This window comes from Leucoraja erinacea, unplaced genomic scaffold, assembly GCF_028641065.1.
Source record: "Leucoraja erinacea ecotype New England unplaced genomic scaffold, Leri_hhj_1 Leri_379S, whole genome shotgun sequence".
NCBI lineage: Eukaryota > Metazoa > Chordata > Chondrichthyes > Rajiformes > Rajidae > Leucoraja > Leucoraja erinaceus.
This window is the reverse complement of record NW_026576280.1, coordinates 65,289-128,791: the sequence shown is the minus strand read 5'-3', so window position 1 is coordinate 128,791 and position 63,503 is coordinate 65,289. Positions and strand designations below refer to the sequence as shown.

The 63,503-nt window shown below is 50.1% G+C and overlaps 2 protein-coding genes and 1 long non-coding RNA gene across 3 annotated transcripts in view; 2 read left to right on the top strand and 1 right to left on the bottom strand.

Moving 5' to 3' along the window:
• Positions 1 to 4,784: 4,784 nt before the first annotated feature.
• On the bottom strand, positions 4,785 to 26,687 carry LOC129693656 (histone acetyltransferase KAT5-like). The gene is given in 12 exon segments (XM_055630439.1): positions 4,785 to 5,428; positions 7,107 to 7,188; positions 8,624 to 8,655; positions 8,657 to 8,776; positions 9,323 to 9,694; positions 11,334 to 11,411; positions 14,013 to 14,108; positions 16,234 to 16,338; positions 20,481 to 20,546; positions 22,608 to 22,744; positions 24,221 to 24,289; positions 26,461 to 26,687. Coding segments are annotated over 12 exon segments (1,359 nt in total). The 5' UTR covers positions 26,528 to 26,687; the 3' UTR covers positions 4,785 to 5,293.
• Positions 26,688 to 39,189: 12,502 nt separating this feature from the next.
• LOC129693655 (uncharacterized) lies at positions 39,190 to 43,890 on the top strand. Its single transcript, XR_008722900.1, has 2 exons — positions 39,190 to 39,845; positions 43,528 to 43,890. It is a non-coding gene; the product is annotated as an uncharacterized LOC129693655 (long non-coding RNA).
• A 17,998-nt stretch (positions 43,891 to 61,888) lies between these two features.
• The window catches only part of LOC129693654 (putative transcription factor Ovo-like 1), a gene marked incomplete at its 3' end in the record, with an annotated part of 5,398 nt that continues 3,783 nt past the window's right edge, over positions 61,889 to 63,503 (top strand). Inside the window, exons 1-2 of the mRNA XM_055630438.1 lie at positions 61,889 to 62,187; positions 62,703 to 62,889. Of these exons, the coding sequence (XP_055486413.1) occupies positions 61,996 to 62,187; positions 62,703 to 62,889 (379 nt within the window). The remainder of the gene's footprint in view (positions 62,188 to 62,702; positions 62,890 to 63,503) is intronic.

Below are 63,503 nucleotides of genomic sequence, written 5' to 3'. Positions count from 1 at the left end.
TTTCGTCCCCTCCTCTTCTCACCCCCCCTCTGGTCCCCTCCTACTCCCACACCCTCCTGTCCCCTCCTCTCCCACCCTCCTGTCCCCTATCTCCCCCCCCCCACCTCTCTCCCCTTTTCTCCCCCCCTTAGTCCCCCTTCCTCTTTCCTCTTCTCCCCTCCTTACCCTTCTTTTTCATTTTTCCCCCTCTCCCCCCTCCCCCTTTTACCTTTCCCTACTGAACTCCCCGCTCCTGTCTCCCCCCCTCCAACGTCCCCTTTCTTTTTTTTTCCTATCCCCCTCCTTCCGTTCTTCCCTGTCCCTTTCTTTTATTCCCCCCTATAGTCACTTCCTTTGAATTATCCCCCCCCTTCGGTCCCCATCCCCTAATTATCCTGATGTGTGACTGGCCCCCTTTTCTTTTTTTCCCTCCCTTCCTTTCTTTTCCTTTTTTTTCCCACTTGCTGTCCCCTCCTCCTTCTCCTCCCCCCTTGTCCCCCCTATCCCCCCCTTTATGTTCCCCTCCTCTCCCCCCCCCCTTTGTCCCCTCCTCCCCCCCCCTTCTGTCCCCCTCCTAGCCCCCCCCATTCGGTAAACTCCATCACCCCCCTTTCTTGTTTCCTTTATTCTCCTTCTCTTCACCCCACTTCTGTTCCCCTCCTCCCTTTTTCAACCTGGTTTCCCTGTCCCCTTTCCTTTCCCCTTTTTCACTTTCCTTCCCTTTTTTTTGCTTTTTTTTTTTTTTTCCCTTTTTCTCTTTCTTTTCCCTTTTTGTTTCCAATTTTTTTTTCTTTTCTTTGGTCTTTATCCCTCCAAACCGTCCTATCCCTGTACCTGGTCCAACTGTTTTCTTAGAACGTTGGGAAGTCCCAGCCTCAACTAACTCCGCGCGCAGCTCGTTCCATACACACACCACACCCTCGGCTTGGTGGAAAGTTACCCCCTCAGATTCCTATTAAATCATTTTCCCCCTTCACCTTTAACCCCGTATCCTCTGGTCCTCGATTCCCCTACTCTGGGCAAGAGACTCTGTGCGTCTGTCTACCCGATCTATTCCTGTCATGATTTTATACACCTCTATAAGATCACCCCCTCATCCATTTGGAGAATGGAGCGGCTGTGGGCTTGTACACTCTGTGGAGTTTAGAAGGATGAGAGGGGTATCTTATTGAAACATAAGATTATTAAGGGTTTGGACACGCTAGAGGCAGGAAACATGTTCCCGATGTTGGGGGAGTCCAGAACCAGGGACACACACACACACACACACACACACAGTTTAAGAATAAGGGGTAAACCATTTAGAACGGAGACGAGGAAACACTTTTCCCTCACAGAGAGTTGCGAGTCTGTGGAATTCTCGGCCCAGAGGGCGGTTCTCTGGATGCTTTCAACAGAGAGTGGTGAATCTCTGGAACTCTCTGCCACAGAGGGTAGTCGAGGCCAGTTCATTGGCTATATTTAAGAGGGAGTTAGGTGTGGCCCTTGTGGCCAAGGGGATCAGAGGGTATGGAGAGAAGGCAGGTACGGGATACTGAGTTGGATGATCAGCCATGATCATATTAAATGGCGGTGCAGGCTCGAAGGGCCGAATGGCCTACTCCTGCACCTAATTTCTATGTTTCTATGTTTCAAGAGAGAGCTAGATCGGGCTCTTAAAGATAGCGGAGTTAGGGGGTATGGGGAGAAGGCAGGAATGGGGTACTGATTGGGGATGCAACGTCGCCAATTCCTTCTCTCCATCGATGAAGAAGGGCCTCCCTCCCAGCCCCATTCTCCTGCCTTCTCCCCATAACCCCTGACACCCTATTATCCCTCCCGCGCTCCAGGGAATAAGAGACCCAGCCGACTCAACCTCTCCCTGTAGCTCAGGCCCCCAAGGAGCTCATTGTAGACTTCAGGAAGTCCAGAGGCGGCACGCACACCCCCATCCACATTAACGGGACGGAGGTGGAACGTGTTTCTAGCTTCAGGTTCCTGGGAGTCAACATCTCCGATGACCTCTCTTGGACCCACAATACCTCTACTCTGATCAAGAAGGCTCACCAGCGTCTCTTCTTCCTGAGGAGACTGAAGAAGGTCCATCTGTCTCCTCAGATCCTGGTGAACTTCTACCGCTGCACCATCGAGAGCATCCTTACCAACTGCATCACAGTATGGTATGGCAAATGCTCTGTCTCCGACCGGAAGGCATTGCAGAGGGTGGTGAAAATTGCCCAACGCATCACCGGTTCCTCGCTCCCCTCCATTGAGTCTGTCCAAAGCAAGCGCTGTCTGCGGAGGGCGCTCAGCATCGCCAAGGACTGCTCTCACCCCAACCATGGACTGTTTACCCTCCTACCATCCGGGAGGCGCTACAGGTCTCTCCGTTGCCGAACCAGCAGGTCGAGGAACAGCTTCTTCCCGGCGGCTGTCACTCTACTCAACAACGTACCTCGGTGACTGCCAATCACCACCCCCCCCCCCCCCCCCCCCGGACACTTATTATTATTTATTCAAATCGTTTGCTATGTCGCTCTTCCAGGGAGATGCTAAATGCATTTCGTTGTCTCTGTACTGTACACTGACAATGACAATTAAAATGAATCTGAATCTGAATCTGTGTTGTGTTTTTTGTTGTTGCAGATTCACGCTGCTGTGGGAGAGTAACGAGGCGCTCTGCTCCCGATCACCGCGACAGACAACAGGCAGCTACTCCTCTTCCTCCGTCTAATCTTCCACCCTCCAGCGATGTTGGTGCCCCTCCCCAAACAGAAATAAACTGCTTTTAAACTTCTGAATTCAAGTGAGTGTCTTCACACATAGGTAGACAAAAATGCTGGAGAAACTCAGCGGGTGAGGCATCATCTATGGAGCGAAGGAATAGGTGACGTTTCGGGTCGAGACCCGTAAGGGTCTCGACCCGAAACGTCGCCAATTCCTTCGCTCCATAGATGAAGGGTCTCCCCTCCTAACCCCGTTCTCCTGCCTTCTCCCCATAACCCCGACACCGGCACTAATCAAGAATCTATCTATCTATCTAGGTTCACCAGACTGATTCCTGGGATGTCAGGACTGTCTTGTGAAGAAAGACTGGATAGACTTGGTTTATACTCTCTAGAATTTAGGAGATTGAGGGGGGATCTTATAGAAACTTACAAAATTCTTAAGGGGTTGGACAGGCTAGATGCAGGAAGATTGTTCCCGATGTTGGGGAAGTCCAGGACAAGGGGCCACACACAGCTTAAGGATAAGGGGGAAATCCTTTAAAACCGAGATGAGGAGAACTTTTTTCACACAGAGAGTGGTGAATCTCTGGAACTCTCTGCCACAGAGGGTAGTCGAGGCCACAGTTCATTGGCTATATTTAAGAGGGAGTTAGATGTGGCCCTTGTGGCTAAGGGGATCAGGGGGTATGGAGAGAAGGCAGGTACGGGATACTGAGTTGGATGATCAGCCATGATCATATTGAATGGCGAATGGTGCAGGCTCGAAGGGCCGAATGGCCTCTACTCCTGCACCTATTGTCTATGTTTCTATGTTTCTATCTATCCCTGCCTTAAATATACCCACTGACTTGTGGCCTCCACCGCCGTCTGTGGCAAAGAATCCCACACAGATTCACCGCCCCCCCTCTGGCCAACAAAATTCCGCCTCGTCTCCTCCCTAAAGGAATGTCCGTCCTTCAATTCTGAGGCTGTGCCCTCTAGTCATCCCGCTTCTCCTTGCGCGTGTGGGCGTGCACAGCCTAAAGACGTCGGGACAACTCGGCCTATTTGATGGTGGACAAAAATGCCAGAGAAACTCAGCGGGTGCAGCAGCATCTATTGGAGCGAAGGAGATAGGCGACGTTTCGGGCCGAAACCCTTCTTCAGACCGGCCCGAAACGTCGCCTATTTCCTCCGCTCCATAGATGCTGCTGCACCCGCTGAGTTTCTCCAGCATTTTTGGCTACCTTCGATTTTCCACAGTTCTGCACAGTTCCTTCTTGAACACATGGTCTTCCGTTTGTGCACGTCGAGTTGATTGCATTAGTCGAAACAGGTCGGACCACGTGAAGGTTAGAAACATAGAAATTAGGTGCAGGAGTAGAGGCCATTCGGCCCTTCGAGCCTGCACCATTCGCCATTCAATATGATCATGGCTGATCATCCAACTCAGTATCCCGTACCTGCCTTCTCTCCATACCCCCTGATCCCCTTAGCCACAAGGGCCACATCTAACTCCCTCTTAAATATAGCCAATGAACTGGCCTCAACTACCCTCTGTGGCAGAGAGTTCCAGAGATTCACCACTCTCTGTGTGAAAAAAGTTCTTCTCGTCTCGGTTTTAAAGGATTTCCCCCTTATCCTTAAGCTGTGACCCCTTGTCCTGGACTTCCCCAACATCGGGAACAATCTTCCTGCATCTAGCATGTCCAACCCCTTAAGAATTTTGTAAGTTTCTATAAGATCCCCTCTCAATCTCCTAAATTCTAGAGAGTATCAACCAAGTCTATCCAGTCTTTCTTCATAAGACAGTCCTGACATCCCAGGAATCAGTCTGGTGAACCGTCTCTGCACTCCCTCTATGGCAAGGTTGCAATCTTCCACCCTGGCCCTCTGGGTCCTAGACTGTCCCACTAGTGGAAACACACCCTCTCCACGTCCACTCCGTCCGATCCCTTTCACTACTCTATGTACGTTTCTCTGGAGAGATGCTGCCTGTCCCGCTGAGTTCCTCCAGCATTTTGGTGTCTGCCTTGGTCTAGCCACTAACAGGGGGGGCATCTGTGTCGGACCCAGGCGTTAGGAGATCAAACGGTCTCTCAGTAAAAAAAACTCAGGGCAGCCGCTCCCAACCATGATACATCAATATTTACTTTTTTATACAACCCCGGATTCATATTTTGTATTAAAAAAAAAAGCCTATACAACCCTTGCTGCCATTGCAAGCCTAACACAGACACAGGGGAGGGTTTACAGTGGGGTGGGTGGGGAAATAATCACAGACCAGTCCACTGGCAGGGCCCCCCCCCACAGAGTCCGTGCGGTGACAGTGGGTGTTGAGGGGGAATCCAACTCCGCCTGCTCACCGACACACGGTCCCGGTGAAACGCCCGCTCGGCACGGCACGGCACGGCACGGCCAACCGCTTGGCCCCTTCCGTGCGCCGAACCTCTTTCTCCCCCCCTCCCCCACGACCGGCGGCAATTCCGGTCGTGCCATCGGCGCCCGGGGAGGGTGTAGGCGCGGGAGAGCGGCGCTGCGGGGAGGGGGGGGGGGTTTAGAGAGGCCAGTCCTCTGGGGGTTAAGAGGCGCGATCCCGCTCCCTCTGTCGGCTCCGTCCACTCCGGCTACCACTTGCCCCTCTTGCTCCAGTCCTTGGGGGTGAAGTGCAGGCACTTGGAGTCGATGCGGAGATGCCTCTTCATCATGGCCTTCTCGTGGCCTTCCACGATGTCCTCGGACAGAGTGAGTATGTACTGACCCTGGGAGACGGCAAGAGGACGTTATGGAGCGGGGGTTTATTTTTTTTAAAAACCAACAAAAATAAATGTGATCAATTATTGGAATAATATCATAAACCAAACAAATATTCTTAAATGTAACACTCTTAAAACAACCATATAACAATTACAGCATGGAAACAGGCCATCTCGGCCCTACAAGTCCGTGCCGAACAACTTTTTTTTCCCCCTTAGTCCCACCTGCCTGCACTCATACCATAACCCTCCATTCCCTTCTCATCCATATGCCTATCCAATTTATTTTTAAATGATACCAATGAACCTGCCTCCACCACCTCATTCCACACCGCTACCACTCTCTGTGTGAAGAAGTTCCCCCTCATGTTAGCCCTAAACTTCTGTCCCTTAATTCTGAAGTCATGTCCTCTTGTTTGAATCTTCCCTATTCTCAAAGGGAAAAGCTTGTCCACATCAACTCTGTCTATCCCTCTCATCATTTTAAAGACCTCTATCAAGTCCCCCCTTAACCTTCTGCGCTCCAGAGAATAAAGACCTAACTTATTCAACCTATCTCTGTAACTTAGTTGTTGACAAGGATGTTACATTCCTTGTCAAGGATACATTCCACCCCCCGGGGTCCCAGAAATACCCCAGGGAACCCCTAGAGAGTGTGTAAACCCCCCTCTAACACTACCCGAGCGTGGATATAACCACGGAAGGGGGGGCGCAGCAGTTGGAGCCTACCTACATCCTCGTAAATCTTGTCTGCACCTTTTCCAGCTTGACGGCATCTTTCCTCTAACATGGCGACCAAAACTGAACAGAATCAGAAGCAGAATCGCACCAGTGTGTTTGGCGGCAAGCGAGATATTTCACTGGCCAGGTCAGTCATGCAATTAAAAAGCAACGAGTCACTCAAAAACACATTTTAACGTGAGCATCCACCACTCCTACATATTCCTCACCGTGATGGGTTACAGAGATAGGTTGGATAAGTTAGGTCTTTATTCTCTGGAGCGCAGAAGGTTAAGGGGGGACCTGATAGAGGTCTTTAAAATGATGAGAGGGATAGACAGAGTTGATGTGGACAAGCTTTTCCTTTTGAGAATAGGGAAGATTCAAACAAGAGGACATGACTTCAGAATTAAGGGACAGAAGTTTAGGGGTAACATGAGGGGGAACTTCTTTACTCAGAGAGTGGTGGCGGTGTGGAATGAGGTGGTGGAGGCAGGTTCATTGGTATCATTTAAAAATAAATTGGATAGGCATATGGATGAGAAGGGAATGGAGGGTTATGGTATGAGTGCAGGCAGGTGGGACTAAGGGGGGAAAAAAAAGTTGTTCGGCACGGACTTGTAGGGCCGAGATGGCCTGTTTCCGTGCTGTAATTGTTATATGGTTTGTTATATGGTGATGGAAGGCAAAATAAACTCCGAGTCTCTTCCCTTAGTTCTCCTCGGTCGGGGACGTCGAGTCTTCCGTTGACGGGACGATCTTGACCCCCCGTAGCCGGCAGCGTTTGGGCCCTCCGCGTCGAGGCGATCAGCTCCCGCCGGATCGGGGGGGGGGTGTCAGCTCCCCCGAGCCCCCCTCCACCCCCCCCCTCCCCCCCACAGTGGGGCACTCCCCCATCACCCCCACCCCCCCCCCCCCCCCCCCTCACCACCCCGCCACCTCCGCAGACACAAGCAGGGCCCACCTTGTAGTAATTAATCAGGTTCAGGTACTGCAAGGTGGAGATGACATCTTCTTTCTTGATGCTGGTGAGTTCGCTGATCTCACTGTGAGGAGGGGAAGGGAGAGGAGAGGGGGGGGGGGTAGAGAGAGAGAGAGTCAGTGACACAGGAGAGATATGGAACGTGTGACTGTGCAGGCAGCTTCAGTTTAGTTCAGGGATACAGGCCCTTCGGCCCACCGAGTCCACGCCGACCAGCGATCCCCGCACACTAAGACTATCCCACACACGCACACACACTTGGGACAATTTTATAATTTTTACCAAAAGACGAGCCTGGAGCGTGGTACAAACTCCATACAGTAGGTATGTTACAAAACCTACCTGAATCGTCATTGGGAATCTGCCCTCAGCCATGTCGGCGATTTTGGCACTGTTTGGAGGGGGCGGGTTTAAAACGCGATTTTTACTAGGCTGTTCTAATCGCAGATGTTCAGCCTAGTAAATCATTAACGAAAAATCGCTGCAAGACCCGGTCGCAAAAGGTATTATTAGTTTTATAGGCCTCGATAATATAGTTATAATAGTTTTAAAATTACTCTCTCATTCTGCAACCTCTCGCAGCCAGGGTTTTATAAAGCAAACACTTAAAGGTATGTACCTTATTTTTACATTAAATGGGGCATATATATAACCCTGTAATTAAAGTTATCTATAGCGAGTAGTTCATTTTGGGCTTTTTATATCCCGCAGTATTTTTCTCGGCATTTGAGGGCACTAATCCAGCGCGATGTCAACGTTCTAAACCAGCGCGTTCACATGAACCCACTAGAAAGCCGATTTAAATGGGCATTTATTTACAATTGAACACTAAAAATTCCTTCCATTTGGCCTATAAATTAATGTAAATTAGATATAAAAATCATGTTATATTGTGATTTTTGTGAATAATCTTTGGACACTTAGGCTTATTTAAAAAATGTTAATCTTTCCTTAAGAAATGGGCCTTTGATTATCCAAGATCACAGCTTTTTTGTAATGTCCATTGAAAATCAATAGGGAACAAGATGCTAATTTCCGAGTATGAAAATGGCCATAACTTTTGTAATACTTGAGATATGAAAGTGAATTTGGTGTCAAATTAAACTTATTGTTAGCTTTATCTGATGGGATAAATTGCAGACTTGATTTTTAAAATCTCAAAATTTTGTAACATTGCTACATACAGACAGCACCCGTGGTGAGCATTGAACCCGGGTCTCTGGCGCCCTGTACAGCCGCTGATCCCTAACCAGACCGAAGAAGGGTCGCCCGTTCCCTCTCCCCAGAGACGCCGCCTGTCCCGCTGAGTTACTCCAGCTATTTGTGCCTCGACCTTCCGGCGTAACACAGCGTCCCCCTGCCACGTACAAATCCTCGCCGACGGAGGGAAGTATCCTTGGGAGAGGCGCAGCAAAAACTGAGCCCTGACTCCTAGGCCCTAGACCTTTCTAACCCACCCCCCTCTCACACCCCCACCCCCCCCCGCCTCCGCACTGCACTTGATGGTGCTCTGTAGACCTCTCGCACCGTTTCTCCGACTTCAGCTCCATCAGTATATCCAGGATGGTCTGCGACCAGTAGCATGCGGTATGAGAGGAGACCCAGGATCCGACAGAGGCTTCTCGGGTGCCCGTCACGGTTTTCCCTTCCACCTTCGAAGAGCTCGTAACTGCCCCAGGACCAGCGCGGAAAGACCAGGAGTTAGATGTGTGGGGAAAGGGGGGAAAAGACAAGTAAAGATAAGGTCGCAGTCGCGACCATAAGGGAGGGTCGATGGAGGGGGGCTGTTTCAGTTAAGAGAAGATGATGTGGAAGGGGAATGCTGCTGCTGGAAGGAGCATTCTTGGCCATAGAGGGAGTGAAGAGAATCAGCAGTAGAACGTAAAAGAGACAGAAAAGCAAAAGAAAAAAGGCGGAAATGAGAAGAACAAGAAATAGAACAAGTAAGAGCAAGCCAAGAAAGAGACGATGAAGAGAAGGAAGGACTGTCTTAAGAAAAAGGAGAGAGATAGAAACAAGTTTTCCCCTCCCAGCAGAGAAGCGAAAGAACAAGTGATCAAAACCCTGAGAAATATAGAAAAATTCTTAAGGGGTTATGGTCTGAGTGCAGGTAGATGGGACTAGGGGAGAATAAGTGTTCAGCACGGACTAGAAGGGCCGAGATGGCCTGTTTCCGTGCTGGAATTGTTATATGGTTATATATGGTTATCTTGGGTTTGAAACCAGCATCTGCAGTTCCTTCCCACACACCGATGTGCCCACAACATACCGCTGAAGAGAGTAACTCGACTCAGACAGTCCCAACGCTCCATGCCACTTACCAGGTGCCTCTGCAGACATTTCAGGCTCTTCAGGTACTTGAGGCAGAACTCGCAGAGATAGAGGACGGGCAGGGAGGTCAGCTCCTGTGGGTAGGGCGAGAAGTACCAGGGTTTCAGTCGGTGGCGGCCCAGCTCGATGCATTCGATGTTCTTCATGCGGGTGACGATGTCATCGTGGCTGCGATCCGACACCAGGCTGCCCGTCATGCGCGGGGCCGAGGGGATGCCGTCGGAGCTGTCCTGCGAGTCCTGCGGGAGGGAGGGAGGGAGGCAGGGCGTGAGGAGAGCACGGCCAGCGGGCCGCGGGGGGCCACCGCGCTCACTCTTCGACCACGCCGAGGCAGTTAGGGGTGGGGAGGCAGTTGAACTCATCGCCTTCCACTACCACTGTGACATCACAGAGGGGCCGTTCAACGTGGCCCCCAGGGGGGGGAGAAGTTTAAAACAAAAAAAACACAAAACAGGTGCAGGAGTACAGGCCATTCGGCCCCTCTAGCCAGCACTGCCATTCAATATGGTCATCCACAATCAGTACCCCGTTCCTGCCTTCTCCCCCATATCCCTTGATTCCGTTAGCCCCAAGAGCTAAATCTAACTCTCTCTTGAAAACATCCAGTGAATCGGCCTCCTGTGGCAGAGAATTCCACAGATTCACAACTCTCTGGGTGAAAAAGATTTTCCTCATCTCATCTCATAATGCATTTCGTTGTCTCTGTACTGTACACTGACAATGACAATTAAAATTGAATCTGAATCTGAATCTGAATCTCTGCCCTAAATGGCCGACCCCTTCTCCCCATATCCCCTGACTCCGCTATCTTTAAGAGCCCTATCTAGCTCTCTCTCTCTTGAAAGCATCCAGAGAACCTGCCTCCACCGCCCTCTGAGGCAGAGAATTCCACAGACTCACCACTCTCTGTGAGAAAAAGTGTTTCCTCATCTCAGCCGTAAATGGCCGACCCCTTATTCTTAAACTGTGTGTGTGTGTGTGGCCCCTGGTTCTGGACTCCCCCAACATCGGGAACATTTTTCCAGCCTCTAGCGTGTCCAAACCCCTAACAATCTCATATATGTTTCAATAAGGTGCCCTCTCATCCTTCTAAACTCCAGAGTGTACAAGCCCAGCCGCTCCATTCTCCAAATGGATGAGGGGTGATCTTATAGAGGTGTATAAAATCATGCATTTTTCCTGCATCTAGCCTGTCCAATTCCTTAATGATTTTATATGTTTCTATAAGATCTCCTCTCATCTAAATTCCAGCGAATACAAGCCCAGTCATAGAAACATAGAAACATAAAAATTAGGTGCAGGAGTAGGCCATTCGGCCCTTCGAGCCTGCACCGCCATTCAATATGATCATGGCTGATCATCCCACTCAGTATCCCGTACCTGCCTTCTCTCCATACCCCCTGATCCCCTTAGCCACAAGGGCCACATCTAACTCCCTCTTAAATATAGCCAATGAACTGGCCTCAACTACCCTCTGTGGCAGAGAGTTCCAGAGATTCACCACTCTCTGTGTGAAAAAAAGTTCTTCTCATCTCGGTTTTAAAAGATTTCCCCCTTATCCTTAAGCTGTGACCCCTTGTCCTGGACTTCCCCAACATCAGGAACAATCTTCCTGCATCTAGCCTGTCCAACCCCTTAAGAATTTTGTAAGTCTCTATAAGATCCCCTCTCAATCTTCTAAATTCTAGAGAGAAAGTCGACCCATTCTTTCATCATACTGCACGTCAGTCCCGCCATCCCGGGGATTAACCTGGTGAACCTACGCTGCACTCCCTCAATAGCAAGGATGTCCTTCCTCAAATGAGGAGACCATAACTGCGCACCATACTTCAGGTGCGGTCTCTCACCAGGTAGGGCCCTGTACAACTGATAACTCACCTCATCGGTCCCCAAGCAGTTTGCCTTCCTCTTCCGCCCGGCCACCTGTGGCATCGGCCGACGTGCCGAACCATTCTGCTGGATCAAAAAGGAACAACCTCATAGAAACATAGACAATAGGTGCAGGAGTAGAGGCCATTCGGCCCTTCGAGCCTGCACCATTCGCCATTCAATATGATCATGGCCAATCATCCAACTCAGTATCCTGTACCTGCCTTCTCTCCATACCCCCTGATCCCTTTAGCCACAAGGGCCACATCTAACTCCCTCTTAAATATAGCCAACGAACTGTGTGGCCTCAACTACCTTCTGTGGCAGAGAATTCCACAGATTCACCACTCTCTGTGTGTGTGAAAAAAAAAATGTTTTTCTCATCTCATCTCAGTCCTAAAAGATTTCCCCCTCTTATCTTATTTATATAGCACATTTTTAGTCAACTTGCATTGACCCCAAAGTGCTTCACATAATTACATTACATTTACACACAGGGAGAGGTGGGTGAAGTGTCTTGCCCCAAGGACACAACGACAGTATGCGCTCCAAGCGGGATTCGAACCGGCTACCTTCCGGTCGCCAGCCGAACACTTAGCCCATTGTGCCATCTGTCGTCCCAACTGTGTGTGTGTGTGTGGCCCATTGTTCTGGACTTCCCCAACATCGGGGACAATCTTCCTGCATCTAGCCTGTCCAACCCCTTAAGAATTTTGTAAGTTTCTATAAGATCCCCCCCCTCATGTCAAATGTCACCCTCCTCCTTTCAGTTCCACACTTCACGGCCTGTCCCACTTGGCAATTTTTTTCGGCGATTGCCGGCGTCATCGACTGGCGTATCGGGTCACGGTAAAATTTGCGCCGTGACGAGCGGTGTTTTTTTTCAAGTGTCGCGACGTTTGTTTTTGTTGCCGCTGGATTTTGGGATATTCAAAATCTTTTGGAGACACTGATATGATGCTGGTGGTCACCGAAATCGACAAGCCCTTCAGAAACCACTCAAACATCGATTCATCAGCCATCGGACGGAATTGGGCCATTCGGCCCATCGATCGAGCCTGCTGTATCTACGGACTTTGTACCTGACCTGCGTGGGTTTTTCTCCGGGCGCTCCGGTTTCCTCCCATGCTCCACAGACGTACAGGTTTGTAGGTTAATTGGCTTCGGTAAAAATTGTAAATTGTCCCGAATTTTGATGGTTTAGAGCGAGGGGTGATCGGAGCGCTGGTTGGCGCGGACTCGGGACCATCCTGGGAATTAACTAAATCCCAGCGAATATAAGCCCAGTCAACCCATTCTTTCATCATACTGCATGTCAGTCCCGCCATCCCGGGGATTAACCTGGTGAACCTACGCTGCTCTCCCTCAATAGCAAGAATGTCCTTCCTCAGAATTAGGAGACCAAGACTGCACGCGATACTCCAGGTGCGGTCTCACCTGGGCAACCAGTACAACTGCAGTAGAGCCTCCTTGCTCCGATACTCAAATCCACTCGCTATGAAGGCCAACGTGCCATTTGCTTTCTTCACTGCATGCTTGCGTTCAGGTCTAAAGGCTTACGAGGGAACTGCAGATGCGGGGAAAATCGAAGGTAGACAAAAAATGCTGGAGAAACTCAGCGGGTGAGGCAGCATCTATGGAGCGAAGGAATAGGTGACGTTTCGGGCCGAGACTCTTTTCCATCTATGGAGTGATGGAATTGGCGATGTTTTGGGTCGAGACCCTTTTCCATCTATGGAGAGAAGGAATAGGTGACATTTCGGGTCGAGACCCTTCCGGGTCTCGACCCGAAACGTCACCTATTCCTTCGCTCCATAGATGCTGCCTCACCTGCTGAGTTTCTCCAGCATTTTGTGTCCACCTTTTAGTTTCAGGTCTCGGTTCCTGTAGACCTGCTCTACCGATATGTCAACCAATACTAACACACACCACTCGGATCTATACTCCAGTCCGGGTATACTCACCATTTATTACTAATGCTTCTAGACACTAGCTGTCAGTCGAGACACAGTTACAGTCAGAGATCCTATAGCGGAGTGGGAACATGGGCCTTTTTTTCATCCAATTCCTCTCGCTATGAAGGCCAATTTGCCGTTGTCAATGTGGACGTTCCAGCCGCCCCACTCCCACTCCATCGCTCCCCCAACCACCACCCTCCACTCCACTTCTACTGCTGCACCATCGAGAGCATCCTTACCAACTGCATCACAGTATGGTATGGCAACTGCTCTGTCTCCGACCGGAAGGCATTGCAGAGGGTGGTGAAAATTGCCCAACGCATCACCGGTTCCTCGATCGCTCCCCTCCATTGAGTCTGTCCAAAGCAAGCGCTGTCTGCGGAGGGGGCTCAGCATCGCCAAGGACTGCTCTCACCCCAACCACGGACTGTTTACCCTCCTACCATCCGGGAGGCGCTACAGGTCTCTCCGTTGCCGAACCAGCAGGTCGAGGAACAGCTTCTTTCCGGCGGCTGTCACTCTACTCAACAACGTGCCTCGGTGACTGCCAATCACCCCCCCCACGGACACTTATTATTATTTATTCAAATCGTTTGCTATGTGGCTCTTCCAGGGGAGATAGATGCTAAATGCATTTCGTTGTCTCTGTACTGTACACTGACAATGACAATTAAAATTGAATCTGAATCTGAATCTGTTGAATCCCAGTACACACTGTGCTGAGTCTCACCTGTGCGTAGACGGGCGTTGGGATCTCTGGAGCTGCCGCTGCTGGAGTTACTGGGGAGCACTGCGTAGCAAGGGAGACCGCTTCCAACTTCCTTTTCTGCAAGAGACCAAAGAAGCATTCTGTAAATTGCCCCTTCGTGTTAGGAGTGGGGAGATGTGAGGCACGATGTTTGTGTTGAATGCTATTGTGTATCGTGCGGGGCGGAAGATTGCAGCCTCCTCTGTTCCGACTAATGCAATCAACTCGACGTGCACAAACGGAAGATCAAATAGAACGAGTTGCCCAACAACTTTAGGCTGTTCACGCCTCACGAAAGAAGAAGTGTATTGTGTGTTCTTTTTCTCAATTCCCTATCGCTGCGCGGCAAATTCATTTCACTGTGCCTTAGTTGCCGCATGTGACGAATACACTTGTATTGTCTTGTAACGGGTCATTGCTCTGTAGCTCAGGCCCCTCGAGTCCCAGCAACATCCTCGTAAGTTTAGTTTAGCTTTTAGTTTAGAAATACAGCACGGAAACAGGCCCTTTCCACCAGCGATCCCCACACACTAACACTATCCTATGAAAGTGTTTCTTGGTTTCTTGGTGCTCCAAAATATTCCAAATGGGATTTAAACTGTGGAGATGGTGGGGGGAGGGCTTAAGCCAGAAAGGGTTATTGGGAAGAAAGAGCTACTTTAAATGTAGTTGCGTCTGGTTGGGTAACTATAGTTGGGTGGAGATTATTCCATGCTTTAATTGTGTGTGCGGGGGAAGAACGAATTGCTGTACACGTCTGTCTTTGTAGCTGGGATCACAAATTGGATCGAATGCCCTCGTCTGCTCCTAATTGGTTTGGGTTTGGTGTAGGTCTTGTAGTCTATGTCAAGCTGACCATGTAACATTTTGTAAAACGTTAAGGTCAGACTGATTCCTGGGGTGGCAGGACTTTCATATGAAGAAAGACTGGATAGACTCGGCTTGTACTCGCTAGAATTTAGAAGATTGAGGGGGGGGATCTTATAGAAACTTACAAAATTCTTAAGGGGTTGGACAGGCTAGATGCAGGAAGATTGTTCCCGATGTTGGGGAAGTCCAGAACAAGGGGCCACACACACAGTTTAAGGATAAGGGGGAAGTCGAGATGAGAAAAACATTTTTTTTCACACACACAGAGAGTGGTGAATCTGTGGAATTCTCTGCCACAGAAGGTAGTTGAGGCCACACAGTTCGTTGGCTATATTTAAGAGGGAGTTAGATGTGGCCCTTGTGGCTAAAGGGATCAGGGGGTATGGAGAGAAGGCAGGTATGGGATACTGAGTTGGATGATCATATTGAATGGTGAATGGTGCAGGCTCGAAGGGCCGAATGGCCTCCACTCCTGCACCTATTGTCTATGTTTCTATCCCCACACACTAACACTGGGGGCAAGTTTACAATCTTACCAAACCAATCGAGCTATAACCCTGGGCCCATTGTTGTTTGATATTGTTAGCAATGTTGGATGGATGAGATTAGCAAGTTTGTAGATAATGCTAAACTGGGTAGTGTTATAGATAAGGGATATGGCTGTCAAAGAATGGGTCGACTAGGCTTGTATTCACTGGAGTTTAGAAGGATGAGGGGGGGGCTCTTATAGAAACATATCACATTATAAAAGGACTGGACAAGCTAGATGCAGGAAAAATGTTCCCAATGTTGGGCGAGTCCAGAACCAGGGGCCACACACACACACAGTCCTAGAATAAAGGGGAGGCCACACACACACAACACACACACGCGCACACACACACACACACACACACACACACACACACACACACACAGTCCTAGAATAAAGGGGAGGCCACCCACACACACGCACACACGCACACACACACACACACACACACACAGTCTTAGAATAAAGGGGAGGCCACGCACACGCACGCACACACACACACACACACACAGACACAGACACACACACACAGAGACATACACACACACACACACACACAGACACACACAATGAATATATTGTACAATTGGCTAATTATGTAGGTATATCGGCTTGGTAAACGATCCCAGGAATGAGTGGGTTGACATACGATGAGCGTTTGACGGGACTGGGCCTGTACTCGCTGGAGTTTAGAAGGATGAGTGGGGGGAGCCTTATTCTTTAATGATACCATTAAACTTTTTTTTTTATTTTTAGAAAAGCACTCAAACCAACAGGTCAAACAATATAAATGAAACTCACGGATAACAAGTTTTTGGTGACGTTTTCGATGCTGTTGGTCCTGTCAGGTAGCTTGTCGACTGGGACCCTTTGCAAACTAGCACTTGCTGCTAAGTAGGGCAAGCCCTGGTCCACAACACCGCGGGGGGGAGAAAGAGACAGAAGAGGTAATGCCGGTAGTGGAACCCATTGCCCAGCTCGTCCCGGCTACAGAGTCACAGAGTGATACAGCGTGGAAACAGGCCCACACCGGCCAACATGTCCCATCTACACTAGTCCCACCTGCCTGCGCTTGGCCCATATCCCTCCAAACCTGTCCTACCCATGTACTGGCTGTCTAACTGATGAGAAGAACTTTCTTAAAGGGGAGATAGGAGAGAGGTTCTACTGCAGTTGTACAGGGTGCTTGGTGAGCACCGGAGTATTGCGTCAGTTTTGGTCTCCAAATCTGAGGAAGGACATTATTGCCATAGAGCGCTGCAGATCACCAGACAGGCCCCTTCAGGACTGTCTTGGATAGACAAGACTGGATAGACTTGGTTTATACTCTCTAGAATTTAGGAGATTGAGAGGGGATCTTATAGAAACTTACAAAATTCTTAAGGGGTTGGACAGGCTAGATGCAGGAAGATTGTTCCCGATGTTGGGGAAGTCCAGGACAAGGGGTCACAGCTTAAGGATAAGGGGGAAATCCTTTAAAACCGAGATGAGGAGAAACTTTTTTCACACAGAGAGTGGTGAATCTCTGGAACTCTCTGCCACAGAGGGTAGTTGAGGCCAGTTCATTGGCTATATTTAAGAGGGAGTTAGATGTGGCCCTTGTGGCCAAGGGGATCAGAGGGTATGGAGAGAAGGCAGGTACGGGATACTGAGTTGGATGATCAGCCATGATCATATTGAATGGCGGTGCAGGCTCGAAGGGCCGAATGGCCATCTCCTGCACCTAATTTCTATTTTTCTATGTTTACCTGTCTTAACTGTTTCTTAAGGGGATAGAGCCTTTTCTGTTGCTGCCCCGGCACTCTGGAACACCTTGCCGCTGCAGATCAGACAGGCCCCTTCACCGTCCATCTTTAAATCCTCCCTAAAAACTCACTTTTATTCACTGGCTTTCGACACTGGCTGAGACATTGTTCCTGTTTTAGTGCTTTTAATGTCTTTTAATTTTCACTGTTTTTATAGTCCTGTCGTCTTAATGGTTTTAGTAGTTTGTAATAACATTTTTGTTGACTTCCCATGTACAGCACTTTGTGGTAACTGATCTTGTCTAAAAGCGCTTTATAAATAAAGTTATTATTATTATTATTATAAACGTTGGGATAGTCCCACCCTCAACTACCTCCTCCGGCAGCTCGTTCCATACACCCACCATCTTTTTGAAGTGTATCGCTGCTGGCAAATTCATTTCACTGCACCTTCTGGTGTATGTGACAAATAAAATTGACTATTGAATATTTCGAGAGGGCTAGAATACAGTGTGTGTGGAAAAGTTACCCCTCAGATTCCAATTAAATCTTTTCCCCCCTTCTCCTTAAACCCATGTCCTCTGGTCCCCGATTCCCCAACTCTGGGCAAGAGACTCTGTGTATCTACCCGATCTATTCCCCTCGTGATTTTATACACCTCTATAAGATAGTCCCTCATCTGTGGAATTCTCTGCCTGTGGAGGCCGGTTTCTCTGGATGCTTTCAAGAGAGAGCTAGATAGGGCTCTTAAAGATAGCGGAGTCAGGGGATATGGGGAGAGGGCAGGAACGGGGTACTGATTGTGGATGATCAGCCATGATCACAGTGAATGGCGGTGCTGGCTCAAAGGGCCGAATGGCCTCTACTCCTGCGTCTATTGTCTATTGAATGAGACTGGTTTAGAATGGGGTATATTGGACGGCATGAGAGAGATGGGCCGAAGGGCTTGTTTCTGTGCCTGTTGACCCTGGAACTCCCTCCTCTCCTCGATACTTGACCAGTCTAACAGGAGCTTTCGAAAACCTGCCCTAATCTCCACAACCAGAGTGGGGTTAGGGTTAGGTGCGCAGGTTTGTAGGTTGATTGGCCTGGTACGAATGCAAAATTGTCCCCAGTGTGTGTAGGATAGTGTTAGTGTGCGGGGATCGCTGGATGGCACGGACTCGGTGGGCCGAAGGGGCTGTTTACAGGCTGTATCGCTAAACTGAAGTCACCGTCAGGAACAAAAAGGAATGCTCCCCTGATCAGTTCTTCCATTGTTCAACGAAGAGAACTTGGTTCTCTAAGATAGACAAAAATGCTGGAGAAACTCAGCGGGTGAGGCAGCATCTATGGAGCGAAGGAATAGGCGACGTTTCGGGTCGAGACCCTTCTTGTCTACCTTCGATTTTTCCAGCATCTGCAGTTCTTTCTTAAACATTGGTTCTCCAAGAGAGGTTCAATGCATTTGCTGGCCTGAGACTCACATTGGGGACGTTGCAGACAGACTGTGTCACCCCTGGCCTCTCGCCCCTGGGCGTGATGGGCTTCTGCACAACAATTGGCGACAAGACTAGATGCAAGGTTTGTGTGTTTAAGTTTCAATTAGTTTAGAGATACAGCGCAGAAACATAGACCGCACCGACCAGCGATCCCCGCACACTAACACTACCCTACACACACACACACACACACTAGGGACAATTTACATTTACACCAAGCCAAATAACCTACAAACCTGCACGTTTTTGCAGTGTGAGAGGAAACCGGAGCACCCGGAGAAAAACCACAGGTCACGGGGAGACGTGCAAACTCCGCACAGACTCGCCACATCCCCTTCATCTATGCAGAACGTTGTCTAATGCATTTCGTTGTCTCTGTACTGTACACTGACAACGACAATTAAATTGAATCTGAATCTGAATCTGATCTAGCTCTCTCTTGAAAGCATCCAGAGAATTGGCCTCCACCGCCCTCTGAGGCAGAAGATTCCACAGATTCACAACTCTCTGTGTGAAAAGGTTTTTCCTCATCTCCGTTCTAAATGGTCGACCCCTAATTAGAATCATAGAAAAATAGAAAATAGGTGCAGGAGTAGAGGCCATTCGGCCCTTCGAGCCTGCACCGCCATTCAATATGATCATGGCTGATCATCCAACTCAGTATCTTGTACTTAATTCTTAAACTGTGGCCCCTGGACCTGGACTCCCCCAACATCGGGAACATGTTTCCTGCCTCTAGTGCAAGGGTTCTCAACCTGTGTTGAATCTGAATTTGTACATATATTTTTCTCATGGACTGACTGTGTTTGGTTCTGGTATACCGATATCTGTTCATCATTAGTTATAGACAATAGATGCAGGAGTAGAGGCCGTTCGGCCCTTCGAGCCAGCACCGCCATTCAATGTGATCATGGCTGATCATCCACAATCAGTACCCCGTTCCTGACTAAGTTAAATGACATTGTTATGGGCTATTAAAGCGGGCTGTATTAAACGGGCCGAAAAATGTTGGGGACCCCTGCTCCAGTCTGCCCAATCCCTTAATAATCTTGTTTAAGAAGGAACTGCAGATGCTGGAGAATCGAAGGTACACAAAAAAGCTGGAGAAACTCAGCGGGTGCAGCAGCATCTATGGAGCGAAGGAAATAGGCAACGTTTCGGGCCGAAAACCCTTCTTCAGACCTGAGATTCTGAAGAAGGGTTTTGGCCTGAAACGTTGCCTATTTCCTTCGCTCTATAGATGCTGCTGCACCCGCTGAGTTTCTCCAGCTTTTTTGTGTACCCTTAATAATCTTATATGTTTCAACAAGATCCCCTCTCATCCTTCTAAATTCCACGTGCGGGGATCGGAAGATCGGCTTGGTCGCGGACTCGGTGGGCCGAAGGGCCTGTTTCCGCGCTGTGTCTCTTAACTAAACCGTGCGGAGTCACCCTGAACTAGGGGGAATGTTTAAGAAGGGACTGCAGATGCTGGGGAAAAAAAAAATCGAAGGTGGACAAAAAGGCTGGAGAAACTCAGCGGGTGTGGAGAGAAGGAATAGGTGATGTTTCGGGTCGAGACTCTTTCTGCATCTATGGAGAGAAGGAATTGGCGACGTTTCGGGTCGAGACCCTTCCGGGTCTCGACCCGAAACGTCGCCAATTCCTTCTCTCCATAGATGCTGCCTCGCCCGCTGAGTTTCTCCAGCAGTGAATGGACTAGGGAGTGGTCAGGGAAGGGGCAGATTAACATGAGGACTGTATGGACCGGCAGTTACTACACTACCAGCACCAAGGGCACAGGGCCTGGTGGCAATATCATGAAGAAACACGCTATACCAACCGGTGTTGGAATGGTCTTCCCAATCCCTGCTGCCGAGGAGTGTAGAGAGAGATCGAGTGTCTTCTTCTGAGGAGGAAGAGAGATCAGGTTACTTGTGTACTTGGCATAACTTCGCACGCATGGCGGCCCTAGTGGACTACACTCACTCAACTTCCTCCTCCTGCCATCCTTCTCTCTCTCTCTCTCTCTCTCTCTCTCTCTGGTGGAAACAGGCCCTTCAGCCCAACTTGCATTTCGTTGTCTCTGTACTGTACACTGACAATGACAATTAAAATTGAAATTGAATCTGAACTTGCCCACGCCGACCAACATGTTTAAGAATGTTTGAGGCCAGTTCATTGGCTATATTTAAGAGGGAGTTAGATGTGGCCCTTGTGGCTAAGGGGATCAGGGGGTATGGAGAGAAGGCAGGTTCTAGAATAACATAGAAACATAGAAAGTAGGTGCAGGAGTAGAGCCCATTCGGCCCTTCGAGCCTGCACCATTCGCCATTCAATATGATCATGGCTGATCATCCAACTCAGTATCCCGTACCTGCCTTCTCTCCATACCCCCTGATCCCCTTAGCCACAAGGGCCACATCTAACTCCCTCTTAAATATAGCCAATGAACTGTGGCCTCAACTACCCTCTGCGGCAGAGAGTTCCAGAGATTCACCACTCTCTGTGTGAAAAAAGTTCTTCTCATCTCGGTTTTAAAGGATTTTCCCCCTTATCCTTAAGCTGTGACCCCTTGTCCTGGACTTCCCCAACATCGGGAACAATCTTCCTGCATCTAGCCTGTCCAACCCCTTAAGAATTTTGTAAGTTTCTATAAGATCCCCTCTCAATCTCCTAAATTCTAGAGAGTATAAACCAACTCTCTCTCTCTCTCTCTCTCTCTCTTGTGGAAACAGGCCCTTCAGCCCAACTTGCCCACGCCGACCAACATGTTTAAGAATAAGGGGTAAGCCATCTAGAACGGAGACGAGGAAACACTTTCTCCCCCACTGAGAGTTGTGAGTCTGTGGGCCTTGTGGCTAAGGGGATCAGAGGGTATGGAGAGAAGGCAGGTACGGGATACTGAGTTGGATGATCAGCCATGATCATATTGAATGGCGAATGGTGCAGGCTCGAAGGGCCGAATGGCCTCTACTCCTGCACCTATTGTCTATGTTTCGATGTGGTGTAGGGAACTGTTTGTGATGCTTCACTGTGACTGACCACCGGTGATGGGACTGTATGGAGGAAACCACCCCCCCATATCTACCCGTTGCCCAAGGAGTGTTAAGGGTTTGGACACACTAGAGGCAGGAAACATGTTCCCGATGTTGGGGGAGTCCAGAACCAGGGGCCACACACACACACACAGTTTAAGAATAAGGGGTCGGCCATTTAGAACGGAGACGAGGAAACGCTTTTTCTCACAGAGAGTTGTGAGTCTGTGGAATTCTCTGCCTCAGAGGGCGGTGGAGGCCGGTTCTCTGGATGCTTTCAAGAGAGAGCTAGATAGGGCTCTTAAAGATAGCGGAGTCAGGGGATATGGGGAGAAGGCAGGAACGGGGTACTGATTGAGAACTTTTTTCATGAGAAGAACTTTTTTCACACAGAGAGTGGTGAATCTCTGGAACTCTCTGCCACAGAGGGTAGTTGAGGCCACAGTCCATTGGCTATATTTAAGAGGGAGTTAGATGTGGCCCTTGTGGCTAAAGGGATCAGGGGGTATGGAGAGGAAGGCAGGTACGGGATACTGAGTTGGATGATCAGCCATGATCATATCGAATGGCGAATGGTGCAGGCTCGAAGGGCCGAATGGCCTCTACTCCTGCACCTATTGTCTATGTTTCTATGATGGTGGTAGCAGAATTAGCTCGAAGGGCCGAATGGCCTCTACTCCTGCACCTAATTTCTATGTTCCTATGATTGGGGATGAACAGCCGTGATCACAGTGAATGGCGGGTGTTGGCTTGAAAGGCCGAATGGCCTACTCCAGCACCTATTGTCTATTGTCAAAGCTTCATCTCGTGACCGCTCCTCCCCCCCCACCACTGTCTACCCGGCTGGTGGGGAAGGGTGGGCGAAGTGAAGGGGGGGGGGGGGGGGGGGGCACTAAGGGGCAAGTACAACAGAGAACAAGGGGATTCTTTACCAGTTCCCTCTCGGGGGAGTTTGGCCTGGAGCCCGGCAGCCCGTTCTTGGTGGGAGTCTTGGCTTCCTTCTTAGGGAACTGGATTTTCTTCAGGTCCAGCCGCTCGGGAGTGACCCATTCGTCCAGGCGCTTGTTGACTGGAGAGAGAGAGAGAAGCGGAACGAAACTCAAGACTCGAGACTCAAGAATCTGTCTCCTCAGATCCTGGTGAACTTCTACCGCTGCACCATCGAGAGCATCCTTACCAACTGTATCACAGTAAGGTATGGCAACTGCTCTGTCTCCGACCGGAAAGCACTGCAGAGCGTGGTGAAAATTGCCCAACGCCTCGCTCCCCTCCATTGAGTCTGTCCAAAGCAAGCGTTGTCTGCGAAGGGCGCTCAGCATCGCCAAGGACTGCTCTCACCCCAACCATGGACATCCATGCCTTCATCTCCTCCCAACTGGACTATTGCAACTTTCTTCTCCTTGGCATCAGCTCCACCTACATCAACCGACTGCAACTGGTCCAGAACGCAGCCGCCCGACTCATCACCCACACCAAATCCTGGCATCACATCACTCCAGTCCTCAAACAACTTCACTGGCTTCCCATCTCCCACCGGATCACCTACAAAATCCTGGTCCTCACCTACAAAGCCCTCCACCATCTGCCCCCCACATATCTCACTGACCTCCTCTCCTCCTACCAACCCTCACGGCCCCTCTCTGGGTGCTCCGTTTTCCTCCCACACTCCAAAGATGTACAGTTTTGTAGGTTAATTGGCTCGGTGCAAGTGTAAAATTTCCCCTAGTTTGTGTAGGGTAGTGTCAATGTGCGGGGATCGCTGGGCGGTGTGGACTTGGTGGGCCGAAGGGCCTGTTTTCACAAAGTCCAATGTCCAGAATGGGGTGGAGGTGATGGGGTACTGATCCCCACTGGTACTGCACCCCAGTGCTAGACAGACAGACCCGTCCCAACCGGTACTGCACCCCAGTGTTACACATCGACACTTCCAATTACCCAATTGTTTAGGATGCCACAAAGTGGTGGAGATGGGTTAACCATATATAACCATATAACAATTACAGCACGGAAACAGGCCATCTCGGCCCTACAAGTCCATGCCGAACAAATTTTTTTCCCCTTAGTCCCACCTGCCTGCACTCGTACCATAACCCTCCATTCCCTTCTCATCCATATGCCTATCCAATTTATTTTTAAATGATACCAATGAACCTGCCTCCACCACTTCCACTGGGAGCTCATTCCACACCGCTACCACTCTCTGAGTAAAGAAGTTCCCCCTCATATTACCCCTAAACTTCTGTCCCTTAATTCTGAAGTCATGTCCTCTTGTTTGAATCTTCCCTATTCTCAAAGGGAAAAGCTTGTCCACATCAACTCTGTCTATCCCTCTCATCATTTTAAAGACCTCTATCAGGTCCCCCCTTAACCTTCTGCGCTCCAAAGAATAAAGCCCTAACTTGTTCAACCTTTCTCTGTAACTTAGTTGCTGAAACCCAGGCAACATTCTAGTAAATCTCCTCTGTACTCTCTCTATTAAGGAGAGAGTACAGAGGGTTAAGGAGAAGAGGGAGCTTGCGGGGAGAGTTAGAGTAAGAATACTTACAGTCAATGTAATGGACATAGAATACTTTCCTTCCGCTGATGTCTTTAACGCTCAGGATCTCAGCCAGAGCTGGAAAGGAAAGGAGCAGACAACGTGTCAGTTAAGATGCCCGACTCTTGGCTGCCCTCGAAGCCAGACACCGCAAATGGAGGTAAGCGGATACCACGACAGTCTGGGGTAGCGCAGCCTCAAAGCGACGGAGACCCGGGTTTGATCCTGACCTCGGGTGCAGTCAATAGTCAATAGTCTATTTAATTGTCATTTGGACCCCTGGAAGTCCAAACGAAATGCCGTTTCTGCAGCCATACATTACACACAAATAGACCCCAGACACAACATAATTACATTTTACATAAACATCCATCACATAGCTGTGATGGAAGGCCAAAAAAACTTATCTCTCCACTGCACTCTCTCCCCCCCCCGATGTCAGAGTCAAAGTCAAAGCCCCCGGCTGGCGATGGCGATTGTCCCGCGGCCATCAAAGCCACGCCGGGTGATGCGAGGTCGCACACCGGGTCTTGGTGTTAGAGCCCCCGGCGTGCGCTCGCAGAGTCCCGCGGCCGTTCCAAGCCGCGCGGGGCAGTGATGTTAGGCCCCGCTCCAGGAGCTCTTCGACCCCACAACTCGGGCGGGAGAAGTCGCCGCTGCAGGAGCCCCGAAAAGCGGTCTCCCTCCAGGGACCCGCGGGCTCCCGGTGCCGCCGTCCGCAGACCCGCAGTAGCAGCCCCCGCATCAGCAGCAGCAGCGGCAACGCTCCTCCACCGCTCCACCCGCTCCGGACTCAGCCAGCTCCGCGACGGTGAGTCATCGGCACCAGAGTCCCCGGCTTCTTCCTGTTGGAGGCCGCTCCTCGTTGCGGCCCCAACGATAACGGAAACCCGACAAGAAAAGGTCAGGTCTCCAGTGCAGGGGTTAGTCGGCTTTGCTGAAAATTGTCCCTCGTGTTGGAAGAGAGATGGGAGGGGGGGGGGGGGGGGGGGAGACAAATTCTGGAGCGATAGGTGGATACAGGTGGGAATAGGTGGATGCAGCGACACTAGCGGCGTGAAGTCGCCATTGCAGCCTATGGAGACCTCCTGCAGCAGCGACACCAGCGGCGTGAAGTCGCCACTGCAGCGTATGGAGACCTCCTGCAGCAGCGACACTAGCGGCGTGAAGTCGCCACTGCAGCGTATGGAGACCTCCAGTTGCAGCGACACTAGCGGCGTGAAGTCGCCACTACAGCCTATGGAGACCTCCTGCAGCAGCGACACTAGCGGCGGGGAGGTCGGTACTGCGCCCGCAGGAGTCCTCCAGTGGCAGCGACACTAGCGGCTGGAGGTCGGTACCCCTCTGGGTGCAGTGACACTAGCGGCGAGAGGTCGGTATTGCACCCACAGGAGTCCTCCAGTGGCAGCGACAATAGCGACGGGAGGTCGGTACTGCACCCACAGGAGTCCTCCAGACACTAGCGGCTGGGGGTCGGTACTGCGCCCACAGGAGTCCTCCAGCGGCAGCGACACTAGCGGCTGGGGGGTCGGTACTGCAACCGCAGGAGTCCTCCAGTGGCAGCGACAATAGCGACGGGAGGTCGGTGGGAGGGGCTGGAGGTCGGTACTGCACCCACAGGAGATTTCCAGTGGCTGGGGGTCGGTACTGCACCCGCAGGCCTCCAGTGGCAGCGACAATAGCGACGGGAGGTCGGTACTGCACCAGCAGGAGTCCTCCAATGACAGCGACAATAGCGACGGGAGGGTCGGTACTGCACCCACAGGGGTCCTCCAGCAGCGGCGACACCAGCGGCTGGAGGTCGGCACTGCACCCACAGGAGTCCTCCAGCAGCAGCGACAATAGCGACGGGAGGTCGGTACTGCACCCACAGGAGTCCTCCAGCCCCAGCGACACTAGAGGCTGGGGGTCGGCAGTGCACCCACAGGGGTCCTCCAGCCCCAGCGACACTAGCGGCTGGGGGTCGGTACTGCACCCGCAGGGGTCCTCCAGCGGCACCGACACTAGCGGCTGGGGGTCGGTACTGCAACCACAGGGGTCCTCCAGCAGCAGCGACACTAGCGGCTGGAGGTCGGTACTGCACCCACAGGAGTCCTCCAGCGGCAGCGACACTAGCGGCGGGGGGTTTGGTACTGCACCCACAGGAGTCCTCCAGCGGCAGCGACACTAGCGGCTGGAGGTCGGTACTGCACCCACACCGTCGTTGTCGGACCCAGCCCGCCCGCCCGCCCGCCATGTTAGATACTCACGCCACTCGTTCTCGTTCTCCTGGTTTCTCCTGAGGACGGGCAGGCGGCATCCCTCCACCACCTCCATGGGCCCGGGGAGCGGGCGGGGCGGGGCGGGGCGAGGCGAGGTGAGAGCGCGGGGAGGGATGGAGGGAGGGAGGGAGGGAGGCGGGGGGAGCGCGGGGGTTTGTCGCTCACTGCCAGCAGCGGCCGGGGCGGCGCCGCCCTCCGTCCTCAGCGCCTCCTCCCCGACACCGCCATCTTGTCTGCCAGGACCCCACACCCGGGGGGGGCTGCCCAACCCCCGCCTGCGCACAAATACAGAAACACATCAAGAAACAAAAAAACACCAAATACTCACAAACACCAAACTACAAAACATCCCCCCCCCCCAACACACACACACACACACACACACACACACAAACACCCATACATATATACCCACACACACATACACAGTCACAGTCACAGTCAAGTCAAGTTTATTTGTCACATACACATACTAAAGTCATGTCAAGTCAAGTGAAATGAAAGTGGCACATGCTCATACGAGATGTGCAGTGAAATGCAAGTGGCAATGCTCACGGAACAACAAAACAACCAAACAAATTCTAAACACAATCACACATATTATTTTACGTAATAAATAATAGAAGGAAAAACGTTCTGTGGAGTTAGTCCCTGGTGAGATAGGCGTTTACAGTCCGAATTGCCTCTGGGAAGAAACTCCTTCTCAACCTCTCTGTTCTCACCGCATGGCAACGGAGGCGTTTGCCTGACCGTAGCAGCTGGAACAGTCCGTTGCAGGGGTGGAAGGGGTCTCTCATGATTTTGTTTGCTCTGGAGTTGCACCTCTTGTTGTATAGTTCCTGCAGGGGGGTGAGTGAAGTTCCCATAGTGCGTTCGGCCGAACGCACTACTCTCTGCAGAGCCTTCTTGTCCTTGGCAGAGCAATTCCCGAACCAGATTGTAATGTTCCCGGACAAGATGCTTTCCACCGCCGCTGCGTAGAAGCACTGGAGGATCCTCAGAGACACTCTGAATTTCCGCAATTGCCTGAGGTGGTAAAGGCGCTGCCTTGCCTTACTCACCAGTGCTGAGGCGTGTGATGTCCATGTCATATCCTCAGAGATGTGGACTCCCAGATATTTAAAACAGTTCACCCTATCCACAGGATCCCCATTTATACTCAATGGAGTGTACGTCCTCGGATGATGTGCCCTCCTAAAGTCCATGATCAGCTCCTTCGTTTTTTTGATGTTCAAGAGGAGGCTGTTCTCCTGGCACCAGAGTGCCAGATCAGCCACCTCCTCCCGGTAGGCCCTCTCATCATTGTCTGAGATCAGGCCCACCACCACAGTGTCATCAGCAAACTTAATTATTGAATTGGAGCTGAACCTAGCCACACAGTCATGTGTGTACAGAGAGTACAATAGGGGGCTGAGGACGCAACCCTGGGGCGATCCTGTGCTCAGGGTGAGGGACTTCGATGTATTCCCTCCCATCTTGACTACCTGGGGCCTGGCGGTGAGAAAGTCCAGGACCCAGGCACACAGGGAGGTGTTGAGCCCCAATTCCAGTAGCTTCCCGGCCAGTCTGGTGGGGACTATCGTGTTGAAGGCTGAACTGTAGTCTATGAACAGCATCCTCACGTAGCCCCCCTTCTGGCTGTCCACATGGGAGAGAGCGGTGTGCAAGACCTGGGAGACCGCATCGTCCGTGGACCTGTTCGGACGGTATGCAAACTGCAACGGGTCCATGTTCCGAGGGAGGAAGGCGCAGATGTGATTCTTCACCAGCCTCTCGAAGCATTTCATGACTACCGAGGTAAGGGCCACCGGACGGTAGTCATTCAGGCAGGCTGGGGAGGCATTTTTTGGTACCGGTACGATGATGGATTTTTTGAAGCAGGCAGGGACCACGGACTTGTCCAGGGAGAGGTTGAATAATGTAGTGAGCACTGGAGCTAGCTGCGTAGCACAGGACTTGAGTACTCGCCCCGGGATGCCATCGGGGCCTGCAGCTTTTCTTGTGTTCACCCGTGTCAGTGCCCTCCTCACGTCGTGCTCGGACAGCGAGAATGTGTGCATATTCCTCCCTTCAGCTTCGGCAGCCAGCCCGCTGTCGGTATTGTCGATAGTCGGCAGACCTGGAGTGGTGTTGCCCCTCTCGAAACGAGCGTAGAAGGAGTTCAGGTCGTCAGCTAGGGAGGTGCCGGCACATGCGGATGAGGGAGCGGTGCTACGGTAGTTTGTTACAATCCGTAGCCCCTGCCACAGGCTTCTGGTGTCCTGCTGCTCCATCTGTAACTCCATCTTGTCCCTGTACCTTCTCTTTGCGTCCTTCACCGCCCTTCGCAGTCGGTAGGACTCTGCCTTGTAGACGTCCATGTTTCCTGATGCCAAGCCCGAGTTGTAGGCAGCGGTGCGAGCATTCAGGGCCACACGAACAGATCTGTCTACCCAGGGTTTTTGGTTCGGGAAGGTGCTTACCCTTACCGTGGGGACGATGTTGTCGGTTACTGTTGCGATGAAGTCCATGACTGCTTCCGCGAACTCACTGATGTCACTGGAACTTGCTTCGAACATATTCCAGTCGACATCACTCAGTGCATCTTGCAGCATGGCCTCTGACTGGTCGGACCACCGCTTTACATCCCTCGTCTCTACCGCTTCCCGAACTATCCTCTGTTTGTACTCTGGCAACAGGAAAATAGCAGCGTGGTCAGATTTTCCTAGGGGAGGGAGTAAATAACCCTTCCCTCTAATAACACCAAATAACTCCCTCCCCACAAACACCACCAAATAAACCCCCTACAAACAACAAGCACCCCCCCCCCCAAACACCACCAAATAATTCCCCTTCACAACCAATTCACCCCGTCCTACACCTCATTTTATTGATTAAAATCAAGTTGGCATCTCTCTATGTGTGCGTGTATATATATATCAAGTCAAGTCAGATTTATTTGTTACATGCACATAAAGTGCAGTGAAATGAATTTGCCAGCAGCGATACAATAATAAAAAAAAACACACAATACACAATAGAAATGTAACACAAACATCCACCACAGCATTCATCACTGTGGTGGAAGGCATAAAGTTTAGTCAGTCCTCCTCCATTTTCCCCCGTGGTCGGGACCACATCTCTCCGCATTCGCCAGTGCGGGCGGCCAGATGTGCAGACAAGGTGAGTCCTGAGCCGGTGCTTCCCCACCGGAGACCGTTGTGTGTGTGCTTGTGGGTAGATACAAAATGCTGGAGTAACTCAGCGGGTGAGGCAGCATCTCTGGAGAGAAGGTCACCAGAAAGAGGAATCCAGGCGAAACATCTTACAATATACTTACAACACAATACCAATACCATTTATTTGTCATTTGAGCCTCACACGAGGTTCAAACGAAATTTGGTTTCTGCAGTCATACAAGAAAAGAACCCAGACACACACCAACACAATTTACACAAACACCATCACAGTGAATCTCCTCCTCGCTGTGATGGAAAGCAAAGTCTTGTCTCTCCCCCTGCTCTCCATTCTTCTCCCGATGTCAAAGTCAAAGCCTTGGTGCCACCCTTGAAGAATCCAAACAAACCAAGTGTCTTGGCATCAAATTGCAGAATGATCTGCGTTGGAATGGTCAGACTCATCATGCAACGGTGAAAGCAACAGGTGTCCTAAACTTCCTGAGGCGCAACTTTCATCATTGTTCAACTTCTGTCAAGGAGAAGCTATACTTCACCCTCGTTAGACCTCATTTGGACTACGCAGTTATGAAATAAATAGTAGAGACATGACTAGTACACAAATTAAAGACAGAATTCAATTCAAAACACAATATGAGGCAATTCAAGCACAGATGAAAAGGGAGGGGGACGTGGGGGCTAAGGATAGGCAAAAACGGGAAAGCAGACTATTATCTAAATGGTGGCCGATTGGGAAAGGGGGAGATGCAGCGAGACCTGGGTGTCATGGTACACCAGTCGTTGAAGGTAGGCATGCAGGTGCAGCAGGCAGTAAAGAAAGCGAATGGTATGTTAGCTTTCATTGCAAAAGGATTTGAGTATAGGAGCAGGGAGCTTCTACTGCAGTTGTACAGGGTCTTGGTGAGACCACACCTGGAGTATTGCGTACAGTTTTGGTCTCCAAATCTGAGGAAGGACATTATTGCCATAGAGGGAGTGCAGAGACGGTTCACCAGACTGATTCCTGGGATGTCAGGACTGTCTTATGAAGAAAGACTGGATAGACTTGGTTTATACTCTCTAGAATTTAGGAGATTGAGAGGGGATCTTATAGAAACTTACAAAATTCTTAAGGGGTTGGACAGGCTAGATGCAGGAAGATGGTTCCCGATGTTAGGGAAGTCCAGGACAAGGGGTCACAGCTTAAGGATAAGGGGGAAATCCTTTAAAACCGAGATGAGAAGAACTTTTTTCACACAGAGAGTGGTGAATCTCTGGAACTCTCTGCCACGGAGGGTAGTTGAGGCCAGTTCATTGGCTATATTTAAGAGGGAGTTAGATGTGGCCCTTGTGGCTAAGGGGATCAGAGGGTATGGAGAGAAGGCAGGTACGGGGTACTGAGTTGGATGATCAGCCATGATCATATTGAATGGTGGTGCAGGCTCGAAGGGCCGAATGGCCTACTCCTGCACCTAATTTCTATGTTTCTATGATAGGCAGAGGTGAAGAGATGGGTCTTGATGCGGGACTGGAAGATGGTGAGGGACACGGAATTGCGAATCAGTTGGGGGAGGGAGTTCCAGATTGTTGCCGTTGTGTCCACTAGTATACACAATTATGAGTGGCCCGTTCCTTCTCTCCACAGATGCTGCCTGTCCCACTGAGTTACTCCAGCATTTTGTGTCTATTTCCAGACAATATACTTCCCGCCAGAAGATGGCAGCTGCAAGCATGGACAGGCAGCATCTCTGGAGAGAAGGCATGGGCGACGTTTCGGGTCGAGACCCTTCTTCAGACTGATGTCAGGGGAGGGGGCGGGACAGAGATAGAATGTAGTCGGAGACAGTAAGGTTAGTTGGAGAACTGGGAAGGGGAAGGAGAGAGAAAGCAAGGGCTACCTGAAGTTATACACAGATATACACTCACGCACACAGATATACGAGCAAAGACAGGCACACAAAAATACACTCACACACACACAATACAATACACAATACAATTTATTTGTCACTTGAACCTCATAGAGGCTCAAGTGAAATGTTGTTTCTGCAGTCATACATACAAGAAAAAAAAGACCCAAGACACAACACAATTTACACAGACATCCATCACAGCGCATCTCCTCCTCGCTGTGATGGAAGGCAAAACAAACGTATCTCTCCCCTGCACTTCCCTCTCCCCCCGATGTCAGAGTCAGAGTCAGAGCCCCCGGCGGGCGATAACAATTGTCCCGCGGCCATTAACGCCGCGCCGGGTGGTGCAAGGCCACGCTCCGGGTCTTGTTGTTGGCGGGCGCTAACAAAGTCCCGCAGCCGTTGAAGCCACGCCGGGCGATGATGTAAGGCCCCGCTCCAGGTCATCCTCGACCCCGCGACTCGGGCGGGAGAAGTCGCCGTTGCGGAAGCCCCGAAAAGCGGTCTCCCAGCAGGGACCCGCGGGCTCCCAGTGTCACTGTCCACCAGACCTGCGGTAAGCCTCCGAATCTCCGAGATATATACAGATATACACGCACGCACACAGATATACGAGCAAAGACAGGCACACAAAAATACACACTCACACTCACACACACACACACTCATACACACACATATATACACACACACACACACTCATACACACACACACACTCATACACACACACTCACACATACACACATATACACACACATACGTATACACACACACACACACACTCATACACACACACATACACTCATACACACACACACTCATACATATGCACATGCACACACACACAGACATGCACACACCCACACACACACTCACACACACTCACACACACACACACTCATGCACACACACAGAGAAAGACAAAGAAACGGACCTGTGCACACACACATACCCGTATGTACACACACACATACCCGTATGTACACACACACACACATACCCACCCGTATGCACACACACTCACATATACTGTAGATACACAGACAGCACCGGAGACCAGGATCAAACCCAGGTCCCTGGAGCTGTGAGGCAGCAGCACTACCCGCTGCACCACTGTGCACTCGACACCATTCCTCTGACCTGGAATGTGGTTGGACCACAACTCTCTGAAGCACGTCAGGCTGAGAGACAGCGAGCAGCTTCTGCACAGTCCCCACCCTCACACGAGGGGCCCCACTCTGCTCCCTCACTCCCTGGAGTCATAGAGTGATACAGCACGGAAACAGGCCCTTCGGCCCAACTTTCCCAAACTGGCGAACATGCCCCATCTACACTAGCCCCACCTGCCTGCGCTTGGTCCATATCCCACCAAACTTGTCCTATCCATGTACCTGTCTAACTGTTTCTTAAACGTTGGGATAGTCCCAGCCTCAACTACCTCCTCCGGCAGCTCGTTCCATACACCCACCACCCTCTGTGTGGACAAAGTTATCCCTCAGATTCCTATTAAATCTTTTCCCCTTCACCTTGAACCTACAGTGTGTCCTCTGGTCCTCGATTCCCCTACTCTGGGCAAGAGACTCTGTGCGTCTACACGATCTATTCCTCTCATGATTTTGTTCACCTCTATAAGATCACCCCCTCATCCTCCTGCGCTCAAGGGAATAGAGTCCCAGCCTGCTCAACCTCTCCCTGTAGCTCACACCCTCTAGTCCCGGCAACATCCTCGTAAATCTTCTCTGAACCCTTTGAATCTTGACATTATCTTTCCTATAACATGGTGCCCAGAGCTGAACACAATATCCTAAATGCGGTCTCACCAACGTCTTGTACAACTGCAACATGACCCCCCTCTCCCCGAGAAGATTAATCCAAACAGAGATGGAATTTGGGGATGGGGGGGGCAGGGGAAGAGAGACTGTCAGGTGTTGCAAATTAGTAATCAACAACTCGTTGACGATCAAGAACTGACGAAACATAGAAACATAGAAATTAGGTGCAGGAGTAGAGGCCATTCGGCCCTTCGAGCCTGCACCGCCATTCAATATGATCATGGCTGATCATCCAACTTAGTATCCCGTACCTGCCTTCTCTCCATACCCCCTGATCCCCTTAGCTGGGACATTTCGGTCTGCGGCATGGACTAGTTGGGGCACGGTGGCGCAGCGGTAGAGTTGCTGCCTCACAGCGCCAGAGACCCGGGTTCGACCCTGACTACGGGTGCTGTCTGTACGGAGTTTGCACGTTCTCCCCGTGAGTTTTCTCCGAGATCCCGGGTCCCGGAAGGGTCTCGACCCGAAACGTCGCCAATTCCTTCTCTCCATAGATGCTGCCTCGCCCGCTAAGTTCCTCCAGCATTTTCGTCCACCTTCAGTTAACAAAGAGGATCGTTTTGTTTTAATATATTCACAGAATGAAATACAATAATAAACGACCTTTGTTCCCGTCTAATCAGCTCGGCTGAGCGGACCGTTAGTGTGGTGCGGCTTTGTTAGATAATCATTCACGAGCGGATCACTGATTGCCACGTTATACTCTGACTGCTGGTGTGCAGATGGGTAGGGCAGCCACACACACACACACTCGCACACACACCAACCCACTGAACTGGCAACCCAGCCTGCAGCTCAGTGAATACATGCATGGTGCAGAGAGGGACACACTCACTCACACTCTCACACACACACACACACACGCGTGCACGCACACTCATACACACAACGGACTCACACACACATACACATTCACTCACACACACGCGCGCACACGCGCACACACACACACACACGCGCGCTCACACACATACACACTGAGACATGCTCACACACACACACTCACACACACACACACACACACACAAGCTCACGCACACTCACACACACACTCACACACACAACCCACTGAACTGGCAAACCCAGCCTGCAGCTCACGTGAATACATGCATGGTGCTCACACAGAGGGACACACTCACACACACACGCATATGCACACACTCACACACACGCATACGCACACACACACACACATACGCACTCACAGACACACTCACACGCATACGCACGCGCACACGCATCACACACACGCATACGCACACACACACACGCATACACACACACAGACACACACTCACGCTCACACACATTCACACACGCAGACGCACACACACACGCACTCACACACACACACACTCACACACACTCGTAAGGTCATAAGTGATAGGAGCAGAATTAAGCCATTCGGCCCATCTACTCCGCTGTTCAATGGCGGCTGATCTATCTCTCCCTCCCAACCCCATTCTCCTGCCTTCCCCCCCGTAACCCCTGACACCCGCACTAATCTATCTGTCTCTGCCTTAAATACATCCGCTGGCTTGTGGCCTCCCCCGCCGTCTGTGACAGTGAGTTCCACGACTGTGGGACGAGCGACGTTGGGCTGCGTGGGGGTTTGCTGACTGCAGGGATGCCTTGTGTTGCGAGATTGAACGCTCTGCGTGTTGACGGGGCCGCTCGCCAGACCGGTTCCACCAGCGCCCGCAGGCCCCGCTAGCCGCAAAAATAAACACTGCCTCTCGGATTTCTCGGAGGCCGAGGGAGTGTTGTTGAAGCTTGTTTTTCCCTTTTATTCCCCCAGCCTGTGAGAGCTCGGCTGCAAATTCCTCTCCGCCCCGAAGCCAATGGTGATCAGTGCCATGCAGGGTGTGGGGCTATCAGCTTTGTAGAGTGGGTGAGGGCAGAAGCTGGTCTGCTACACACCCCGACTGCCATCCACATTGAACCCCTCGGACACAGCAGCGTCTCACCTGCAAAGGCCCCACAATTAACCCGTTCACTCAGAATAAACCACATGCACAAAATAACTCGGCTACCACAGGTGTGTCAGAGATTAGAGGCCAGATACACACTCCTTACACACACACACACTCGCCCACACATGCACACAAACACAAATGCATACATACAATCACACACACACGCAAGTACACCGGCGCACACACACACACTCGCCCACGCATGCACACACATGCACACACACACAAATGCACACACATGCATACATACAATCCCATGCACACACACACACACGCGCAAGTACACCGGCACACACACACTCACACACATGCATACATACACCGCACACACACACACACACACACACACACACACTCGCCCACGCATGCACACACATGCACCCAAACACAAATGCACACACATGCATACAAACAATCCCACACACGCAAGTACACCGGCACACACACACACACATGCACACGCACACGCAGACACACGCACACACAGACACACGCGCACACACACCCTCACGCCCACACACACACACACCCTCACACCCTCACACATGCACACACACACATACATACAGACACACATTCCGTAACCGGCTTCCGTCTCCGCACTAGTATCTTTGCTCCGCTGCGACGGGATCTTTGGTGCGGAGACGGAAGCCGGTTACGGAAATGGGGCCGAAAATCACCCATGAACGTACTACGTCTTTTTCATCCAGTGATCTATCTTGCTCGCTGTAGGATCTTTGGTTACAGTGGTGTCAACATGCAGTGTGACTTTATTATGTGGCAATAAAACTTGTTGGATCGTTACATAGAAACATAGACAATAGGTGAAGGAGTGGAGGCCATTCGGCCCTTCGAGCCTGCACTATTCGCCATTCAATATGATCATGGCTGATCATCCAACTCAGTTTCCTGTACCTGCCTTCTCTCCATACCCCCTGATCCCTTTAGCCACAAGGGCCACATCTAACTCCCTCTTAAATAGTTTGTGTTAATAAATTTAAATTCTGAAAATGAGGAGAAGATTTTTCCCAAATAACTTTTATTTTTTACCAGGATGTTTCCGTAACCGGCTCCCGTCTCCGCACTAGTATCTTTGCTCCGCTACGACAGGATCTTTGGTGCGGAGACGGAAGCCGGTTACGGAAATGGGGCCGAAAATGACCCATGAACGTACTACGCCTTTTTCGTCGAGGGGGCTGTCTTGCTCGCTGGAGGATCTCTGGCGGGGAGAGCAACAGTTAACATTCCAGAAGAATGATCTGGGAAGACTGAGAAATGCGTTACGTTGCAGAAAGGCAGAGATGAGTGGCGAGGACAAAGGACTAGGGTGGGGACCAACAAAATAACTGTTGACAGTGAGTGGGTGGGGACGGGCGGCTGCTAATCACAGCTGAACTGTCTGCAGTTGTGTCAATAGAGAGGAGTCCACAATTGCTTCTAGTTTCAGTTCCGCTTATTGTCCCGTGTAACGAGTTGGGTACAGTGAAAAGCTTCTAACAGTTATCTGGCTACTTTGAAGAGGAGAGCTAGATAGGGCTCTTAAAGAAGCGATCTCAGTCTGTCTCTCTCCCCTTCCCTCTCTCTCCCCTCTTTCTCCTTTCTTCCCTTCCCCTAGCAGTCAATACGTAATTACAATCGATACGTCCCAATTACAATAGGTGCAGAGAGGAGGCCATCTCGAACCCTCTGCCACAGAAGCCATTACACAGTTCATCCCCAATTAAGAGGACCCTGTGGCTAAGGGGTCTCCCCATATGAGAGAGAAGGCAGGCACAGGATACTAAGTTGGATGATCAGCCATGATCATATTGAATGGCGGTGCAGGCTCGAAAGGGCCGAATGGCCTCTGCATCCTGAACCTAGGTTTTCTAGTTTTCTATCTCTCTCTCTGCATCCAGTCGTTCCTTCACCAGTTTTAGTGCCCCGCGCCTCCCGCGACCTGCATAGCCGACCTGAGCACCGCTGTCCGTTGCGGCTCTGCACATCGACCTTCACCGCTCCTCCTGCACGCTCCTCCTCACTCCCGGAGTGCAGGCCCTTCAACCCACTGAGCCATGCCAACCCCTCACACACACACACTAGGAGACAATTTACATTTACACAAAGCCAATTAACCTGCAAACCTGCACGTCTTTGGAGTGTGGGATGAAACCGGAGCACCCGGAGAAAACCCACGCAGGTCACGGGGAAAACATGCAAACTCCGTACAGACAGCACCCGGAGTCGGGATCGAACCCGGGTCTCCAGCGCTGTGAGGCAGCAGCTCTACCCGCTGCGCTGGTTGGCGCTAACTCCATATGATGAAAGAATGGGTCGACTGGGCTTGTATTCGCTGGAATTTAGAAGGATGAGAGGGAATCTTATAGAAACATGTAAAATTCTTAAAGGATTGGACAGGCTGGATGCAGGAAAATGTTCCCGATGTTAGGGGGAGTCTAGAACCAGTTTAAGAATAAGGGGTCGGCCATTTAGGACGGAGATGAGGAAAAACTTCTTCACCCAGAGAGTTGTGTGAATCTGTGGGATTCTCTGCCACAGAAGGCAGTGGAGGCCAATTCACTGGATGTTTTCAAGAGAGAGTTAGATTTAGCACCTTAGGGCTCAAGGGATATGGGGAGAAAGCAGGAACGGGGTACTGATTGTGGATGATCAGCCATGATCATATTGAATGGCGGTGCTGGCTCGGAAGGGCCGAATGGCCTACTCCTCCTGCACCTATGTTTCCATTACTCGGTGGGCAGAAGGGCCTGTTTCCACTCTGTATCTCTGAGCTAAACTAAACTAAAATATACCCGCACATAAATATACACACACACAAATATATACACACGCACACTAACATCCGACGGGAAGAATTGTTGCTGTGTGGAGCGATTGTAGATTTACCTCTGTGGCTGGAACTCAAATAGTCGCCTGGGTAGTGACTAAGCTCGCCAACTGTCCAGTATTAGCCGGGACATCCCATATAATTACAAAATTCTTAAGGGGTTGGACAGGCTAGTTGCAGGAAGATTGTTCCCGATGTTGTGGAAGTCCAGAACAAGGGGTCACACAGTTTAAGGATAGGGGGGAAATCCTTTAGGACCGAGATGAGGAAAACATTTTTTCACACAGAGAGTGGCGAATCTGTGGAATTCTCTGCCACAGAAGGTAGTTGAGGCCACACAGTTCATTGGCTATATTTAAGAGCGGGTTAGATGTGGCCCTTGTGGCTAAAGGGATCAGGGGGTATGGAGAGAAGGCAGGTACGGGATACTGAGTTGGATGATCAGCCATGATCACATTGAATGGCAGTGCAGGCTCGAAGGGGCCCGAATGGCCTACTCCCTCACCTACAGTATTTTCTATGTTTTTATGACTCCGCTATCTTTAAGAGCCCTATCTAGCTCTTTCTTGAAAGCATCCAGAGGCCACACACACAGTTTAAGGATAAGGGGGAAATCTTTTAAGACCGAGATGAGATGAGAAAAACATTTTTTTTTCACACACAGAGAGTGGTGAATCTGTGGAACTCTCTGCCACAGAAGGTAGTTGAGGCCACACAGTTCATTGGCTATATTTAAGAGGGAGTTAGATGTGGCCCTTGTGGCTAAAGGGATCAGGGGGTATGGAGAGAAGGCAGGGGTGGGATACTGAGTTGGATGATCAGCCATGATCATATTGAATGGCGAATGGTGCAGGCTGGAAGGGCCGAATGGCCTCTACTCCTGCACCTGTTGTCTATGTTTCTATGATGGGCTAAATTGGTTTTTCCCGTATGGGGAACACCCTTGTCCCGTATTTGACCGCTGCTACTGGGGTCACCGTCGGATCACTGTCAGCCTCGACCCGTCCCTGACGTAGTGCAGCCCGTGGAGTGCAGCAGCAGCAGCAGCAGCAGCACCTCGCCCGTAGCCCCGTCGGTCGGTCAGCCCGGCCTAGCTGTCCGACCTTCGGGCCTTCGCCGGGGCTGACTCATCCTTCACCCAGCCACGGACCTTTGACCTTTTGTCCATTATTTGGGAGAGAGAGAATTGGCGACTCTAGTTGGACATCTTGGGATCAAACTGCATGTGCACACTCCTTTTTTCCTTTCGAGGACTTTATTGGTGGAAAGGGTCAAGAGCTTCGAATTCCTGAGCGTGCATATTTCCGAAGATCTTTCCTGGTCCCAGCTCACTGATGCAATCATAAAGAAAGCACATCAGCGCCTCTACTTCCTGAGAAGATTACGGAGAGTCGGTTTGTCAAGAAGGACTCTCTCTCCAACTTCTACAGTTGCACAGTAGAGAGCATACTGACCGGTTGCATCGTGGCTTGGTTCGGCAACCCGAGCGCCCAGGAGCGGAAAAGGCTGCAGAATGTTGTGATCACTGCCCAGTCCATCATCGGCTCTGATCTCCCCACCATCGAGGGGATCTATCGCAGTGGCTGCCTCAAAAAGCTAGCCAACATCATCAAGGACCCACACACCATCCTGGCCACACACTCATCTCCCCGCTACCATCGGGCAGAAGGTACAGGAGCCTGAAATCTGCAAGATCCAGGTTCAGGAATAGCTCCTTCCCCACAGCCATCAGGCTATTAAACCCACCAACAAACAGACTCTGAACTATAACAGCCTATGGCACTTTTATCTGCTTATTTATGTTTATATTGAACTGTGAACTGTTCTGTATTTTTGCTTAAGTCAAGTCAAGAGAGTTTATTGTCATGTGTCCCTGATAGGACAATGAAATTCTTGCTTTGCTTCAGCACAACAGAACATAGTAGGCATTGACTACAGAACAGATCAGTGTGTCCATATACCATTGTATAAATATATACACACATGAATAAATAAACTGATCAAGTACAAATAACAGATAATGGTTGTTAATGTTCAGAGTTTTTGTCCGAGCCAGGTTTAATAGCCTGATGGCTGTGGGGAAGTAGCTATTCCTGAACCTGGACGTTGCAGTCTTCAGGCTCCTGTACCTTCTACCTGAAGGTAGCGGGGAGATGAGTGTGTGGCCAGGATGGTGTGTGGGTCTTTGATGATACTGCCAGCCTTTTTGAGGCAGCGCCTGCGATAGATCCCCTCGATGGAAGGAAGGTCAGAGCCGATGATGGACTGGGCAGTGTTTACTACTTTTTGTAGTCTCTTAGAGGGAGTGCAGAGACGGTTCACCAGACTGATTCCTGGGATGTCAGGACTGTCTTATGAAGAAAGACTGGATAGACTTGGTTTATACTCTCTAGAATTTAGGAGATTGAGAGGGGATCTTATAGAAACATACAAAATTCTTAAGGGGTTGGACAGGCTAGATGCAGGAAGATTGCTCCCGATGTTAGGGAAGTCCAGGACAAGGGGTCACAGCTTAAGGATAAGGGGGAAATCCTTTAAAACCGAGATGAGAAAAACTTTTTTCACACAGAGAGTGGTGAATCTCTGGAACTCTCTGCCGCAGAGGGTAGTTGAGGCCACACAGTTCATTGGCTATATTTAAGAGGGAGTTAGATGTGGCCCTTGTGGCTAAAGGGATCAGGGAGGGATCAGGGGGTATGGAGAGAAGGCAGGTACGGGATACTGAGTTGGATGATCAGCCATGATCATATTGAATGGCGAATGGTGCAGGCTCGAAGGGCCGAATGGCCTACTCCTGCACCTAATTTCTATGTTTCCATGTCTCTTCCTCTCCAGGGCGCTCAAGTTGCCGAACCAAGCCTCTGTTGTGCTGAAGCAAAGCAAGAATTTCATTGTCCTATCTGGGACACATGGCAATAAAGTCTCTTGATTCGGTATTTGCATTTGCAGGTGTAACAGTCACGTTACATCAGACAATCATTATAATACAATGGTGGTGTTTTTATCAACAATGCGCTCGGACTCTCTCCCCCCACCGCGGAGACCAGCGTTCACGGAAGACCTCTAGAGTTCCCGTGGACACGCGTGTGTGTGCGTGTGTGTGTGTGTTCCCCCTCCAGGGACACACGTGAGCACGGACACAGTGTCTGTCACATTACATAGAGGATTCGGTGAACAGAATGCAGAAAGTAGGGACTAACAGGTTATTTTTGCCACCTGGCAAGCTGCAACTGGTTATTGTGCCTCAGGGTTTCAACGCCCCAAACCTATTTATGGGGTGACTCATTAGAGAGAATCAAATGTAACGCATCCAGAACCGCTGACAAGGCAAAGATCAGCGACACGGCTGCTGAGTCTGCGATCGGAGGGCACGGCACTCCTTCGTTTAGGAAGGGGCTGGATGAGCGTTTGATGGCACTGGGCATGTACTCGCTGGAGTTTAGAAGGATGAGGGGGAGGACCTCATTGAAACTTCCCAAATAATGAAAGACCTGGATAGAGTGGATGTGGAGAGGATGTTTCCACTAGTGGGAGAGTCTAGGACTAGAGGGCACAGCCTCAGAATTAAAGGAGGAAGGTTCCTTTAAACCATATAACCATATAAACCATATAACAATTACAGCACGGAAACAGGCCATCTCGGCCCTACAAGTCCATGCCGAACAAATTTTTTTCCCCTTAGTCCCACCTGCCTGCACTCGTACCATAACCCCTCCATTCCCTTGTCATCCATATGCCTATCCAATTTATTTTTAAATGATACCAATGAACCTGCCTCCACCACTTCCACTGGAAGCTCATTCCACACCGCTACCACTCTCTGAGTAAAGAAGTTCCCCCTCATATTACCCCTAAACTTCTGTCCCTTAATTCTGAAGTCATGTCCTCTTGTTTGAATCTTCCCTATTCTCAAAGGGAAAAGCTTGTCCACATCAACTCTGTCTATCCCTCTCATCATTTTAAAGACCTCTATCAGGTCCCCCCTTAACCTTCTGCGCTCCAGAGAATAAAGACCCAACTTATTCAACCTATCTCTGTAACTTAGTTGTTGAAACCCAGGCAACATTCTTTAGGAAGGAGATGAGGAGGAATTTCTTGGTGAATCTGTGGGATTCTTTGCCACACAGACGGCTGTGGAGGCCACAAGTCAGTGGATATTTTTAAGGCAGAGATAGATAGATTGTTGATTAGTGCGGGTGTCAGGGGTTATGGGGAGAAGGCAGGAGAATGGGGTTAGGAGGGAGAGATAGATCAGCCATGATTGAATGGGGGAGTAGACTTGATGGACCGAATGGCCTAATTCTGCTCCTATCACTTGTGACATGACCTAGGGAGGGCTGGGTGGTGTTTAGTTTAGAGATACAGCACGGAAACAGGCCCTTCGGCCCACATAGTCCTATGCTATCCCGCTTTCTATTCTGGGGACAATTTACAAAAGTCAATTAACCTTCCAAAAATGTACAGGTTTGTAGGTAAAAATTGTGCTCCCTAGTTATGGAATAGTGTTAGTGTGCGGGGATCGCTGGCCAGCACGGACACTGGGGGCCGAAGGGCCTGTTTCCGCACTGTATCTCTACAATTAAAATAGAAAGCAAGTAAAGTTGCGTACAGTTTTGGTCTCCAAATCTGAGGAAGGACATTATTGCCATAGAGGGAGTGCAGAGAAGGTTCACCAGACTGATTCCTGGGATGTCAGGACTGTCTTATGAAGAAAGACTGGATAGACTTGGTTTATACTCTCTAGAATTTAGGAGATTGAGGAGGGGATCTTATAGAAACTTACAAAATTCTTAAGGGGTTGGACAGGCTAGATGCAGGAAGATTGTTCCCGATGTTGGGGAAGTCCAGGACAAGGGGTCACAGCTTAAGGATAAAGGGGAAATCCTTTAAAAAACCGAGATGAGAAGAACTTTTTTTCACACAGAGAGTGGTGAATCTCTGGAACTCTCTGCCACAGAGGGTAGTTGAGGCCAGTTCATTGGCTATATTTAAGAGGGAGTTAGATGTGGCCCTTGTGGCTAAGGGGATCAGGGGGTATGGAGAGAAGGCAGGTACGGGATACTGAGTTGGATGATCAGCCATGATCATATTGAATGGCGGTGCAGGCTCGAAGGGCCGAATGGCCTACTCCTGCACCTAATTTCTATGTTTCTATGTTTCTAAACTTGGCTGAAGGAATCTTTAAGAGCACCACACCTATTAATTGCGGGGTAAACATGCCTATCATGACAATTGCTGCCACAGGCTTTTTTAATGTTGCTTTTAACAGTAAGCAAGAGGAATTAACTGATTCTCTAAGTCTAACCTAACTGGTTTGTCTTGTCATATACATCTGCATTTATCTTTGCTAGAAATTTAACACATTCGGCGGAGCTCTAATGATCTAGAGGTGCTTGTCGAGATAAAACTCACCCTCATCGTGGCTTGGTTCGGCAACCTGAGCGCCCAGGAGTGGAAAAGACTGCAAAAAGTTGTAAACGCTGCCCAGTCCATCATCGGCTCTGACCTTCCTTCCATCGAGGGGATTTATCACAGTCGCTGCCTCAAAAAGGCTGGCAGTATCATCAAGGACCCACACACCATCCTGGCCACACACTCATCTCCCTGCTACCTTCAGGTAGAAGGTACAGGAGCCTGAAGACTGCAACGTCCAGGTTCAGGAATAGCTACTTCCCCACAGCCATCAGACTATTAAACAAAAATCTGAACTATAATAGCCTATTGCACTTTATCTGCTTATGTATTTGTGTATATATATATATATATTCTATGGTATATGGACACGCTGATCTGTTCTGTATTCATGCCTACTGTATTCTGTTGTGCTGAAGCAAAGCAAGAATTTTGTTGTCCCATCTGGGACACATGGCAATATTAACCATATAACCATATAACAATTACAGCACGGAAACAGGCCATCTCGGCCCTACAAGTCCATGCCGAACAAATGTTTTTCCCCTTAGTCCCACCTGCCTGCACTCGTACCATAACCCTCCATTCCCTTCTCATCCATATGCCTATCCAATTTATTTTTAAATGATACCAATGAACCTGCCTCCACCACTTCCACTGGGAAGCTCATTCCACACCGCCACCACTCTCTGAGTAAAGAAGTTCCCCCTCATATTACCCCTAAACTTCTGTCCCTTAATTCTGAAGTCATGTCCTCTTGTTTGAATCTTCCCTATTCTCAAAGAGGAAAAGCTTGTCCACATCAACTCTGTCTATCCCTCTCATCATTTTAAAGACCTCTATCAGGTCCCCCCTTAACCTTCTGCGCTCCAGAGAATAAAGACCTAACTTATTCAACCTATCTCTGTAACTTAGTTGTTGAAACCCAGGCAACATTCTAGTAAATCTCCTCTGTACTCTCTCTATTTTGTTGACATCATTCTTATAATTTGGCGACCAAAATTGTACACCATACTCCAGATTTGGTCTCACCAATGCCTTGTACAATTTTAACATTACATCCCAGCTTCTATACTCAATGCTCTGATTTATAAAGGCTAGCATACCAAAAGCTTTCTTTACCACCCTATCTATATGAGATTCCACCTTCAAGGAACTATGCACGGTTATACCCAGATCCCTCTGTTCAACTGTATTCTTCAATTCCCTACCATTTACCATGTACGTCCTATTTTGATTTGTCCTGCCAAGGTGTAGCACCTCACATTTATCAGCATTAAACTCCATCTGCCATCTTTCAGCCCATTTTTCCAAATGGCCTAAATCACTCTGTAGACTTTGGAAATCCTCTTCATTGAATCTTATTGAATCTTGAATCTTGTAAAGAGTGATTGTGAGCCGTTTTGGGCCCCGTTTCTGTTTAGGAGGAGGTTTAGGAGAACGATCGCGGGAATGAGTGGGTTAACGTACGATGTTTGTCGGCGCTGTTACAGTAACTGTTTCATTTACTGTCCCGTGTACCGAGGTACAGTGAAAAGCTTCTGTTGCGCGCTAACCAGTCAGCGGAAAGACAACACATGATTACAATCGAGCCGTCCACAGTGTACAGATAAAGGATAAAGGGAATAGTGTTTAGTGCAAGGTAAAACCCCGATCAAAGATAGTCTCCAATGAGGTGGATAGTAGTTCAGGACCGCTCTCTAGTTGGTGAGAGGATGGTTCAGTTGCCTGATAACAGCCGGGAAGAAACTGTCCCTGAATCTGGAGGTGTGTGTTTGTTGGTTTTCACACTTCTGTACCTCTTGCCCGATGGGAGAGGGGAGAAGAGGGAGTGACCGGGAGTGAGACTGGTCCTCGATTATGCTGCTGGGCCCATACCCGCTAGAGTTTAGAAGGATAAGGGGACCTCATTGAAACTTACCAGATAATGGAAGTCCCGGATAGAGTGGATGTGGAGAGGATGTTTCCACTAGTGGGAGAGTCTAGGACCAGAGGACACATCCTCAGAATTAAAGGACGATCCTTTAGGAAGGAGATGAGGAAGAATTTATTTAGTCAGAGGGTGGTGAATCTGTGGGATACTTTACCACAGACGGCTGTGTGGAGGTCACAAGTCAGTGGATATTTTTAAGGCAGAGATAGATAGATAGATTCTTGATTAGTGCGGGTGTCAGGGGTTATGGGGAGAAGACAGGAGAATGGGGTTAGGATGGGAGAGATAGATCAGCCATGATTGAATGGCGGAGTAGACCTGATGGGCCGAATGGCCTAGTTATGCTCCTATCACTTATGAAGGTAATTTCTTTCCAAAATAATGTTCCTCGATTCATAAATAGTTCAATCCCGTGTCTTTGGAAAGCAACAGAGGGAGGCTCTGAAGCGGGGAGGCGAGGTTTGTGTGAGTCATGTACACAGCACGGAAAGAGGCCCTTCGGCCCAACTTGCCCATGCCGACCAACGTGCCCCATCTACGCTAGTCCCACCTGCCCACGTTTGGCCCTCATCCCTCTAAATTGTACCTGATCGTGTACCTGTCTAAAAATGCCTCTTCAATGTTGATATCAGGTAAGTCTAACTGGAGCTGACCTCTCTGTCCTGGGCCTCCTCCATGGCCAGAGTGAGCACCACCGGAAACTGGAGGAGCAGCACCTCATATTCCGCTTGGGCAGTCTGCACCCTAGCGGCATGAACATTGAATTCTCCAATTTCCGATAGCCCTTGCTGTCTCCTCTCCTCCTCAGCTCTCCCTCAGCCCTTTGGTTCATCCTCTTCCTTTCTTCTCCCCCCACCCTACAAGTCAAGTCAAGTCAAGTCAAGTTTATTTGTCACATACACATACGAGATGTGCAGTGAAATGAAAGTGGCAATGCTCGCGGACTTTTGTGCAAAAGACAAACAACAAAACAACCAAACAAATTATAAACACAATCATAACACACATATTCTTTTACATAATAAATAATGGAAGGAAAAATAATGGAAGGAAAAAACGTTCAGTAGAGTTAGTCCCTGGTGAGATAGGCGTTTACAGTCCGAATTGCCTCTGGGAAGAAACTCCTTCTCAACCTCTCCGTTCTCACCGCATGGCAACGGAGGCGTTTGCCTGACCGTAGCAGCTGGAACAGTCCGTTGCAGGGGTGGAAGGGGTCTCCCATGATTTTGTTTGCTCTGGAGTTGCACCTCCTGTTGGATAGTTCCTGCAGGGGGGCGAGTGAAGTTCCCATAGTGCGTTCGGCCGAACGCACTACTCTCTGCAGAGCCTTCTTGTCCTTGGCAGAGCAATTCCCAAACCAGATGGTAATGTTTCCGGACAAGATGCTTCAGACATCAGTCTGAAGAAGGGTTTCGGCCCGAAACGTTGCCTATTTCCTTCGCTCCATAGACTCTGCCTCACCCGCCGAGTTTCTCCAGCATTTTTGTCGACCTTGGAGCCAAAGCCCGGACGTGCAGAGAATTGATGGGGTTAGTTTAAAAAAAAAAGTTACTTAGAAGATACCCTTCTTAAAAAAAAGCTAACGGCATGAAAACTAGTTCAGTGCACAGTTTGTCAACTCAAGGTTACAACTGATAAAAAAAAAAACGTCTGATGGTACTTTGAACAATAGTCCCTTCATGTTACGAAGGTATGGAGGTGACGCAGCGGGTAGAGCTGCTGCCTCCCGCCGCGATCAATCCTGACCACAGGTGCTGTCTGTACGGAGTTTGCACGTTCTCCCCGTGATCTGCGTGGGTTTTCTCCGGGTGCTCCGGTTTCCTCCCACACTCATAAGAGGCACAGGTTTAGGCAATAGACAACAGGTGCAGGAGTAGAGGCCATTTGGCCCTTCCAGCCAGCACCGCCATTCAATGTGATCATGGCTGATCATCCCCAATCAGTGCCCCGTTCCTGCCTTCTCCCCATATCCCCTGACTTAAGGGGTTGGACAGGCTAGATGCAGGAAGATTGTTCCCGGTGTTGGGGAAGTCCAGAACAAGGGGTCACACACAGTTTAAGGATAAGAGGGAAATCTTTTAGGACCGAGATGAGAAAATCATTTTTTTCCCCCACACAGAGAGTGGTGAATCTGTGGAATTCTCTGCCACAGAAGGTAGTTGAGGCCACACAGTTCATTGGCTATATTTAAGAGGGAGTTAGATGTGGCCCTTGTGGCTAAAGGGATCAGGGGGTATGGAGAGAAGGCAGGGATGGGATACTGAGTTGGATGATCAGCCATGATCATATTGAATGGCAGTGCAGGCTCGAAGGGCCGAATGGCCTACTCCCTCACCTACAGTATTTTCTATGTTTCTATGACTCCGCTATCTTTAAGAGCCCTATCTAGCTCTTTCTTGAAAGCATCCAGAGAACCTGCTTCCACCGCCCTCTGAGGCAGAGAATTCCACAGACTCGCAACTCTCTGTGAGAAAAAGTGTTTCCTCGTCTCCGTTCTAAATGGTCTACCCCTTATTCTTTGTGTGTGTGTGTGTGTGTGTGTGTGTGTGTGTGTGTGTGTATGTGTATGGTGTGTGTGTGTGTGTGTGTGTGGTGTGTGTGTGTATGTGGTGTGTGAGTGTGTGTGTCTGTGTGTGTCTGTGTATGTGTGTGGTGTGTGTGTGTGTGTATGTGTGTGTGGTGTGTGTGGTGTGTGTGTGTGTGTGTATGTGGTGTGTGTGTGTGTGTGTGTGTGTGTGTGTGTGTGTGTGTGTGTCCTGGTTCTGGACTCCCCCAACATCAGGAACTTGTTTCCTGCCTCTAGCGTGTCCAAACCCTTAACAATCTTGTGACCACTTAGACAACTCTTATAGATAAGCATAAAATCCGGTGATGAACGGGTTAAAAGTCCTTCACGATTGGGGGGGAAACAAATAGATGCAGGATTTCTGCAGTTACACGCTCCCTGGTTAAACGGGTTGCTTGCTAAACTTGGCAGTGTTATCCAACAAGACTCTAAGTTCCTTCGCTCCATAGATGCTGCTGCACCCGCTGAGTTTCTCCAGCTTTTTTGTGTAACCTTCGATTCTCCAGCATCTGCAGTTCCCTCTTAAAGACTCTAAGTCATATCAGTCCCAGGTTTTGGTGTGGTTTTACCCCCGAAGTTAACACACAACATGTTGGGTTAAAGTAACTCAGCGGGACAGGCAGCATCTGTGGAGAGAAGGTGTGGGCGAGACCCTTCTTCAGACTGAGAGTGTGGGGTGGGGTGTAGATAGGGATAGGGATGGGGAAGGTGTGGTTTGTGACAGGGCTATGGGGAACTGTTGTGAGGGGAGGGGTGGGGATGGGTTTGGTGACTGGAGCGGGGAGGGAACAACGGACAGGTGTGAATGGAGTTCCCAAAAAACCCACCGTTATGTGCAAGCACATGCGCTGATCCCAGCGCGGTTTGAGTTTCACTTTAGTCGCCCTGGTCAGTGGCCGCTACAAGCTGCTGCTGGTGGATTCACCCAGACCCGAGATGGCAGCTCCGGACAGCTGAGGGGGGGAGAGTAGGGGGAAGAAGAGAGAGTGAGGGGAGAGAGGGAAAGGAGTGAGGGGGAGGGGGAGGAAGGGGGAAGAGAGAGGGGGGGGGAGAGTGGGGAAGAGAGAGGGGAGGGGAAGAGAGAGGGGAGGAGAGAGGAGGGGAGAGGGGGAAGAGACGGAGGGGGGGGGCAGAGGGGGAGGGGAGATGGGGAGGGAGGGGAGGAGAGGAGGGAGAGGGGGACGGAGAGGGGGGGGTGGGGACGAGGGGGGGAAGAGAGAGGGGGAAAGAGAGAGAGGGGAGGAAGGAGAGAGAGAAGGAGGGAAGGAGAGGGGGAGAAAGAGAGGAAAGGAAGGAAGGAGAGAAGGGGAAGGAGAGAGAGAGGGGAGAGGGGAGAAAGAAGAGAGAGAGAGAAGGTAGGAGAGAAGGGGAGAGAGGGGGAGAGAGAGAGGGGGGGAAGATACGATAGGGGAGGGAGTGGGGTAGAAGGGGAAGAGAGGGGAGAGAGGGAGAGTGTGGAAGAGAGTGTGGAGAAGAGAGTGGGCGAGAGAGAGGGAGGGGGAGAGAGGGGAAAGAGAGGAGGGAGGAAAGGGGGAGAGAGGCAGGGGTAGGAGGGGGGAATGAAGAGAGGGGGGGAAAGGGGGAGGGAGAGAGGGGGATGAGGGGGGGAGAAGAGAGAGGAGAGAGGAAGGGGGAAAGAAGAGGGGAAGGGAGGGAGAGGGGGGAGAAGGGGGAAAAGGAGGAAAGAGAGGGGGTGGTGAGGAGAGAGAGGAATGGGGGGGGGTTGGAGAGAGTAGAGAGGGGGAAGGGAGAGGGGAAGAGGGGGAAGAGGGAGGGGGGGGGTAGAGAGAGGGGGTGGAGAGAGATGGGGGAGGAGAGATAGTGGGAGAGAGGGGGAAGAGAGAGTGGGGAAGGGGGGGGGGAGGGAGAGGGGGAGAGAGAGGGGTGTGGGGAGAGAGGGAGGTGGGGAAGAAAGGGAGAGAGCTGGAGAGGAGGGGGGAGAGGGAGAGGGGAGAGGAGAGGAGAGGAGAGGAGGGAGGGAGGGATGGTAGAGAGGAGAAGAGAGGGAGAGAGAGGCGAGGGGAAGAGAGAGGGAGGAGCGCGAGAGGGGTGGAGAGGAGAGGTGGAGAGGGAGGAGGGAGGGATATGGCGGTAGAGAATAGAAACTGAGAGAGGGGGTATAGAGAGGGGAGAGGAGAGGTGGAGGGAGAGGAGTGGTGTGGTTAGGAGGGGTTGGAGGAGATGGGTGGATAGAGAGAGAGGGGAGAGCGGGGGGTGAGGTGGAGAGGGGAGAGAGGGAGGGAGGGGAGGGGAAGGAGGGACCTGAGAGGAGAAGAGTGAGGGGGGGGAGGAGAGAGCTAGGGTGGGGGGTATATGTGAAGAGAGGGAGAGACGGGAGAGAAGATCCAGGTTTCACAGCGCAGTAGTCCACAGATGGGGGGAAGTAGTCACTTTTGTTTTTCAGGGGGAGTGTCTGTTGATAGCGTGGTGAGGGAAGGTGTGTGTGTGTGTGTGTGTGAGAGGGAGAGGGAAGGGAAAAGGTGTGGAATAGATAAAAAGGGAAGGGAGGTGGGAGGCGAGGAGGAGGAGGAGAGAAGAAGGGAGGGGAAAAGCTGGTGCGGAAGCGGGAAGGTGGGAGGGGAGAGGGAAGAAGTAGCGGAGGCAAAGTGTGTTGTGGAGGGGAGGTTCTTTAGTGTACGGTTAGTTTTGGTGCCACTCTCTCCCTCTGTCTCTCTCCTCTGTGTGGTGTTGTGTCTCTGAGGTTCTCCCTCTCTCTGTGTGTGTGTGTTGTGTCTCTCTCTGTGTCTCTCCCTGTGTGTGTCTCTGTGTGTTGTGTGTGTCTCTCTCTGTGTCTCTGTGGTGTTTCTGTGTGTATGTGTCTCATCTGGGTATAATGTTGGTAGTAAACGTGTCTTGAACTGCTGTCTAGTAATGCCACAGGTGAGGAGGCAAAGATGGTCCCAGAGTGTGTGTCTCTGATTCCCGCAACCTCTATCTTTGTGGGTGTGCAACTGGAGTTTCTCTTTGTGTGACGAGTGAGGGTGGTGATTGGTATATTCCTCGTAAGTATTTTTTGTGCGGTTGTCGGTGTGTGTGTGTGTGTGTGTCTCTGTGTGGTGTGGGTGTCTCTCTGTGTGTGTGTCTCTGTGGGTGTGTGTGTGTGTGTGTGTGTGTGTGTGTGTCTCTGTGTGTGTGTGTCTGTCTGTGTGTGTGTGTCTCTGTGTGTGTGTGTGTGTGTGTGTGTGTGTGTGTGTGTCTCTGTGTGTGTGTGTGGTGTGTGTGTGTGTCTCTCTGTGTGTGTGTCTCTCTGTGTGTGTCTGTGTGTGTGTCTCTGTGTGTGTCTCTGTGTGTGTGTGTCTCTGTGTGTCTCTGTGTGTGTGTGTGTGTGTGTGTCTCTCTGTCATGTGTGTGTGTGTGTGAGGCCTCTTCGTGTGTGTGTGTCTCTCTCAATATGTCATGGTGATCTCCAACAGGTGGTGTACTGCCTTGTGTCTGTGTCTCCCTTTAGCCTGGGCCTCCTGTGTGTGTGTGTCTGTGGCCTCTACCCTCTTGTCCTGGACTTCCCCAACATCGGGAGCACAATCTTTCCTGCATCTAGCCTGTCCAACCCCTTAAGAATTTTGTAAGTTTCTCTCTAAGTGTCTGTGTGTGTGTGTCTCTGTGTGTGTGTCTCTGTGTGTGTGTGTCTGTGTGTGTGTGTGTTAAAAGCGGCGCTGCTCAGATCCAGTAAGTGGCCCAACATGTCCCAGCTACACCAATACATCCACAAGTGACAGGGGGCAGAATTCGACCATTCGGCCCATCGCGTCCACACTGTGAGTCGTTGAACTTGGGGGGGTCGCCTATTTCCTTCCTCAGTTTCTCCAGCATTTCTGTCTTGACTCCGTTAAACCCCACAATAGATGCTTTAATACAAATACATACAGAGACCATAGCAACAGGCTCGAAGCGTAACGTTAAACGAACACTCAATCGATCTCTCTCTCCCTCCTAACCTAAATGGGTCAATTTGTTCCTATTATTTTGTGTTTCCATGAAAATGTATAGAAAATAAGAGGTGGTGGGGACAGTTTTCTTACCCCTTTTGAACATGAACGATATTATTTGAGTTACTTATTTGTTTGTTTTCCTTTGAGTTTGTTTTTTTTTAAATTGCTTACAAGTTTGTATTTTTTAACATGTTCAATAAATGAATAGAGTTAGAAGTGAACCCCATTCCCCTGCCTTCTCCCCATAGCCTGATCCAGATAGGTGTACAACAGGATCTAACATACACCAGCACAATAACCTGTGGCTTTACAACGGGCTGTTTAATAACTGGGTCGGTTTCAAAGCCACCAGTTTTAGTTTTGGTTTTACTAGGTTTGTGCCGCATGGATTTTGTTTTCCCTTCCCTCTCTGCAACACCTTGCTAACTGTTCAAAGCTAAATCTAAGCAGGAAATATTCTACTTTTAAAAGGAGGTGTAGATTGTGTTCGCACACGAGGTTGCCTGGGGATTTTTGTGTATCTCAGGCCACGTGAAACTTTATAAAAAAAACAACTTTCTTCTAAGTGAAAAAGGTTTGTTTTGGGAGAGGGAGAGGAGGAGGGGGGGGTGGGTGGTGGTGAGTGAGAAGTGGGGGTGGGGGAGTGGAGAGGGGAGAGGGGGAGTGGGGGGGTGTGGAGTGGAGGGGTGGGTAGTGGAGTGGGGGAGAGGGGTGGAGTGGGGGTGGGGGGGGGGGGAGGAGGGGGAGAGTAGGGGTGGGTAGTGGAGAGGGAAGAGTGGAAGAGTGGAGAGTAGTGGGGGGTGGAGAGGGGAGGGTGGGGGGGAGGTGGAGGTGGAGTGGGGAGGGTGGGAGGGGGAGGAGTGGAGGGGGGAGGAGTGGAGAGGAGAGGGGGGGGAGTGGACAGGGGGGTGGAGAGGGGGGGAGTGGGGTGGGGGGTGGGTGTGGGGGGGGGGTGGTGGTAGGGGTGGGGGTGGGGGGTGGAGAGGGGGAGTAGTGAGGGGAGGAGTGGGATGGGTAGTGGAGAGGGGAGTGGAGTGAGGGGGGGAGTGGAGAGCAGTGGAGGGGGGTGGGAGAGGGGTGGAGAGCATGGGGGGGGGAGGGGGGTGGGGGGTGGAGATGGGAGGAGTGGGGGGTGGAGATGGGGGAGTGGAGAGGGGAGGAGTGGGGGGGGGGGTGTGGGGAGTGGAGTTGGATGGGGGAGTGGAGAGGGGAGGAGTGGGGGGTGGAGGGGTTAACGTGGTAACTTTTTCCAAATATTTTGGGGAAAACATGTCCACATGTTTTTTTTTTTTTTTTAATCTTCCCCCCCCCCCCCCCCCCCCCACCCCCCCCCCCCCCCCCCCCCCCCCCCACCCCCACCCCCCAACCCCCCCCCCACAAACCCCCCCCCCCCCCCCTCCCCTCTCCACAAAACCTGCCCCAGAAAACACAGCGATTCAATCGGGCAGAATGACAACTGTTTTTCAAAGTATAAGGACCTAAAAAACGATTCGCAAAAAAACCGTGCTAACTTGTCGTGATTAGTCAGTAACCCAACCTCTTCGCCAATGCAGTTTTGAGATGGGGTTTTTTTAACAGCCCACACCTTTGAACACAAGATGTATGAGGGTGTGGTCGGGAAAAGTGGGGGAGGTGAGGGTTTGATAGACATAACGGTCTTGGACTGGTCAAGGATATTCTCTCTTGGGAAATAATTAACTGGGCTGGAAGGAAGGAGTTGCTGTTATTTACTGTACTCTATATACCTGTGGAAAGGTAGTTAGGTAAGATTCAGGCTTGTATGCAGTGTGAGTTTCAGGCCTGGCTCTGCTGGTACTTTGAGGTGAGTTTAAACGTTAGAAGTGCTGGAGGAACTCAGCGGGTCAGGCAGCATCTCTGGAGAACATGGACACAGACAATAGACAATAGACACAGGAGTAGAGGCCATTCGGCCCTTCGAGCCAGCACCGCCATTCAGATTCAGATTCAACTTTAATTGTCATTGTGCAGTGTACATTACAGACACAACAAAATGCAGTTAGCATCTCCCTGGAAGAGCGACATAGAATATGATTTCAATAAATAAATCTCCACACAGTCAATGTGATCATGGCTGATCATCCCCAATCAGTACCCCGTTCCTGCCTTCTCCCCATATCCCCTGACTGCGCTATCTTTAAGAGCTTCTTCAGACTACCTCCTACCTATTTTTTTCCAGCATCTGCAGTTCCTTCTGAAACTCTCAGCTTCTCTAATTTAGTTTAGAGGCCTCAGTTTTACCACAAAGCAGTGTATCTTTAGTTTAGAGATAGCAGCGCGGAAACAGGCCCTTCGGCACACCGAGTCAGCCCCGACCAGCGCCTTTCTATGCTGTGTCACTCTTCACGTGAATCAAATACACCCTCTACCACCTCGTTCCATACACCCTCCACCCTTTGTGTAAAAACGTTGCCCCTCGGGTATCTATTAAATCTTCTCCCCCCCCTTGCATTAGACCAATGCCCTCTGGCTTTCGATTCCCCTATTCTGCATGAAAGACTCTATCTATTACCCTCATGATTTTTATAAGATCACCCCTCATCCTCCTGCGCTCGAAGGAATAGAATCTTCAGTCAGAGGGTGGTGAATCTGTGGGATTCTTTGCCACAGACGGCTGTGGAGGCCACGAGTCAGTGGATATAGAATATATATAGAATAAAGCGGAGATAGATAGATTCTTGATTAGTACGGGGAGAAGGCAGGAGAATGGGGTTGGGAGGGAGAGATAGATCAGCAGTGATTGAATGGTGGAGTAGACTTGGTTGGCCGAATGGCCTAGTTCTGCTCCTATCAAATGATCTTACAAGTCCTAGCTTGCCCAACCTCTCCCTGTAGCTCAGGCCCACGAGTGCTGGCAGCATCCTCGTAAATCATCCCTGCGCTCTCTCCAGCTTTTCTGTGACGCCCTCTCTCTGTGCTTCCCCTCTACGATTCCTACTGCTCTCCCGGCATGTTCCCTTCAGTCTGTGGATAAATGTGAGGTTATCCATTTTGGTGGCAAAAACGGGAAAGCAGACTATTATCTAAATGGTGGCCGATTGGGAAAGGGGGAGATGCAGCGAGACCTGGGTGTCATGGTACACCAGTCATTGAAGGTAGGCATGCAGGTGCAGCAGGCAGTAAAGAAAGCGAATGGTATGTTAGCTTTCATTGCAAAAGGATTTGAATACAGGAGCAGGGAGGTTCTACTGCAGTTGTACAGGGTCTTGGTGAGACCACACCTGGAGTATTGTGTACAGTTTTGGTCTCCTAATCTGAGGAAGGACATTCTTGCCATAGAGGGAGTGCAGAGACGGTTCACCAGACTGATTCCTGGGATGTCAGGACTGTCTTATGAAGAAAGACTGGATAGACTTGGTTTATACTCTCTAGAATTTAGGAGATTGAGGGGGGATCTTATAGAAACTTACAAAATTCTTAAGGGGTTGGACAGGCTAGATGCAGGAAGATTGTTCCCGATGTCAGGGAAGTCCAGGACAAGGGGTCACAGCTTAAGGATAAGGGGGAAATCCTTTAAAACCGAGATGAGAAGAACTTTTTTCACACAGAGAGTGGTGAATCTCTGGAACTCTCTGCCACAGAGGGTAGTTGAGGCCACAGTTCATTGGCTATATTTAAGAGGGAGTTGGATGTGGCCCTTATAGCTAAGGGGATCAGGGGGTATGGAGAGAAGGCAGGTACGGGATACTGAGTTGGATGATCAGCCATGATCATATTGAATGGCGAATGGTGCAGGCTCGAAGGGCCGAATGGCCTATACTCCTGCACCTACTTTCTATGTCTATGTTTCTATGTCTGAAGAAGCGACTCGATCCAAAACACCTCACTATCTCCATCGCAGGTGACACCGACATCTACTCTAAACCCACTGACTCCCATGGCTATCTGGACCACACTTCTTCCCACCCTGCTTCCTGTAAGGACTCCATCCACCTACTCCCAATTCCTCCGTCCACATCTCGACCCAAAACATCGTCTGTCCATTTCCCCCCACGGATGCTGCCTGACCCGTTGAGTTCCTCCAGCACTTTTGACTTTTACTCAAGATGGCAACGTCTGCATTGCTTTGCGGCATTACTGTAAGCTGAACTGGAGCGGTTAACTCTCCAGAGTACTCTCTAGAATTTAGGAGATTGAGAGGGGATCTTATAGAAACTTACAAAATTCTTAAGGGGTTGGACAGGCTAGATGCAGGAAGATTGTTCCCGATGTTGGGGAAGTCCAGGACAAGGGGTCACAGCTTAAGGATAAGGGGGAAATCCTTTAAAACCGAGATGAGGAGAACTTTTTTCACACAGAGAGTGGTGAATCTCTGGAACTCTCTGCCACAGAGGGTAGTTGAGGCCAGTTCATTGGCTATATTTAAGAGGGAGTTAGATGTGGCCCTTGTGGCTAAGGGGACCAGAGGGTATGGAGAGAAGGCAGGTATGGGATACTGAGGAGAACCTAATTTCTATGTTTCTATGTTAACAACCAAAGAATATTTATTTAACCTCTTTCTTACGATGAGCGTTTGTCGGCGCTGGGCCAGTACTCGCTGGAGTTTGGAAGAAGGAGGGGGGACCTCATTGAAATGTTACCGAATAGTGAAAGGCCTGGATAGAGTGGATGTGGAGAGGAGAGGATGTTTCCACTAGTTGGAGAGTCTAGGACTAGAGGACACAGCCTCATAATTAAAGGACATTATTTTAGGAGGAATTTGTTTAGTCAGAGGATGGGTGAATCTGTGGAATTCTTTACAGCAGATGGCTGTGGAGGCCAAGTTAGTGGATACAGTATATTTAAGGCACAACCTGGACTCCAACCTGCTGCTGACCTTCTACCGCTCGTCCATCGAGAGCCTGCTGACATACTGCATTACAGCATGGTATGGCAGCTGTACCATGGCAGACAGGGAGAGGCTTCAGAGGGAACTAGGACAGCACAGAAGATTGGCTGCCCTCTCCCCTCCCTGATGGATATTTACACCTCCCGCTGCCTTAGCAGGGCAAAGAAGATCATCAAGGACAGCTCCCATCCTGCGTTTGGACTGTTCGATCTGCTGCCCTCTGGAAGGCGCTATAGGTGCATCAAATCCAGGACAAATAGACTCAGGAATAGTTGCTTTCCGAAAATTATAACTACTCTTAAATTCAAATTCACACATGCACTGACTTCACAGCCCAACACCCAGACTTCCATCTGTATATATGTATATAGCGCCGCAGAATTGTGCACCTATTTCCCCCCCCCCTTCTCCCTTCTGTTTTTGTTTTCTGTTTGTTGTTTTTTGTACTAAATTATATGTATGCACTGAGTACGAGCAGCTTTTAATTTCATTGTACATGTATAGTGACAATAAATGGCATGTCTATCTATCTATAGACGGATAGATTCTTGATTAGTACGGGTGTCAGGGGTTATGGGGAGAAGGCAGGAGAATGGGGTTAGGAGGGAGAGATAGATCAGCCGTGATTGAATGGTGGAGTAAACTTGATGGGTCGAATTGGGATGTCAGGACTGTCTTATGAAGAAAGACTGGATAGACTTGGTTTATACTCTCTAGAATTTAGAAGATTGAGCGGGGATCTTATAGTCCAATTCTGCTCCTATCATTGAGAGGGTGATGTGGGTTTCTGATGATGTCGGCTGCCTTTTTCAGGCAACGCCTGTAGATCCCTGTAGATACTGTGCACCTGTAGAAGTTCAAGAGAATCCTCTCTGACATGCCAAATCTCCGTAATCTTCTCAGGAAGTAGAGGCGTTGATGTGCTTTTGTTATAATTGCATCAGTGCATTGTGTTCAAGTACGATCTTAAGAAATATGCGTGCCCAGGAATGTGAAGCTTTTGGCTGTCTCTAGATAGGTTTATGGCAGGTATAGGATAGGTTAGAGGGTTATGGTCCAACCACAGGTAGAAACATAGAAATTAGGTGCAGGAGTAGGCCATTCGGCCCTTCGAGCCTGCACCACCATTCAATATGATCATGGCTGATCATCCAACTCAGTATCCCGTACCTGCCTTCTCTCCATACCCTCTGATCCCCTTAGCCACAAGGGCCACATCTAACTCCCTCTTAAATATAGCCAATGAACTGTGGCCTCAACTACCCTCTGTGGCAGAGAGTTCCAGAGATTCACCACTCTCTGCGTGAAAAAAAGTTCTTCTCATCTCGGTTTTAAAGGATTTCCCCTTTATCCTTAAGCTGTGACCCCTTGTCCTGGACTTCCCTAACATCGGGAACAATCTTCCTGCATCTAGCCTGTCCAACCCCTTAAGAATTTTGTAAGTTTCTATAAGATCCCCCCTCAATCTTCTAAATTCTAGAGAGTATAAACCAAGTCTATCCAATCTTTCTTCATAAGACAGTCCTGACATCCCAGGAATCAGTCTGGTGAACCGTCTCTGCACTCCCTCTATGGCAATAATGCCCTTAGGTAGATGAGGTATGGGCTATTTTTGCTGAAGGGCCTGTTTCCACGACATCGAATAGATTAGGTATAAATGCACAGTTGTTTACCCAGAGTGGGGGAATCGAGAACCAGAGGACATGGGTTTAAGGTGAGGGGGGGGGGGGAAAGATTTAATAGGAATCTGAGGGGTAACTTTCTCACAGAAAGGGTGGTGGGTGTATGGAACGAGCTGCCGGAGGAGGTAGTTGAGGCTGGGACTATCATAACATTCATAAAGACATTTGGACATGTACATGGATAGGACAGGTTTGGCGGGATATGGAGCAAACACAGGCAGGCGGGACTAGTATAGATGGGGCATGTTGGTTGGTTGTTGTGGGCAAGCAGGGCCAAAGGGCCTTTTTCCACAGTGTGTCTCGATGGCTCTCTCCCTCTCTTCTACACTGGTGTCTGATAAAATTGGTTGATGTAACGGGCAAAGCTGTGCGGGGCAACTTTTTAATAATTGTTTAGAGAATGAAGGGGAACTGGAAAGTGCTGCCAGGGGTGGTGGTGGAAGCAGATACGATAGTGGCGTTTAAGAGGCTTTTGGATATGCAGGGAATAGAGGGATGGGGATTAGTTAAACTTGGTGTCTTGTTCAGCACAGACATTGTGGGCCAAAGGGCCTGATCCTGTGCTGTACTGTTCCATGCTGTACTGGGCTTTTAATATAGAAACATAGAAATTAGGTGCAGGAGTAGGCCATTCGGCCCTTCGAGCCTGCACCGCCATTCAATATGATCATGGCTGATCATCCAACTCAGTATCCCGTACTTGCCTTCTCTCCATACCCCCTGATCCCCTTAGCCACAAGGGTCACATCTAACTCCCTCTTAAATATAGCCAATGAACAGTGGCCTCAACTACCCTCTGTGGCAGAGAGTTCCAGAGATTCACCACTCTCTGTGTGAAAAAAAGTTCTCCTCATCTCGGTTTTAAAGGATTTCCCCCTTATCCTTAAGCTGTGACCCCTTGTCCTGGACTTCCCCAACATCGGGAACAATCTTCCTGCATCTAGCCTGTCCAACCCCTTAAGAATTTTGTAAGGGGTAATATATCGGTCAATGGAATGGCACACTTTGAGATGTTTCGGTTCAGTTTAGTTTACTGTCCCGTGTACCGAGGTACAGTGAAAAGCTTGTGTTGCGTGCTATCCAGTCAGTGGAAAGACCACACATGATTACAATCGAGCCGTCCACAGTGTACAGATACATGATAAAGGGAATAACGTTTAGTGCAAGGTAAAGCCAGCAGAGTCCGATCAAGGATAGTCAGAGGGTCGCTGGTTAAACCCCATATCCGAGATCTATTTCCAAGGCAGGTTGGCACATTGGAGCTACTGCCTCACATCACCGGAGACCCGGGTTCGATCCGGATCTCGGATGCTGTCTGTGCGGAGTTTGCATGTTGTCCCAGTGACCTCGTGGGTTTTCTCCAGTTGCTCCGGTTTCCTCCCACGTCCCAAGGATGTGCAGTTTTGCAGGTTAATTGCCTTCTGTAAAAATGACCCCTAGTTTAGTTTATTTTGGAGATACAGCGCGGAAACAGGCCCTTCGGCCCACCTGGTCTGCGCTGACCAGTGATCCCTGCACATTAAAACACAAGGCACACATACACACAAGACACACACACACACACGACACACACAAGACACACACACACACACACACACGCACACAGACACATACACGCACACAGACACATACACGCACACAGACACATACACACACACGCAGACACACACACGCAGACACACACACACGACAGACACACACGCACACACACACACAGACAGACACGCAGACACACACACACAGACACACACACAGACACGCACACAGACACACACACACACACAGAGACAGACAGACACGCACACACACACAACACACACGCACAACAAACACACACACAAAACACACAAAAAACACACACACACAAGACACACAAGACACACACACACACACACAGAGACAGACAGACACACACACACAGACACACACACATTTATACCAAGCCAATTAACCTGCAAACTGGTAGGTCTTTGGAGTGTGGGAGGAAACCGAAGATCTTGGAGGAGTCACTAGGAAAATGTACGAACTCTGTACAGACAGCACCCGTAGTTGGGATTAAACCCGAGTCTCTAGCACTGTTTAGGCAGAGGTTTACTTGCACCTCCTCCAACCTCATCTACCGTATCTGCTGTTCCAGGTGTCAACTCCTCTACATTGGCGAGACCAAGCGCAGGCTTGGCGATCGTTTCACCGACACCTCCGCTCAGTCCACCTTAACCTACCTGATCTCCCGGTGGCTCAGCGCTTCAACTCCCCCTCCCATTCCCAATCTGACCTCTCTGTCCCGGGTCTTCTCCATTGCCAGAGTGAGGCCCAGCGCAAATTGGAGGAACAGCACCTCATATTTTGCTTGGGTAGTTTACACCCCAGGGGTATGAATGTTGACTTCTCTAACTTCAGATAGCTCTTGCTTTCCCTCTCTCTCCACCCCTTCCCCCTTCTCCCACTAGTCTTACTGTCTCCGACTTACATTCTATCTCTGTCCCACCCCCTCCCCTGACATGATCAGTCTGAAGAAGGGTTTCAGCCCGAAACGTCGCCTATTTCCTTCGCTCCATAGATGCTGCTGCACCCACTGAGTTTCTCCAGTACTTTTGTCTACCTTTAATTTTCCAGCATCTGCAGTTCCTTCTTAAACATGCCGCCTGTCCTGCTGAGTTACTCCAGCATCTTGTGTAAACGCCTATCTCACCAGGAACTAACTCTACTGAACGTTTTTCCTTCCATTATTTATTATGTAAAAGAATATGTGTGTTATGATTGTGTTTATAATGTGTTTTGTTACATAGAAACATAGAAATTAGGTGCAGGAGTAGAGGCCATTCGGCCCTTCGAGCCTGCACCGCCATTCAATATGATCATGGCTGATCATCCAACTCAGTATCCCGTACCTGCCTTCTCTCCATACCCCCTGATCCCCTTAGCCACAAGGGCCACATCTAACTCCCTCTTAAATATAGCCAATGAACTGGCCTCAACTACCCTCTGTGGCAGAGAGTTCCAGAGATTCACCACTCTCTGTGTGAAAAAAGTTCTTCTCATCTCGGTTTTAAAGGATTTCCCCTTTATCCTTAAGCTGTGACCCCTTGTCCTGGACTTCCCTAACATCGGGAACAATCTTCCTGCATCTAGCCTGTCCAACCCCTTAAGAATTTTGTAAGTTTCTATAAGATCCCCTCTCAATCTTCTAAATTCTAGAGAGTATAAACCAAGTCTATCCAGTCTTTCTTCATAAGACAGTCCTGACATCCCAGGAATCAGTCTGGTGAACCGTCTCTGCACTCCCTCTATAGTTGTTTGTCTTTTGCACAAAAGTCCGCGAGCATTGCCACTTTCATTTCACTGCACATCTCGTATGTGTATGTGACAAATTGACTTGACTTGTGTCTACAGCCCAGATGGTGCAGGATGGGTGGCGTGGAGGTGGTTTACTGCGCTGTGTAACTCCGCGATGTTCTCCTTAGTTCCTTTAGATGTGATTCAGTGCCAAGGGGAGATCTGTGAGGCTCCCCTCTGCCTGACTGCCGATGACAGCACAGAAAAGGAATCTACATACGACACTGACTCCAGCACTTCAGCCCAAGACGTTGACAATGGCATCAACCAGAGCCCCCAACAAGAATTCGTGCGTTCCAAAATTAAGGTTGGTCCTAATGAGTATAGAAGTTGGGAGGTCATGTTGCAGTTGTATAAGATGTTGGTGAGACATGTTGGTTCCTCCAGCTTTTTATGTGTTTGGAGGAAATCGAAGATCTTGGAGAAAATCCACGCAGGTCACGGGGAAAATGTCCAAACTCTGTACAGACAAGCGGCCCGTAGACGGGATCGAACCCGGGTCTCTGGTCTTCTTTAGTCGGAGGGTGGTGAATCTGTGGGATTCTTTGCCGCAGACGGCTGTGGAGGCTACAAGTCAGTGAATATTTTTACGGCAGAGATAGATAGATTCTTGATTAGTGCGGGTGTCAGGGGTTATGGGGAGAAGGCAGGAGAATGGGGTTAGGAGGGAGAGATAGATCAGCCATGATTGAATGGCGGAGCAGGCTTGATTGGGAGACTTGATTCCTCTTGTTATAAAGGCAGCAACGCCAGCTGGCATGCGGTGCTTTCCGGCAGTGAGAAGGTGGATTGTTTGTGACCAGGGGCTGTGTCCATCCGCAGGTGACCATTGGGGAATGTGCGGCCCAGAGTTACATGTGCCACTTGTGCCAGAAGACCTTCCAGTTCCAGCGAATGCTGAACCGCCACATGAAATGCCACAACCTGGTGAAACGGCACATCTGCACTTTCTGCGGCAAGGGCTTCAACGACACCTTCGACCTCAAGAGGCACGTGAGGACGCACACAGGTAACGCCAGGGGCCGCTGCCGCCCTGTTTTAATTCCACCCGCCTTGACTTTGTAGGAGCAGGAGCAGAAATGGGCCCTTCAGCCCACTGGGTCCGTGCTGGCCAGCAATCACTAGCACTAGTCTGAAGAAGGGTTTCGGCCCGAAACGCCGCCTATTTCCTTCGCTCCATAGATGCTGCTGCACCCGCTGAGTTTCTCCAGCTTTTTTGTGTACCTTTGATTCTCCAGCATCTGCAGTTCCTTCTTAATCACTAGCACTATCCTGCACACACTCGGGACAATTTACAATTTTTACCAAATACAATTAACCTTCAAACTCGTACACCTTTGGAGTGTGGGAGGCATCCACTCTGACAATGGAGGAGACGGGTGTCATATCCTCAGAATTAAAGGGGGCTCTTTTAGAAAGGTGGTGAGGACATAGAAACATAGAAATTAGGTGCAGGAGTAGAGGCCATTCGGCCCTTTGAGCCTGCACCGCCATTCAATATGATCATGGCTGATCATCCAACTCGGTATCCTGTACCTGCCTTCTCTCCATACCCCCTGATCACTTTAACCACATCTAACTCCCTCTTAAATATAGCCAATGAACTGTGGCCTCAACTACCTT